This window comes from Astyanax mexicanus, chromosome 19, assembly GCF_023375975.1.
Source record: "Astyanax mexicanus isolate ESR-SI-001 chromosome 19, AstMex3_surface, whole genome shotgun sequence".
NCBI lineage: Eukaryota > Metazoa > Chordata > Actinopteri > Characiformes > Acestrorhamphidae > Astyanax > Astyanax mexicanus.
This window is the reverse complement of record NC_064426.1, coordinates 27,664,621-27,729,311: the sequence shown is the minus strand read 5'-3', so window position 1 is coordinate 27,729,311 and position 64,691 is coordinate 27,664,621. Positions and strand designations below refer to the sequence as shown.

The following is a 64,691-nucleotide window of genomic DNA, read 5'->3' as shown; positions in this document are numbered from 1 at the left end:
TATTCTAATAGACATTGTCGACTACGACGACTAATCGTTGCAGCCCTAGTTAAGAAAAAGATTAATTACCACGCTGATGAGCTCAGTATCCCAATTCAGATAAACACAATTTTATTTCTGTGCTAAAGAAAATAAGTCATAAGATTAAAATATGAATTTACTAATATTAACATTGAATTTAACTAGTATGGAATAATGACAGAATGAACGACTAATTTTGATGGTCTTTCCAATTACATTTTAATACCTTTCCTGCAGTATTAAAAACATAGTTTTGAAACTCGTTTCCGCTGTTGCACGTAATTTTTCACTTTTTGACATACTTATAGAAGTTATATGAGAATATGGGTGCAACAACTTTTGCTACAGTTTTCTGTTCTTCTGAGATGTTTCCTTAAGCTTCAAATTTAACTTGGTGTGATACAGCAAACTGTAAAATCTAGTTATTTTTACCTCATTTTGTGTTTTGCAGCTGTGTCTAAAGGGGAAGTCTCTTGAATTTTTGAATGGTTTTGGTTTTATCTAGCGATATGTTTGAGGATATAAATCAACCTGTATGACACCCAATCAAGGAAAAGTTCCCATGGCAAGCAAGGAAAAATGTCCCATGACAGTCAACACAAATTCTGCTATGTTCAAAATGCCAAGTAATTTAAATATTTGGCATATCTGAATTGTACCCAGATTTATTTTTTTTTTTTTATTGTGTGGACAACCAGAAACCATAAAACCACATGAATTTATATTTTTGCTAATTGGATCTAAACCACATTTGGCGGTGGTTTGAAATAAGATTACTCATATTTTTATAGATGTGTCGCAGGCTGGATGCTTAATGGCCACTTAAATCATATTTTCTTTACGTCAATCACAACACAACAATCAATGACCCCATCAAATCCAGAGTGCTGGAGGTGTGGGGGTTTCAAGAAGAGCGACAAACAAAAATTATTGACACTGATCTTGTTACTACTGCAACCCATGCAGATTTGGTTGTCATGTCCAGACATGCAAATACAAGCTCATCACTTGCAAATAACAGTGACGAATGTGTTCTGTGTTCAACAGATCTGATGTGAGAAACAAATCTGTCTTGGCTGCAGTCTAAATATAGCCTTAGTGCACAGTGGTTTCTCAAACTTATATCTGATTTAGTTTATTGGTTTGTAATTTGTCCATATCAGTAAATATGAGATTCAGAAGAAATTGTGCGTGCCTTGTGTCTTGATAATAGCCAAACACGTTTCTAAGCAGAAATTGTTATATGATAAGCTTAGAGTTTTTAAAATGGGTTGAGTTACACTGCTGTTCCTTTTCAGAGCAGCGCCTTTGGTACTTCTTCCATTTGCTGATTTCCAAAGCTGATTTCTTTGTTTACAGCTGTTTCTGATGCTTTAAGGTAAATCAATACCATGCTTTTTGCTGGTTGTTGGTTTTCAAACCATTCATTCATTTTAGCCAGAGCTGTTCTTGCATAAACAATCTGCATGGGATAATCTTGCAGTCATGCATATATTATATGCAGAGCTTGTTGCACTTTACCCTGCAGCTATGATTGACCCATTGTTCTGAATGAATGTGTATTTGTAGATGCACATTTCCATGCTGAGGCCACTAGATGGCGCCAGTGTCCACCCCAATTATGCAACTGTACACCTGAGACACTTGGGTCACCATGTCCAGAAATATCATCCCTTAGGTTCTTTCCAATAACCTATTTAACATGTATTCCTTTAGCATATCAGTAACCCATGGGTGATCCCTGGGCAGTGGTCCAGCAAATCTTCTGACTTCTCTGATTTAACAGACCCACTGAACCTGGTTGAGTTGAATCAGATGTACGTAAAACAGGAATTCCTGCATTTTGGGCCTGCAATACATTCTAAAAATAGTTGGGATGATACAGCATTTAACCTTTTATAATTTTGCCAATCCTTTTCACCATGTATAAAAGGCATTTTGGCACTAAGGACATCAAGTAATAAAGCACTTAGGGTTTTTTTCCCATTCTTCTCACAAACATCTTACAGCATGCAAAAGTAGTATGTCTGTGTTTTTGCATTTTCCATTTCATTATTCTTCACAGGGCTGCAGGCAAGCCAGTCCAGTATTTATACCCTCTTCTACCATAGCCATACTTTTGTAATGGATGCAGCATGGGCTTTTGCATTGTCTTGCTAAAACAATGCATGCACATCAATAAAAAAAACATTTGAATTAAGTTGCACCTATTGCTGACACAGATCCTGTAGAAAAGTATTGGCAATAAAATAAAACTCCCACAAGAGATGCGTATGTTCCAGACATATGCTAGGGGAGTATTAAGCTCCCCCAAGATTAAGCTGTGGAGCAGTGGTATTGTGTTCTCTGTAATGATGATGATGCTCCATCCAGTTCCTCTGGTGATGATGGGTTGCGGAGCTGGTGATGAAGTGGCATTGTGATCATCCAACTTTCTGATGCTATTGTTGCTGAAAGTGATTAAATCCTTACTACAACTCTCCAAAATCTTAAAGACAGACTTCCCTTGACATTTGAGATACATTGTCAATATAGTGTATGTGGACTCACATCATCTTATTGGTTTTTACTGTACTGTAAGTTGCCCAACACCCCACCATGTTCTGCTCTGGATCTGCATTAATTTCCATTCAGCTACAAGATCATGGCTGATGCTGGGTAATAAATCCTGGCTCCAGTTTATCCTCAGTGTGTTGGATGGGCTTGAGGTCAGGGTTCTGTACAGACCCTAGGCTTAACCAAGAAAAACAGACTTAAATAATTGTCCTTCCTTCACTAAACATTGCTGTTGGCATTATACATTTAGCCAGGTAATCTTAGGCTTCTGTTTATCTCCTTGTCAATGGGAACCCAACCTATGAAGCCCCCAACAATTGCATTTCCTCGAGATACATGTTGGGACTTGACAGCGAGTGCTCTTTTCTCACTTTGATGATTGATCTTAATTACATATATCCATATCCATGTATTTCCCTATTACTTTATTACAGCCCATTCTATTGCTCTACACCTTTTGTAGAACTCACTCAATCTCTTCACACTTTCATCAGAGCTCTGTGGAGTGTGATTGAAGACTACCATACCTTTAAAGTCTTCATATTGATTGCTAATGTACAGTTCTTATTTATTAACTAATAATTCACAGAGATTTATTGATGTGTAATTTGCACTCTATTGTACACTGTATAACAATCACACATGACCTTGGAGGTTAGTTACTATTTTTTTTTTTAGAGATAAGGAATGTTTTTGTCAACAAGTGCTGTTGAAATAGCATGACCCTGAGTGACAGGGAGGCTGCAGAAAGCATGATTAACAGACAATATGCTATCTGAGGGGTAAGAGTAAAGTGCCTAAAACCTCTTCACAGGTGGTCTGCACATTCCTATTCTACACAACGTAAAGTTGTATACAGGTAAGGAGACCCTTTTTCCAAGCAAACTTTTCATTTCTTTCAACTTCTCAGAGACTGTAGGATCTGGGGGCTGTTTAAGAAGGCAGTGGAGCTGAATCGCATGTTGAAAAGAACTATCTTGTACAGTCAGATCACTAACAGGATGGAGCTGGGCAACAAGATCCTAACTGGACACTACTGTTTTTAATTAATTACTAAATTATACTGAAAAACAACCTATCCAGGTTTACAGTAAATGTAGAAACATCATTATCTTTCAGATTTAAAAGTTTAACTCATGGTCATCTTCTTGCATTTGCAAATTTAACAGCAATTTTTAAAGACTAAGTTTACTAAGGCAATTGGTAAATTAGTGGACTAACAATTTCTCTATGTCTTATTATTTTCTCCACACTCTCATCATAGTGCACTCCCATTTCACACCTTTATATTAACTAACTAGATTTCTCTACACCTTTTTACTCTACTCTTATTTATCTTCTTAGCCCACTCTATTACTCTACTTTTATCACAGCTCATTACTATCTTAATATATTCCTGTATATTCGTTAGACCTCTATTCCTCTACACTTCTACATTCCTCTATATTCATTATAACTCACTGTATTCTTATATACCTTTATCTTGACTTTCTACAATGCTCAACAACTTTATCTTACCCAACTCTGTTTCTCTATACATTTTGAAAGGTACTCTTTTCCTATTCTTGGCTCGCTCTAATCCTTCTAACTAACTGTATTTTTCTATACACCTTTATTTACACCAATTTCTTTATCATCATTCTTTATTATACTAGTGCATCTTAAAAAAATAATATCATTGAACAGTTACTTTATTTCAGTATTTTGGTTCAAAATATAAAATATATTATATAGATGCATAACACAGAGTAATCTATTTTAAGTGTGTATTATTTTTTGTTAATAATTATGGCTTACAGCCAATAAAACCCAAAAGAATCAGTTTATCAAAAAATTAGAATATTATATGAGACCAATTGGTAATTCTGGCACTGTGGGCAGTGTGCCAAGTCCTGCTGGAAAATGAATTCCACATCTCTATAAAAGTTGTCAGCAGAGGGAAGCATGAAGTGCTGTAAAATCTCCTGGTAGACAATGCACTGATTTTTGAGTTGATATAACAAAGTGGACCAACACGAGCAGATGACATGGCTCTCCATACTATCATTGACCATCAGTAAATTTTACATTTTATTTATAATTCAAGGGACCAGAGTCTGGAGGAAGAGTGGAGAGAAACAGTCCAAGCTGCTTGAGGTCTAGTGTGAAGTTTCCACATTCAGTGATGGTTTGGAGAGACATGTCGTCTGCTGGTGTTGATCCACTGTGAAAAATCTTACAGCACTTCATGCTACCCTCTGCTGACAACTTTTATGCGGATGCGGATTTCATTTTCCAACAGGACTTTTCACACTGCTAAAAGTATCAACTGATCTTATATAATAACATTTTCTGAGACCCTGATTTTTGTTTTTTTCATTGTCTGTAAGCCATAATCATCAACAATAAAATAATTAAACCTTTAAAACATTTCACTCTGTGTGTAATACATCTATATAATGAGTTTCACATTTTGAACTGAATTACTAAAATAAAGTAACTTTTCAATGATATTGTAATTTTTTTTGAGATTCATTAGTAACCTATATGATAACTGGAGCGCTCTCCTTTTTCCCTCCAGACGACTATGCACGCGCGCGCTCCCGTGCAGCTAGCCCCGCCAGCTCCGGGCGCTTCTGTACCGGAGGCGCGAGACCTGGAGCACAGCAGGCCGTGCGAGCTAAACCGCCACGTAGCGCGAGAGCTCGGTCGCAGCCGGCCTCCAGTTTTGGATTTTTTTTATATATCCCCAGTATAAAAAGTAGCTAACAGGGCTAGCAGCTGCAGCCCGCTAGCGTGTCCCTTAACTGCAGGCGGCCGGAAAGAACTCGCTAACACTAAACAAATTAGTGGGTTTTTCCTCCTTCTTTTTCTGTGGATCTTCTTTTACTCTCTTGCAAGTTAGAGTGGAGGAGTGCACGCGCCTAGAGAGAGGGCGCTCGCGCTACGGGTGAGAAGCAGTGCAACGACGAGAAGTGCGGAGCAGCCCTCTCTCTCCTTCCCTACCGCCACAAGTTAATTTTTTTGCGTTTTTGCATTTTCTTATTTTTCCACGGAAATGGCAAGCGCGCACTCCCGCGAGACCCTCACAAGAGCAGCCGTGCAGGTAGGAAACTGTCACGCGTGAGCGGGGCTCTTTAGACTCTTTTTGCACGGGAAGAAATGCAGTGGGTAGCTAGGTTTTTGTTGTTTGCAAAGAGGAGGAGGAATCCTTAAAATTGAGCTTGACCTGATACAAAGAAAGCGTTTTAATGCACACAAAACATGCTGTTAATTTTCAGATTTACCGGTGCATGCAACCTCGGCCCGGCGAATCCGAGAGAGTGTGAAAAATCTCAGGAGCAACGTGATGGAAATTAAATCTGGGCGGTTTTCGGGGGTTAAAAGAGTGAAAGTTAGAGATGGGTAGTCCAGGTCCAGGCAGTAAAAATCCATCCCAGGATTTTGCTCCAACTGCCTGAGTGGCTCTGCAGCTGCAGCTAGAGGGCTAGAGTGAGTTTATAATAATAATAATAATAATAAGAAGAAGAAGATGTACCGGAATAGAGTGAGGTAAAAAAAAAAGGTATAGAGTAATATATTTACATTACATTTACATTTTCGGTATTTAGCAGACGCCCTTATCCAGAGCGACTTACAACAGTGCTTCAAATTTACTTAAGATATCCAACGCTAGTTTGTAGACTAGGCTCAAGTGATACATAGAACTTAATCATGTTTAGAACCCTAGGAACCCTTTTTTTTTTTTTTTTTTTAGTTTAGTTTAAAAAGATGTGTCTTCAGTCGACGTTTGAAGACGGCGAGTGACTCTGCTGTTCTGACATCCAGTGGAAGTTCATTCCACCACCTTGGTGCCAGCACAGAGAAGAGTCTGGATGTCTGTTTTCTGTGTGTTTTGAGTGATGGAGGTTCAAGCCGAGCCGTACTGGAAGCTCTAAGAGCTCTTGGTGCAGATCTGGCTTTGACCATCGCCATCAAGTATGAAGGAGCTGGTCCGTTTTTTGCCTTGTAGGCCAGCGTCAGGGTTTTGAATCGGATGCGGGCGGCAACAGGAAGCCAGTGGAGGGAACGCAGCAAAGGAGTCACATAATACAGGGGTAATACAGTAAAAGTGTAGCTAATTGAGTAAGTGAGTTTTTCCTTAAGTACAGCAAACTAGTAAGTTAACTTGTTGAGATAAATGAAAGAGAATAAAGGGAGTTCTGGAGAAAATGTAAAGGAATGGAATAAGCTTATTGTATTTGGTATGAACAGTTTTATGCATTTAATAAAAACTAAAAAAAAGTCTATAAACATTTGTCTATTTCATAAACAGTAATTTACTAAGAGCAAAAATAAAGTAATATACCAATAAAAATGTAGCACAAAACTAAAGTGCATCATATTTGGGCATATAATTGGCAAACAAACAATTAAAAGTAAATACAGTAAACAGCAAAAAAAATGGTCTGCTTTCAGGAATATCACTATCATAATATGGATTTGTTTTATTGCATATGAAATTATATAGTACAACTCTAGATAAAGGTGTGGACCAATACAGTAAGATTTGGTGAAAGTATAAAGAAATACAGTGACATAAACATGCAGAGTTCTTATAAGGGTATAGAAGAACACAATAAGCTAAGAGAAAGAGGAATAGAGTGAGTTGTGGAGAAAGTGTAAAGTAATAGAATGTGCTGTAACAAATGTGTAGAGGAATAGAGTTAAATGAGTACTAAATTTTTCCTGATTTTTGCTGACTGGGAGGTGCACTGGGTAATGTATGGGTTTAGAGACAGGGCAGGATAGAGAGCTGATTGGCTGAGCTGCAGCAGTGTCCCTCTAATAACACTGAGACCCAGATGGTTGGACGTCAGCAGGGGGCGGAATTATTAATTGTTTGATTTGCATATTGTGATGTGTCTGCGTACCAAAGTATACAGACACATCATCCTCACCTATAGCACAGCTGAACATGAGAAGGCACTGCAGAGGTGGATATTACCACAATAAAAGCGTTTTTTAAAGGTTAGGAAATGTTTATTTAAAAAAAAAATAAGGACTGGTTTCATTACTTCAAAAGAACACATTTCAGCTAATTATTGGAAAAATATGGTTTAGGGTTTAGTGGCTCTTTAAGATAAATGTGTGTGGAATTGAATAAATGTGTAGAGTGAGATCTGGTATGACAGTTAGGTACATGTAGAGGAACAATGTACAGTGCATACTTATAAAGGTGTAAACAAGTGAGATCTGATTCATGTTTTCATATTTAAGTAATAAATATATAGTTTTTGCTTGATTTAAGTCTTTACTCAGTGAGGGTTTTTTTAATCAGATTTAGAGAAACGTGTGAGTGAGTGAGTTTTTTAAAAAATTTTATTAAATCAAATTTAGAGAAACAGAGCTGAGCTGCTCCAGGGCCACACATGCAGTTGCCACAAAATCCTGGGATAGATTCTCATTTTCTGGACCTGGATTACCCACCTCTAGTGAAAGTCGCCCGCAAACATGGATACGCTCCATTTCTGTGTGTGGCTAACCGTTCCTAACGGGATGCAGCCCGCATGTCGACAGGTTAGCTATCTAGTAAAACGTGTACCGCTTGCACGAAAAGTAGGCAGAGGCATTAAAGCTTGGGTTTGGTGGCTATTTTGTTAGCTAGCCGGTTGCTAACAGTCACGCAGCTGTGCTCCTGTACAGCCACTGAAGCAGCACTAGCTAGTTAGCTAACCTAGCTAGCGTTAGCTCTCCTGCTAGCATTAGCTACCCGCCTGAGCTGGAGTAGCCGAACGGAGCGGGCGGCCTGCTCGCTTCGCGTCTTGTGTTTTCTTCCCCAGACCAACCAACCAAGCTTCCCTTCAGCTTAACCCCTTCTGTGCGTCGTTCACCTAAAAGTTGCTCTTTGTCAGAGAGCTCGTGTGAGCTTGTCCACGCTTAAATCCTTTTATAATCCGTAAATAAACAGTCTGAGTGTAACGAGACTGCGGAGGGGGTCTTTTAACTTTGAAGCTGATTTGCTCTTGTGGACTTCGCTTGTGAAATGGTGGAGGCCCTTTTTGAAAAACTAAAGCTAAAGCGAACCTAGCTGGCTAGGCTAATTTAGCTAGCTAGGTTAGCTAGGCTTCTTCTGGTCAGGGGCTGAGAAATTTCCACTCCCCTTCTCCTGCTCTGGAAGCTCTGGAAGTTTCAGGCCTCTGTCAACTGTCACCACACTGAATGCTTTTAATTAGCTAATTTACAGCCAACACAAACAGCTAGCCACGGGTCTTGTTGATTAAAATGTTAGTAATCAACTAACTAGCTTGACTAACTTGGTTAATTAACGCTTTGAGACTCCCTGCTCCCGCTTTTCCACAGTCCATCCTGCTGATGCTGTAGCTAGTTTAGCTAACAAAACTACATATTACACTGTTGGTAGGAATGTTAGTTAGCTTAGCTAGCTGTTGGCTTGTTTGCTGTCCTCACGGTAAGCTTTTGTGCAATTAGATATTGTTGTATCATAATACATTTTCGTTGAGGAAACTTAAGGACTATCATGTCATGACAAAGTCTTATGTGACCTAGGTATCAGCATGCAAAACTGGTGGAGGGAAACCCTTCAGTGGATAGCAAGAATATTGCTGATGGAAAGATGGATTATACACCATTAACAGTATGGCTGCAACGATTAGTTGATATAATCAACAATGCTGATTATTTAAATTTGTCGACTCGTTAATTTGTAATAGTACCGCATTACACAAAGTGCTGGGGACGAAAGTGCAATAGGAGATGGGTAAATGGCTCACTCACACAGGTTACACTCAACTTGGTCTCCAGAGGTGCCCAAACACAACAAATTACATATTTACATAACAGTACTTTCCATATTTAAACAACATCCAGACATTTAAATGCCTTTAAATCTTGTGTTCAGCTGTTTCTATTGTTTTTAGAGATGAAGGACATGGCAGAAATAATCGTTAACTAATTGACTAATCAAAAAACTCAATCAAATTAGCCGACTACCAAAATACTCATTAGTTGCAGCCCTAATTAACAGCGTTTCTTATAAAAGGTGAAGGCTCAATCTTACCGCCGGTTGATGTTCCTCACAGAACTCCTTCCTTCACTTTAACTCAAAGTCCCTAAGTGACATACTGATTCATCTGTTCATCTGACCTATTCTAGGTGTATGAGTTTAGTGTGTGAGATAAAACTAGCTCATTTTGAAAGTTCTAACCATTTAACAATTCACATGCTTTAATTAAATGTTTTTTTTATTACATGTTTTTTGCCGACCTGATTTCTAGAATGCTATGTTAAAATACAACTCTAAATTGTTATATACATCAGGGTTTTACCCTTTAAGTGGACATCAACGTAAAATGAATTCATTACAAGCTACTTTAAAGCATTTGTATTGGTCCATTCATAGTTGTAAAGTAAACATTTAAATGTTAAACGAGGTAAACGATGTCAAAAAGTGAAAAATGGGTGCGACAGCTGCAACTGAAACATATTGTGTGATGTAGTGCTGCAACTAATGATTATTTTGGAAGTTGATTATTTTTCTGATTAGTCAATTATTCAGTGTTTATTTCTGCCATTCCCTCAATCTTTGCTTCCTCTGGCTACGGCTCCTGTTCATAGCTTTCTCTATTGCTTTAAAACTATAGTAAAAGCTAAACAGGGGATTTAAGTTGCCTTAAAACGCCCAGAAGACATTTAAATGTGAAAGGTTCTGATATTTAGTAACAAAAAGTAAAGTATGGCGACTAATCTTTGCAGCCTTAGTGTGATGTATAGACGCGCAGTTCTCAAATGTGAAAGAAGCTAGATCTCCATGGGTGTAACAACAGATAAAATTACAGTTCAGTTCAGTGTGCTATATGTGCCAGCTGTAGCCACTTGGAAAGTCACAAGTTTGATCCCATGAACTAATGGGAGCATCTAACCCAGCTCTGCTCTACTGGTGCTGCAGCTAGTGTTGAAAGGGTTTGTAGTGGGGTTAGTTTGTGGCTAGTTTGTTAGTTTGTGGCTACAGTAAACTCCCCTCTGCTAGAGTAAAGTCTCAATTGTTGTACTTTTTAACCATAAATGCTTATATTTGTAATGTACGTGTACTATATTGGAAAAAAAAACAAATTTTACAAACTATGTTGAAAACTTTAATGTATTTATTTATACATTCAATGCTGGAATATAAGCATCCCTATAATGATCTTCTATATTGACAATAGAACTGAGACATTGTTGTTTTTTTTGTGTTTTTTTTTGAGTAATCTCTACTGTCCAGAGAAGTCTTTCTACTATTTTTTACAGCATTGTTGCAGGGATTTGGTTGCATTCAGCAAACAAACATTTGTGAGGTCTTTGTGTTGGTTGATCATATGATCACAACCCCACTTATCCCAAACAATGTAACTCATCACAGATTTGGTATTGGATGGAGCGCCATCATTCCAGAGAAATCCCAGAGTCCTATTCTATTAGAAATATGTCTCTACAGGGACAAGAGCAGTTTTATATGTGCATTTGTACATCTGTGTTAGAAATAGGGATGTAAGAAAATATCATTATCATATTGTATTGTGATATTTTGTGATGCAACACTGTCTAGATAGAAGTTGTGTACTCTGGCGTCGGATCTCAATGTTATTATTGCATGATAAGTAAATCTTTCTTTTATTTGGATTTTATAAATATGACTATTTCATACTATGACCGTTTTCACAGACACACACTTTGCTTACAGTACTGCAGTATAGTGATTCATAATCCCTGTGTTGTGATATCTATTGAAATTTCTCTTCCTTTCTGTCTCACACTTTCTTTTTGTAAGACCTTGGCTCATTGTGAATTCTTGGTATGATGTCTTGGCCATCTGTTAACTCCAGACTAAATTAGTAAGGTGAGATTACTAGCAGTTGCCTGAGTTCAGTGCAAGGCCAGTGCTACACATATCATTTTTTTAGGTCAAAGGCAAAGAATAAATGGGTAGCTTTTATACCCTTTCAGATATTACAGATATGCAGTATGACAGTATTTAAGGATAAATGTTAAATGTGCTTATCAGTGGGCTGGCACCCTCTAGTTGACACAGACTCATCTGTAAAACGTTGTCAATTTGGAGATGGCCTTTCCAGATGTTCTGCCAAATTCTGCCTCCCTGCCAGAATCCAACTCCCTTCAAGTGCATGTGCGTCACGCAGCAGAACGAGAGTAACATATTAACCTTGGCTTTGTTTTGTATCTGTTTAATATAAGGGTTATTCTACAGTTACAGTATATACAGGAGTCACAAGTGTAATCTGTTGCGTCTATACATTAGGAGATTCATATTAATGTGATTCAGCTCTAGACAGCTTCCCTGATTTCCATTGCCACTTTTGAAACTCCCCAGTTGACTGACATGGTAATCAACCAACCACATTTATTTCCTAGTGTGTGATAGATGTCCTTGAGTATTGAGAATTTAACATATATTGATATGAAAAAAAAGATTTTTTTTTTTTGCAGTATCATCTACCCCTATCCCATATCCTGACCATCGGTAACAAATCGTTTGATTCATATTCAAACTGTTCATGCCAGCTTCAGGTGAATGTACGGTTCTGCAGGTGGCTGCTTTGTGACTGTTATTTTTGTGTAAAATCAGTACCACACTTTCTTTTTGATGCTTAGAAAGATTATAAACATGCAATAACCACACCGTGAGTAAGTACGATAGTTACAGAGATTTCGATGCTCTGGCGGTTGCCCACATCAAAGGGACTCGTAGTGTGTGAAACAAACCTGCATGAGTCATCATCGTCATCCTCACTTGTGAGGAAGAAGATTAGCTTGTGAAACAGAGAGAGAGAGAGAGATGATTGGCAAAAGGTTGTTTAATTTTTTAATGGGATGTCAGTACCATTTTTACACACACACACACTAATGTGTGGCCTCCATCTATGACTATATGTTGTGCACACACTGCATTAAATATTCCATCTTTTTGCTTCACTGCGAACACACAAAAAATGTCCATACACTCATATATCTACACACTCATATATCCTGTGGGTTTCTGACACAGGATTGCTTTTAACCACTTTTCTTTCATCATGCATAATAAGTGTTTTGGTAAAACAATTCTGCGCTATACTGCAAGGGCATTAAGTATGTCCAGCGCTCTACTTTATACCACAGCTGCAAATCAATCCGTGCCCTCTTCATTGAGCTTTAGCGAGCGCTACAGAGTGCCCTGTGAAAACTACAGCATGTCAGCACTGCTGTGCTACTGTCCCCAAACTATAAGCCATCCGTCATGCATCCTTAATCTTGCACCCAGTTCATTTGCTGATGATGCCTTAGCATTCATGAGTCACTAAGGTCAAGCTTGTTTCCAAGTAATCCACCTAACCAACGTAGATGGCTGTGATTAGTATAGGGAAGGGTATAGGGTTTTTCAAATCCAGTCCTGTATGGCTGGTGTAATGCACAGTCAGGCCACAGTTTCCCCACTCAACACACCTGGATCAAATTGTCTGAAGTTTGAGGAGGCTAAATCCCCAAACCGTCCCCAAAATTGGACATTACGCCTCAAGGACTGAATTTGAAGTAGAACTGCAGAAGCCTGCACTTCGCAAATGAGCCAGCTAACCAACAGGGCTGTAAAAAAAAATCAATATGTAGGAGTATTTCAATATACTGCATGGATTCTAAAATGCAGTATTGCATTTTAAATATAGTTTACATGTACAAATTGGGGTCAGACAGTGTTTATTTTGTGTTTAACCCTGACCACTAGATAGCATTGTACTTTGTCTTCATATTGCACTGTTAGGATTGCATAACACACCCCCAAGGTCCTGGGTTCTGATATAGTACCAGAGGATCACAAAAGTAGTGTTGTACTGTGCCAGTAACTCTTTTAACTTTTATATTATGTATGATCAAGATTAAGGCACAACACTGTCATGCTCACTTGTCTCCAGCATATCCAGTGCCGAGCAGTACTTTAAGGACCGTAGGAAAAATAAAGGCCAGACAAAATGAGATTAAATCTAATTATCTTTGTCCAAATGTGACCTTGTTATGTTACACCAATAGTAAAATTTGTGTACATGCCATAATATTTTACTATTGGTTTTACCCCACAAGGTCACGTTTTGGTAAAGTTGAATAGATGTATTTATTAGTCATTTTGTTTTGTATTTTTCCTACAGTCCCTAAAGTGTTGCTAAGGTTTTGCACTGTAAAAAAAGTTTAAGAACCCCTGGCAAGTTCTTGCTTACTCTACTGACTAGTAGTCTTGGCCTGATCACACTGTCTGCAGGATTTTTCTGTTCATTACATAGAGTTGATGAGTTATAGTTGAGCTGTCAGGCAACTTGCTAAAGTTAGTATGCAAAATGGCCAAGGAAACCTAACTAGTTGTTAGTCAACCATCTAATGTTGGTTTAGTCAGATTTGATCGGCTATGTAGTATGTGTACAGTACATGTGCTTTTCTAGTACTCTTGTCAAATGTAATAGTCTAGACTGAGTCCAAATACTGTTAAACATTTTTTTTCTTTTAATTGTCACCAAATCAGGCTAAATCTCTTGCACCTTCAAATGAGTATTGAAGTCTGTCATGGCCTCTGTTCTCTACTGCGCAGGATCTTTTTATAGAAATGAACCAAAAAAGGTGTTTTTCTACAGTCATTGGTTTAATTGGTAAAAAATTACTTTACATATACAAGTTTGTATCAACTGGGTATGAACATACTGTACAGGACATTCACTTTTAGTTATTTATTTGAAATAAGATGTACAGTACATTCCAACATTGCACCATTTTACTAACTCATCTGTTGGAGTGATTTGAGCAGTGACCTCATACACTCCGGATTTTAAGCACTGGGAGCAGTTGAGGGGTGGATATCTTGTGTAATGGCAATCAGTCCTGGGGATCAAGCCAGTGACCTTACTACTCTAACCTTTAGGCACCCTCAGGTGCCATCCTGTTGATAAAGCTCCCATTTAACCAAAGTGGAGGGCTGGACATTACAACTGCTTTATAGCCTTCCTCATTCCAAAAAAAAAAAAAAACAGCTCTAACCCATTAAGGCATGAATGTGTCCTGTAGTATGTGGTACCAATATGTCAGCAGGAGATCCTGTTAATCCTGTTAGTTGTGAGCTTTTGGTTCTCATGACCCTTTTGCTGGTTTACTGACCACTGCCAGGAACACAAGTCCTGTCTCATATTTTGAGGATGTTCTTACCCAGCCATCTAGTCTTAGTGGTTCAGATTTTACTGCTTGCCCAGTTTTTGTGCTTTTGAAACATTAGCTTGAACAGCTAACTTGAACTGACTGTTCACATGCTGCCTCTAGTACACATGGGGGCAACAATTTGAGATTCAGTCATAGGTTGCCAGTTCTGCATAGATCGCTCAGGACGTATTGTCAGTTGAATACAGAACCCTCCCTGGGGGATTCTGACAATAGTCCTAAGGTCTGAAGAGACTTGTGAGATCTTTAGGGCTGTCCCTAACGATTATTTTTTAAACGATTATTCTAACGATTATTTTTTTCGATTAGTCGACTAATCTATTCATTGAGAAACATATTTAAATAATTATTTTACGTTTTAAAGCAAACGATAAATTACTATATTTATATATAATAACAACAACAACAACAACACAAGCCTACTAAACCAAACCCCACACTTATAATCACTTACATGTAACTTACAGCACGTTGTTTAGATCTATAACGCTAAAAATGGATAAGCTCCCATACACCACAACCGTGTGTTGCACTGTTTTCTGTGACCGCTAGATTTTGTGACCACTGGCAAGTAGTTCTCAGCAGACCGGTGCACTGGCCGATTCGAAACGTGTTCGTTTCTAATGTTTACCCCGACTGGCCAAAACGGTTCAGTTTAGGGCTGAGGGTAAGGTGTAGGTATAGAAAGCTTCCGTTTTGCCAATGAACGCTCATAACCGTGAGCACTGGTCACAAAATTCCGACGGTGACAGAAAACGGTGTGACACCGCAGCGCCGACGGCGCTAGCTAAAATAACTTAAGGCAGCTAGCTTAGCTAAACACCTGAACTTATGAATAATGCTACTGTTTCTGGAAACTGCGAAATGCCATGCACAAATATAAACCAAAAATGTATAATTTCTGCCTGTGGCAGGTTTAAAACCTTTGGTAGACAGCCTTAAGTCTTTTTAAGGACACCCGCGGAGACCCTGATGTAAACGGTAACTTACTGTGTGACCCTGTTGACATAGTGCTCCTGGATGTTTGCGCTTCAAGTGCTCCTTTTGCACGTATGGCAGAGGACCACATTGTTGCCCTTTTGCGTGAAATGCTCCCAAACTTTAGATGCCCGCTGGCGTTTTTTTGTAGCTGGAGATTGCTCTCCGGAGTCCAAGCTCTCTAGAGCTTAGATTCTCTGCCCGAACCCGACATGACCCGAGGCCCGCCCGTAAATCCGACCCGGGCTCCAGAAAATAGTCCGAGATGTAGGCGTCTGTTTTTTAATTATATTTTTATTTTTAAAAAAATAACGAAAACTGAAAGTGAAACTAAACTAATTTATTTATAAGCGCTGTTTTCACTACCGCAGTTCTACAGCGGGGGTGTTGTGCCGATTCTGTCCGCGAAGCGGGAGTCAGATTCAGCAGAGAGTCGGATTCGGCACAAACGCGGCGGCACCTCGCGGTCCGCGGTGTCAGTTGTAAGCGCTCGCGCTAGCCGCAAAATACGGCAGAAAACACTGAGGGAGCTGCAGAATTATGAATGGGACTAGAATATGAGCACGAGGAGATCAAAGAGAACCTTCACCTGTGAGTAGAACAAGCAAATCTCTCCTCTCTCTCTCTCTCTCTCTCTCTCTCTCTCTCTCTCTCTCTCTCTCTCTCTCTCTCTCTCTCGCACGTGAACTCCTCCGCGTTTGACTTGCAGAACTGTGTTTAGCTGTTCTTAAAAATCATTTTAATAAAATAATAGTTCTATGCTTCTATGTTACCGTGTTAATTAACATAATTCTGATCATATTTCGCTCATTAAAACAGCCCGAAAACAGCCAGTTGGAATTTTTGGGCCCGATCTAACCTCTAATGCTCTCCACAGGCGCCTCCATGTTTACGACGCGCCGACGCACGTTATGCAAATCGATGTATTTTTGTAATCGATGACGTCGATTATGTCGATGCGTCGCCCCAGCCCTAGAGATCTTACAGGAGAGAAGTTTTTGGGTTTATGGTAAAACCGGCTGCAGTACTTGCATACTGTTTTGTATTTTACATAAATGGTAATTCATGCATACCTCATAATCAGATTAAAAAAAAATGTATATATTATATTTATATTACATATTAATATAATCCCACCTGAGGCCGTTGTAACCACATAATCAATGTTATTCACTTCACAGTGGCAGTGGTGTTAATGTTCTGACTGATTGGTGTGTATATTGCAATGCATAATGTAATACTTGTGTTTTATCTGCATCATGCAGCTCTGTTTAAAACTTGTACGTCTCTCTTGGTAGCACCGCTTTCTTCCCTCTCGTTGTCGAGTCACACTGAGCATTAAGGGAAGTGCTTGTGGCTGACTTGGGATCGGGCCAACAGGTCTGCTGTTAATGTCTCTCTTGGCAACAACGCCAGCAAAACTTGGGTTTCTTGCTGATTAAACCATCTGTCTGCCTCAGCACAAGTCTTCATGTGTGTGTGTGTGTGTGTGTGTGCACTCTGATGTGCACACTAATATGAACTCCTTTACTCCTTTACTAGAAGTGCATTTTCGTACTCCGAAAGCATAAGTAAAAAGGTATACATGCACCAGCACCCACGCACTTCCACCTCGCAGCATACACACCTGAGGGCGCTTGTTTGAGTGGGCTGCAGCGAGTGGTAGAGAACATCTACATCTGAAATTTGCAGATCTGAAAATTGGGTACTTGTGCATTTTGACTGTTATTGAGCAGTATTGAGCTTTGCACTAAACTATCCTTGCAATATTTTCATATGAGCTCTGTAACTTATTAAAGTTATAAGTTACAGTTATTTTATTAAGGCTGTGAGTGCAAATACTAAATCTTTAAAAAAAATCTAATATAAATCTAAGTATATATACACCACTCGTTGTGAATCACACATTTTTTAATCAGGAGCATCTCGATACAGTTCTTTGTTACAGGATTCATTACTGCCAACAAGCAGATAAACACATAGCTGTGACCCCTTATGCACCCATCGTGTGGTCACACATTTGGCGCGCATGCCGATTCTCAGAAAGCTGCAGAGAGTACAGGAAGGTAGCGGAGTGTGTCTGTATAGGTGTGGGTGTATGTGGGAGTGTGAGTTGTTCTATATATGTGTGTGCGCTTGCCCGTGTGTGTGTTTGTGTGGTTGATTTTGGCTGCACTGATCTGTCCGATTTAATGCTCATCAGGTATTTATATGTTGCAAGCTAAATGTCATTTTTCGATCTAGTTAGTTTACTTGCAAGGAAGGCAAACTACTCATGCACACAGACACACACGTATACACTCGCATGCACACACACACGCATACACAGTCTCTGAGATGCAGGAAGTCAAGGCTGAGACCGTTAAGGGTACAGTGTGTGGTTGAACTGTGCTTTTTCTTGTTTGTGTTTGCCTCCGTTTTTGTTGTTTTGTTATTGATTAGAGCGCTCATAATCTCGCACCAACCGTCCGCACCTCAGTTCTGGTCTGGTGGTTGACCTTCGCTGGTCTTTGAGGTCAGCCAGAAGTCGTTCTCATCGCCACACCTAGACCTCCACCTGTTTACAGATTTTCTGCAAAAGCTTGGTGTAGTCCTTTCTTTCTCTTTTTCATTCAGAGACGTTCCTTGAAACCATGTTTGTAGACCACCAAATACACAAAGTCCCACAAAACTCATACTGAAAACTGTGGTTTCGTTCTGCCTCTGAGGCGAATAACTGCCAATGCTGTCGGTTGACTGAATTTTCACTGCGCATTTTGACAAAAAAACGTTTACCCAAGACAGTTAGCTTTACCTGGGCTTGAAATGATCGAGTCTTTTGAATAGTGGCAGTTGCAGTGGTTGGTTATGAGGCCTAACTCTACTTTCATTTTTGTTTGTTATGCAGTGATTATGGGTTGAGAGGTGCCACAGTATAAGCGCAGATTGAGCATTGTTCTTATGTTTCACACGGCTCCATAGGCCTGGAATTGTGCGTTAGGTCCTTGTTCTGGTCGGTGTCTTGTGAGGAGTTTCTGTTTTGCCTGTGGCTGTGTGATTTTCCTTAAGGTACTTTTAGGTAGTTCCAGGTACTTTCAGGTATTTGGGTTTCCTTCTGCAAAAACACGCAAATTGCAACCTAGCATAGGTGGTATTCCTGCCTTGCACCCAGAGATTTTGGGTAGGTGTTTCCATCCACACAGATTTTCTTCAGGTACTCCGGTTTTCTCCCGCCTACTTGTGCCACATTTTGAATTGGCTTTGAGCAGGTTAACTACCCCTGTACGTTGAATTGACTTTGCTTAACTGCCCCCTGCGAAGGTCGGTGACTTATCTAGGGGGTATTCCTGCCTTGAACCCACAGTTTCTGGGTAGGTGATCCTGTTTGCACAGGTTTCCTCCAGGTATTCCAGATTACTCCTATCAGATGTTGGATTGGATATGCTAAATTACCCCAAGGGCACTGTGAGTGTGTGAGTAAATGGTAAAAGAAAAAAGGGAAATTCAACCCTGTGCAAAAATATGCAGCCATCCTCATGGCTACAAGTACATCAAAAACAAGAGACACACTCCTGCGTGAAAGCTATGCATGTCAGTCAATCGCCACTGTGCACACCTCAAAAAGAGGGCAGTAAGGAATGCACACGAACTTCGCACAGCACTTAATGCCGAAAGTATATACACCTATATATATATATAAATATATATATATATATATATATATATATACCTTGAAACCCCATCTACACAAATCCAGTTCAAATTATTTTGCCTGCGTTTTGGCCTGTCGTCCACACAAATACAGCGCTTTAGGTCAATGAAAACTGATCTTTTCGAAAACCGCCCTCCAAGGTGGTAATTTTGTAAAATTCTGCTGCTTGCAGAGACGTGTGGACAGGGTTAACACAGTTTTATTAAAACTCTTGACATCACACAGTGAGTCTGCTCATCTTTTTCTGTTAACTTTGTTAGCTTGTTCAGAATGAGCCAGAAACTTGGACAGCTGCTTGATTATTTCTGTTGTCTCTGCAAGTAAACTTCATTTAATTAAACTCTTACATTAAGAACACAGCAGAGGCATAAAATTGAGCTTTTTTAATTTTTCCGAATACTCCTGTTATTCAGCAGTTCGCTTGTTATTTCTGATGTTATTTTGCAGGAGGTAAGATCGCCCTCTACTGGGCTGGCATCTTAATTTCAGCGTTCTTGAAAGGTATTTTCCAAAACGCTGCTGGTGTGGATGAAGATATTTTTTAAAAAAGCAGACAAAAACCTTCATAAAAATCTCTAGATTCATGTGAACAGGGCCTAAGTGTTTTTTTAAATTGTCTTCACCGAAAGTTTTTTGCCATTTGTAAAGTTTCTAATTGAAGAAACAAAAAGCTGTTTGGTGGACATTTAATATGACTGAGCTAAACCAATTACCATGGACTTGGTGATTGTGAGTGATTGTCAGTGTTGAGTTCTCATGTCTCGGTCTTTATATTTTATATTAAGACTTTGATTGATTAACTTTCTGAATAAAGCACCATTGAGTCAAATGCATGCCCAAACACTTCTACTCACTAGAAATTGACCTCAGTGCCCTCTAAGCTTTATGATACCCTAGATTTACCAGATTTACCACAGATAGGCAGTATATGTATAATATAGCTAATCCAATCGAGTCTTTTTATGTTGAGATTGAGATTACGGTAGTCCTCCGTTGGCATACAGGCCTGCAATTGATTGGGTGGGGATATTTAATATTCAGGTATTTGTGTGTGTGTGTGTGTGTGTGAAATAGGTGTGTGTTTTTAAGGGTTTAGTTTTCTCAACTCAGCTCTTTTGTGGTTTAATGTAAGTTGCTCACACACGCTCACACACAGAAGTGAAACGTTTGTGGTTAGGAGTGTGTATGTGTGTGTGCGCCTATATTTGTGTGAGTGGTAGTGAGATTTTTAGATCTCTGCACCTTAACCAGACAGCAGTTTCATTTCTCTCTCCCACACACACACGCACACAGACTCACACACACACACACACACACTCTCGTCTACGGGATGGTGAAAGCCTGACTTGTCATTCGAGAACAAAACATGGTTTAACTAGATGGCATCTGTGTTTCGAGGTCATTTTTTTTAGGCCACCAGGTAATATTAACACTTACGCAATCTATGTTTTTAAATAGCATTCATCATTTAAGTCATATTTTATTTGTTATATTGCTTTCTTATCTTGATTTCTTTTGCTTTATTTTTGTTGTGTTGTGTTTTTATGAGCAAGCTAAATGTAAGTGTATTTTAGTTCTTTCTTTCTCTCTTTTTTTATGCAGGCTGTAAATGGAAGCAGGCTTCTGAAGCAGATCTGGCAGGCTGCTATGACTGTGAGAGGTTAATCTCAGCATAGAATCCTTGGCATCTTCAACTGATTCAGCAGATATTAGCAGTGGTTGGGAGGTCCATACTGTCATCTACAAAGAGCTCTCGGGACAAGCGGTGGAGGCACGATCACCTCTGACCCAGGAGCAGCTTTGGCCCAGCATGAGCACGGCGCACATGTGATTGGCTTCGTAGAAAAAGGGAAGCCACGGATCTGCTGAACCTTTCTCTCCATCCGTCTTCTGATGCGGAGGCCATGGAGGCTCAGTTTGGTTTAGGTTGAGGTGTCGCTGGGGTCCCACCCCTTCCTTTCCTCTCCTGTCTCCACCCCTCCTCTTGCACTCTCAGGGAGGGGTAGGATCTGACCCTCTTTGCTTCTTTTTATCTGCCTAGAGGAAACACGAGCCACGCTGAGAGAACAGTACAGGCAACACACAAAGCTCTCGCTCTCTCGACACACACACTTGACATCAAACACATACCGATGAAGTCGTGCCAGACCCTAAAGGAAGAGGTATCTGATCTAGAAGCCATGTCGCAGGACGAAGGGCAAAGGGCTCATCCTGCACAGACCTACTACCACCACCACCACACCCCTACAGCGGACAGCGACCTATCAGCGAAGCTCTACAGGCAGGAGGCCGGGGCCAAGCCCTTCTCAGTGTTGGTCGACAACAAGATGGCTGCCAAATCAGTAACGCAGGTGACCCCTAACCTAGACCCAAACCCGAACGTTCCCCTCCAGCAGTACTACAAAGAAGGTTCCGGGCCTGCCGGGTCCGAGGGAGCCACGAGAGCTGGACCCACGAACGAAGGAACTTCCGAAGGCACAGAAGAAGAGGATGAAGGCCAGGAGGAGGAGGAAGAGGAAGAGGAGTTTAGCAAACGAACGCAAATCATAGTGGAGGTGAACCTCAACAACCAGACCTTGCACGTTTCTAAAGGAGAGAAGAGTAGCCCAGCGAACCCTGCCGGAGAGGCAAAAAGCAACAGTGAAGAGGAGGAAGAAGAGGAGGAGGAGGAGGAGGAAGAAGAGGAAGTGGAGGAGGAAGACAGCATAGAAGAGGAAAGTTCAGAGGAAGAGGAGGATCTGGATGAAGACGAGGAAGAAGAGAACGGGAGCCGAAGACCGAGGGCCAAGCGGCCACTCCGAGGTCGAATCAGAGCCAAGCCACGCCGAAAGACCCGGCGTGTAACCAAGCCATCCACTGCTGTAGCAACTGCAGTTACCACTGGCATGACCACCAGGGGGCGGAGGAAGAGTGCCGAAGTCCCGCCCCAAAAGCGCAGATCCAGCCGTGATGGAAAGAGCTCCGCCCCTTCCTCCGCATCAGGAGGTGCGGGAAAAGGCGATGGAGAGGAGCGTGAGACATTGACCTGTGAGAAATGCCCGCGTGTGTTCAACACGCGCTGGTACCTGGAGAAGCACATGAATGTCACGCACAGGCGCATGCAGATCTGCGACAAGTGCGGGAAGAAGTTTGTGCTGGAAAGCGAGCTGGCGCTGCATCAGCAAACGGACTGCGAGAAGAACATACAGGTGAGAGAGCTGTGGCGCGCTGGGGCAGTATGGGCAAGTTTCTTTAACCAAACAATACCATTTGGTATTTATTGCATCAAATGATCTAATATATTCATACAGTAATACATATTTAGAGTAGTATTTTGTAATTGTACTTGAATGAAAACTAGGTAGCATTGCTAATTGGTGCTGTCACAAGCAAGTGGAAGGAAGACTTAGTTAGTTCCTTGTTTAGAGTTTGGCAAATTTGGCGCCCTCTAGTGTGAAATATTGTACATTCAAACCATTGCTGCCTATGGTGGAGGAATGCTGGTTTAACCTCTATCAAGAATACCTCAGATATACCATTGTTCTAGAAGAAAAATACTGTGATGATTATTATAATGGTTTTATTGATTTGATGCATATCTCATTCAGTTTTAGTTGTGGCGAGGTTTCACGTACACTACCGATTAAACGTTTAGCATTTAAGCTCTTCAGGTCCAGTCAATAACAGGAAATGGTGCAAAATCCAGTGTACAACATTTTGCAGTAAATTTGCCAGGGCGTTTAAGGAAAACAAATGAACTAAAAACTGGAAAAAAAATTAAGCAGTATTGGAACAGATGGTGTTACTGCACTCTCTACTGCACCATTTACACACTTACACACAGCACTTTAGACTTTTATCATAATAATTAGAAAAAGACACACAGAAACACAGATAACTCTGTAAATATTGAAATTATATAAGTCTTGTTTAGAGAAATTACAGATAAAGATAGAGATTACAAAAGACTCTTGGAAACTCAGGAAGAGTCACGTCTGGCTGACCCACATGGCAACAACGCTTTTAGCTTAGCTTATCTTATCTTTGGACTCATTGGCCTTAGTTTCAGCAGAGAAGTGCAGTAATAGGGGTGTTCTACAACTTTTAACAATATAAGTTTTTTTTTTTTTTAATCTCATTAATATTATACTCCTTATACTTAAACATACAAGAAAAATAGGCTAGACCATTCATGATTAAGACAAATGACATAAGAAGAGGGCTATAGCAGACTGTGAGTATAGTTTATCAGTCTGAGGAAACACCTCTCATGATCATTATGGTACTGCAGTATCGTCACTATTTAGGTGCTGTCTAACGTTAAGATAATTTACTATTATCTACGATAATATACCTTTAATGGTGCATGCAGTAAAGTAGAGGCGCACAGGTGACTGGTGAGGCCATATATTTAATATATTGTATGAGAAATAAAAGGGTAAAAATATCAGTTTTTAATTAAAGAACTGAAATGTTGTTTAGGCTTTTTAAGGACTGATTTGGGAGTGCAGTATAGTTGTATTCTTATGTGCTGCTTTTAATTTATTTGTCTATTATTTCATTTCATTTTTCTTTTTATTAAAGGTAAAATAAGGTTATGAGGAAATAGGATGACTTGACCTTGTTTTGTTTGTCTTTAAATCCACTAAAGTCTACTAAAATAATTTGCATATTTACACGTTTTATATAATAAAACAATATAATATTGTTTTAATTATAAAATGTGCTAAAAGTGAAAAGGTCTATATTGTTCTTATAATAAAATGTGCTAAAAGTTAAAGGTCTATGTTGCTCTAATAATAAAATGTGCTAAAAGTAAAAGGTTTACATTGTTTTAATAATAAAATGTGCTAAAAGTGAAAGGTCTATATTGTTCTAATAATAAAATGTGCTAAAAGTGAAAGGTCTATATTGTTCTAATAATAAAATGTGCTAAAAGTGAAAGGTTTACATTGTTTTAATAATAAAATGTGCTAAAAGTGAAAGGTCTATATTGTTCTAATAATAAAATGTGCTAAAAGTGAAAGGTCTATATTGTTCTAATAATAAAATGTGCTAAAAGTGAAAGGTCTATATTGTTCTAATAATAAAATGTGCTAAAAGTGAAAGGTCTATATTGTTCTAATAATAAAATGTGCTAAAAATATAAGGTCTTATTGTTCTAATAATAAAATGTGCTAAAAATATAAGGTGTTATTGTTTTAATAATAAAATGTACTGAAAGTGGAAGGTCTATATTATTTTGAGAATGAAATGAAAGTGAAAGATCAGACTTGACACATGCGCTCATGTCCCCAGCAGAGGGAGACAGAGAACCAACTGTGAGAGAAGACCTTGATGTTAGTGTTGGACTCTTTAATCCTGGTCCTGGCACCCCCCCCCCCCCAACCCCCCCCCCCCCTGTGATGCAAGTTTATGGCTTACCCTTTCCTTTACACACCTGATTCAACTAATCAGCTCATTAACAAGTCCTTTCAGAGTTGCAGTGGGTTTTGAGACAAAAGAAGGCAGTCCTCTAAAATGTGCTGGGCAGGGAGAGTGTCAGAACCAGGACTGCTTGAACCCTGCTTTAGAGGAATATTTTAAGATTTGTACTGTGTAAATATATGGATGTCAGTTTTAACAAATGTAACTGTGTATTCGGTCTCTTCTCTTTGGTTCCACAGTGTGTTTCGTGTAATAAATCCTTTAAGAAGCTGTGGTCTCTTCATGAGCACATTAAGATTGTCCATGGCTTTGCCGAGAAGAAATTTGCCTGTGAGATCTGTGAGAAGAAGTTCTACACAATGGCCCATGTCCGCAAGCACATGGTCGGTGAGTGACACAAATTTCACAGTTTGTTCCACCAAAAAGCTTTAGGTTTAATGTGTGTACACCCTCCACTGATGTCCACACAGAATGTGCAGCCTGAAATGTGTAGAATAGAGAATGTTTGGAGTTTTTTCTCTAGCCTCCCTCCTGACCAGACGAATATTAATTAATACAAAGTTTACTGCTGTATAGAATACAGGCAAAAAACGGCAGGTTTAAGTTCATTTTTTTGCTCTACTCACAGAAATCAAATGATGAAATAAGGCAATCAGCGCTTATCACTTATTAACCTGAATATCTGTTTACCAGATAAAGCAGGAGCTGTACAGGGCTAGGATAGTAATGTTAACTGAGCGAACTTAGCTTGAGCATTTGATTGTTTAGCAAACAAAAAGGCTGGCTGCCTTCTTGCCTTTTTAAATTACCGTATTTTTTGCACTATATGGCGCACCGGATTATAAGGCAATGTCTATATTCTGGTCTATTGTCATACATACCAGATACACACACCGGATTATAAAGTGCATTATACGACAATAGTAAGGAAAGGGGTTGCCATGTTTTCCTTCTAATTCAGCAGGTCTCGCTGCTGGGTGGTGTACTAAAGTAAAGCTAAGCTAAGTAAACAAAACTGAGTGCTGAATGTTAACCTACACATATTTCTTTCTTGAAACTTTTTATTTAGGTTAGTAAAGTGCTTCTGTTTATTTGCAGTAAGCTTAGATTTGCAGAATTCCACTAAGGCTGGGTGCAGCAGCATTAGCAACTAACTGCTAGTGCTAGCGGAGGTTAGTGCTAATAAATGCTACCCGACAGCGCTAAACTGAGTGAACTTGTAAGCCAAGGCAGTATTAGCTAGCTTGTTTTAACATGGTAAAAGGCAGTTTAACATTTAACAAGGCAGTGCTAGCCAGGGTTAGCAGCAGGCTAAAGGCCGATAATACTCACTTCTGAACACCAAAAGAGCTAGCGCCTAGCACGGTTTGCGGCTAATTCTAACACTACTCCAGTCTGCAGAACTAAACGTCTGTATAACTCTGCACTTCAGCGGAGTGGCTTTACTGCTCCTTAATACCTGGTAAAATTCATACATAAGACGCACTGAATTATAAGGCGCACTGATGATTTTTGGAAAAATTAAAGGATTTTATGTGCGCCTTTAGAGCGAAAAGTTGGTGTCAAAAAGATTCTGAGCTAGAAAAAAAATCCAATTTAGAAAAAATATGGAAATTGCAAACAGAAATAAAACACTGTCTTCGTTTTCAGCTCACACTAAGGACATGCCGTTTACCTGTGAAACCTGTGGAAAATCCTTTAAGCGCAGCATGTCTCTAAAGGTGCACTCGCTTCAGCACTCAGGAGAAAAGCCTTTCCGCTGTGAGGTAAACACACTCACTCTCTCACTCACACAAACACACACCTTATTGTTACCCAACTTATTGACCTCACTATTGTAAGTTGTATGTAATTGTGCGGTTGTTTACAGAAGAATGAATGCCACCTGTATTTTAGCTAGCATATGTATATATATATATATTCTTGAACACCCACATTGTGCATTTATAACTTCTGTCACAGTTAAGTAAAGCAAACACACATATTATATGCACATACTGAAATGCCTGATTATGCCTTTTGTGTCATCTCTATATGTGTATATGTGATACCCCTTTTGTATGGGTGTTTACCTGGTGTTTAACCAGGTTCATTTTAATGACTGAACTAAAAATAAAAATAACATCCTGCATCTGTTCCTCTGCATCACTGTAAACAAAACTGACATTTACATGAAAGTTTCATAATGTTCGTTTCATTTCTGTTTTTCAGACAGCTCATATTTGCAATATTTCAAACAAGAAACTTGTTTGAAAAAAAACAAAATGCTCTTTCAATGTGGCATAACTGTGTTTGCAGTTCATAGTTAATTTAAACCTGTTGGCTGTGGTGTTGGTGTTCGTGGGTTATGGTGATGGTGTTAGCTTTGGATACTGTTATATTGACCTGTCTATGGAAGGAAAATACTGTGTGTGTTCTTTAATAGTGAATTCATTTGTGCTACACGCTGCTAATAGCTTTAACTTGGACTTATTAGCTTTAGGCTAAAGGCTGAAAGACTTGATTTTGACTAAATTTGTTTAACCAGTGCACCCATACTGTGCACACAGCTTTTTCACATCTGAATGACGGTCTGTGACTGGAGAGACCAGTCTGGCTCTGCTTAAATAGCTTCCATTTGCATTTCCAGTAAAATGCGTGGAATATGTGGAACATCTTCCAGAAATGCACCTAAAAATATCAGATCCTGTTATTTTCCATTCTGACTGTCAGGCTGTTTTTCAAGTACTGTTTTTTTAGCACTATAAAGTGCACTTAAAATCCTTTAATCCTATACTGGATAGACTGGATAGACAAACTGTCTGCCGTATAGTATTAAATTTTGATTGTTGAATGTTGTAAGTTGTTAAATAGCAAATCAACCTGTGTAACCTAAGTATTGCTGTGTGGAAGGAAATGCGGGTGTACTGACCAATAATTTGTCGTAGAATTGCATAAATACTGTTGCTTTTAGGGTAAAGTAATGTAACTCTTGTGAGGGTTTCAAGTTTCTTTTGACTTTGAGCACAGCGTACGTTTTATTTAAATAACTTCTTTTGGTGGGTTTGGGGCCCAGCGGGTGGTCTAGGTGTGGTCTGTCATTTCAAAGAAACTGTGTGTGTGAGTGTGTGCGCGCGTGCATGCATGCACGTTGGCAGGGCTGGGCTGAGCAGGGCTGGGTGATGTATAAATATCTTGGTAATGACAGGCTTATAAGATGTAATAGCAGGTCATGTCGTTTATATTACAAAGCTGTGTTTCGTTACTGCTTTCGCCCACGCTCTCTATTTCTGTGTGTGCAGAACTGTGATGAGAGGTTCCAGTATAAGTATCAGCTGCGCTCCCATATGAGCATCCACATCGGACACAAGCAGTTCATGTGCCAGTGGTGTGGCAAAGACTTCAACATGAAGCAGTATTTCGATGAGCATATGAAGACGCACACAGGTGAGCTATATGTACACAAAACACAGACAGTCATAATTCTGCTAAAAACATATGGTGAACAGACACTAGTCCTCTGCTGCCCCAAATCCTCTACCTAATTTCAGGCTCTTCTCTGCCTTCTTTTAGCATTTTGAGCAAGGGATAGTAGCAGTTTGTGGTGGAACACACCCAGACCTCTCCAGATGTGGCCTTTAATATCATTTGCCACACACATTAGCAGTATGTTAAACACACTTAGATCTGCTGTTGCCACTGTAGATGTATGTGCACACTGCACATAAAAAAACAGAATGCAATGATTTATATATTTTATTCACAATGGAACATTGTCAATACTTATATACTAGTGCATCTAAAAAAATTATATAATTAAAAAGTTACTTTATTTCATTAATTCAGTTCAAAATGTGAAATGTGATTGTATAGATGTATTACACACAAAGTGATCTATTTTTGGCATTTATTTATTTTATTGTTGATGCTTATGGCTTACAACCAATGAAAACCCAAAAAATCAGAGATCCCAAAAATCACTGAGCGGGCAGCGTGTCAAGTCCTGCTGGAAAATGAAATCCACATCTCCATTAAAGTTGTCAGAAGAGGAAAACATAAAGTGCTATAAGATATAATAATTGGTCATTTATTTACTGAGTAAAACAATCCAATGTTCCATATTTTTGAATGGCAAAAATATGTGAACTTTTGCTTTCAGGATTTGGTCTGACCCCCCTTTGCAGGAAGAACTGCATGTTCTTTTTAGAGAGCAGTGGCTTTTTCCTTGCAACCCTGCCATGCACATGAGTTTTTAGGAGTCTAGATGTGTGGAAGGAAATGCTGGTGTACTGAACAATAATTTCTCGTATAATTGCATTAAAACTGTTGCTTTTAGGGTAAATTAATGTGAAACTAGAGTGTTTCAAGTTACTTTTGACTTTAAGCACAGTGTAAGTTTAATTTCAAGTGGTTTCTTTTGGTGGGTTTGGGGCCCAGCGGGTGGTCTAGGTGTGGTCTGTTATTTAAAAGATTTTCCTCCTAACGGTGTCTTGAATATTAATATTAGCCAATGTAAGACAGGACTTCAGTTGCTTAGAAGTTACCATGGGGTCTTTTGTAACCTTGTCGATCATTGGTCAACCGCTCCTGGGGAGGTAATCATGTTCTGAAATTTGCTTCATTAGTACACAGTCTGACTGTGGATTGGTGTTCACAAAGCCTTCTTTTTTAAAAATCGAATTTGTCCTGCTTCATCCCCCCCCCTCTGTCTCTCTCTCTCTCTCTCTCTGTCTTTCTCTCTCTTTCTCTGTCTCTCTCTCTCTCTTTCTTTCTGTCTGTCTGCAGGTGAGAAGCCGTTTATCTGCGAGATCTGCGGGAAGAGCTTCACCAGTCGGCCGAATATGAAGCGCCACCGCAGAACACACACCGGAGAGAAGCCTTATCCGTGCGAGGTGTGCGGCCAGCGCTTCCGCTTCTCCAACATGCTCAAAGCGCATCGTGAAAAGTGCTTCCGGGTCACCAGCCCCATGACCCTGCAGCCCTCCACCATGCCCCTTCCCATCCATATACCAGGCCACACCCCCTCTTCCTCTGGCCACTCCCCCAGCACACCCCAGCCGTCCCAGGCCACTTCCAACATTGCGACGGTCGGTCAGGGAATGATCGGCTCCGCCCCCGGGACCCTCGGTCAGAGAGGAGGGATTGGACACGGCTTTTCTCATTTGCATATGCCGGCCGCACCCACACAGCACCATCAATCGCACACCCACACCCCTGTCCATCACTCTGGACACACCCCCATGTCGAGTCAGCACCTTTCCGTCCCATCCTCTCTTCTGCCCCCGCCTCCTGCCCTGTTTAAGAGCGAGCCAATCAACCACTGCGCACACGAGGAGACGTATCTGAGACAAGGGTCTGCGCAGCACCACTGAAAACTACGCAGAACCACCATGCAGAAACATGCAAAACCACGTAAAACCGCACAACACAGTCTGCCCTCCCCTCAGCCAAGAGAAGAGGGCACAGCTTCTCAGATACATACTGTCAGCTCAATACTGTAAGGATGGAATTCAGCGTTAATGTGTTTCTGAGGAAGAAACACTCAATCGCTTACTGTCGGCAGAAGCTCACACATGATCAGAAACGATTCTTCAGATGATGACCTCAATAAACTCTCTCTTTCTCTCTCAAAAGAAAGTTCTTACAGACAAATTTACAAAGCATCGTTTTACACCTCAAATACCGTTACGGATCGATTCCACTTACATCATAATGATGAAAACCTGCCACTGCATTCAGTTGGCACATCTCTCTCAGTCTCGGGCTCTTGTTTCTCTCTATTGCTGTCTCTTTGTGCCTCTCGCGCTTTCCCTTGCACTTTCTCTTGCTCTACCGTTTTTCTCTGTTTTGCTTTGTTCTCTTGTAGTCTTGCGCTCGTGTTTTCACTCTTGTCTCACCTTCTCTCATTCTCGTGCTGTGTCTTTTCCGTGCCTCACTCCTTCTTTTCTTGGCTCTCACGTTTCTTTTTCTCTGGCTATCCTGTCCCATCCTTTCTCTACCTATTTTTTTGTTTTATCTCCTTTTTTTCTTTTTTTTTTACACATTTGTCTCTCTTCAAATCAAATCAAATGTATTTGTATAGCGCTTTTTACAACTGGTGTTGTCACAAAGCAGCTTTACAGAAACATGATCACAGGACAAAGAATCAGGCAAAACATTAAACACAGAAAATACTCTCTTCAGTTTTCCTTTTCTTTTCTCTCCATCTCCCCCCTTGCTCTCTGTGGCATGTTCTTGCTTCTTTTTCACCTCAGCTCCTTATTGCCTTCTTCTCTCTTGCTCTGTTTTTTTTTTGACAGACTCTTTTACATATTCTCGCTCCCTGTTCTCTTGCTCTTCATTCCCCTGTTCTCATTCTCTTTTCTCTCGCTGCCTCTCAAGCTTCTCCTTTCTAGCTTTATTACAGATTTTCTTACAAACATTCTTTCAGTATTTCTCTCACTCTTTCTCTCTTAGCTGCTGCTGCCAAGGTTCTACGGGTTTTAAACATCCACTTGTGGAAGCTCTTACGTTCAGAGAAATTCACTTTTACGAATACAAAATGCAGTTCAGGATTCTCTACACGGGAAAAATACACCTTTTTATCGTATATAAATATATATATATTCAAACACTTGTTTGTGCGTGTCTACAAACCCACACATGCAGACTTTTGGCACTTAAACTCAGTAGATAAGGTAACATTTACTTTGTTGTTTCTTGGTTGTCGTCAAATCGATCGTGTTCCACTAAAGAAAAAGTCTACGTTGATGAATTGCTGTTGAAGCGAGGGTGCGTTCTAGAAAAGACCCTCGGGTGCGTCCTGGAAAATCTTTTCAATGCGGTCGGAGGAATGTGACTGTTGAGAATGACCAATGCTGTGATGTGTCATGAGGAACTGAAAGACATGATGGAGGAAAAAAAGCGAATAATTCATTAATTGTGTTCTATATGATCTAACCCACTTACCTGACATTTTTATTTGTAAACTTTGTTACTGTTTTTAAGAGGAAATTTCTAAGTGTGAGTGTGTTTTGGGGCTTAAGAAAAGAGAAGAGGTTTATTTGTACTCGTTTTTTCAATAGAATGTGCAGGATGGGCACTGTAGTGAGCAGCGACGCGTGTGTATCTGTGTCGGTAGACCCCTGACGACGGTGCTGGTGTTGTTGAAAGCTGCTTGTTAAGTTCTCTTTCTTTTACATGACTGTCCATTATGTAGATGATGATCATAAGGATGTGTGAGTTTGTGTAAGTGTGAGTGCATGCACAAAGTGGGTTTGGAAAGATTGCGAGTGCAAAACAAAAGGTTCTCTCGCTGGCCTTTTCTTTTGGTTGATAAAATGTTGGATGTGTATGAGTGTGTGTGTGTGTGTATAAATGTGTGTGTGTATAAATGTGTGTTAAAGCCCTATTTTCTTTGTCTATTCTCTGCACTTTACTGCTGCATTACAGGTTTGAACTGAAACTGACAGAACATAGCTGATGGTGTCCAGCGGCTGAGTGTGTGTGTATGTGTTTGTGTGTGTGTGTGTGTGAGAGACCTGTGAGTTAGATGGTTGGGTTTTGGAAAGGGAGGAGAATCAGTAATGAGCCGCACTGATTGTGTTGAGGTTCTGTTTTTTTTTGTTGGTTTGTTTTTGTTTTATTCTTTTAACTGTTCTGCACTCTTGAAAATAAAGGTGCTACAAAAGGTTCTTCTTGAGTGATATCTTAGGCTCTTTGAATGGTTCTGAACACTGAGGGTCACCAAAACGGTCCTGAAAAAGAACGCTTACAAACCTGGCTGGGCCTGGTTTGCTCAGCATGCTGACTAATCATACTTCCCCACAGAATCGATTGGGTAGCTGGGATTTGCTAATGTAACAGAAGTCATATGGGTAGCATATGGGCTAATGCTGCTATAGCAAAGTGGGATGAGGCTGGTAGCCAGCATGCTAAGCTGTTGTGAAAGCTCATAGTATTCCATTTCACATTTAGTTAGTATGATGTTCTATTTTAGTTTTCTTCTAGTCTCAGCAACAGTTGCAAGCAAAAGTAGTTAGTTAGTTAGCATTTTCTGGAATTTGAGGTTTATTAATTTTCCAGTGTGAGGACAATGGTATCCATAATTTTAGGAGCAGAGCTGCAGTCGAAAAACTTGTCTTAGAAATAAACTAGTGAACCATGTCTATTGTTGTAAACCTTTTGTAGCACATTTATTATTAAAAGAGTGATTTACTACCCTGGTTTCTTTTCATAGATCCTGCTCCTGTTTGTACCAATTTGCCAAGTCTTATCAAGGCCTGTCACAATAATTCTGATAATTATGTCTCATTTTAGCAGACCAATTGTGTTTAATTTGTGAGGAGAACCTCATTACTGTGAACAAGCTGGTTTTGACATATGTCTGTTTAAAATAGTGATCTTGTTTTTATTAATGTTTTATTCATTAGGGAATTTTAACCTTTTTTTTTCAACATCTGAATATTCTAAATAATGAAAAGCTCACTGCTCTTTTAAAAAAAACAATTGTCTACTATTTTAGTGTCCTATCATATTGGCATAAAATCAAAAACTTATTACAATTACTCTGAATCGACTTTAAAAAAAAAGGTTATGGTTCTCATGACGGGCATAGTGTTATCTTTTTATTTAGACAGTTTTATTTGATTTTTTTTTTGTTAAAAGTTCTGTTTCTCCTCCTTTTCCCCTGGTTGATGGAATGCACTTTCTACTTAAAACTTTCTAGTTACGACATATAACCAGACCATGTTAATGTAACGCTCTGGAGAGACTTTTGAACCCAGAGGACTCGTCCCTGTCCCCCCTCCCCCCCACCCCCTGTTTCTACCACTCAACTGTAGCAGTGTGTGTGATTGCATCACTGTGTCTGGTACTCAGATGTGCAGCTTTGCCAACTTCCAACTTCCGAGTTTCATTTTATTGTTTTTTTTTTTGTTTTGTTTTTTTCTTCTTTTGATCATTTATATATCTATAAAAAAGATGGACATGTATTACTGACGGGCCTTTTTTATAATGTTCATTTAACACATACTTTCTGCTAACTTTAGGAAGTAAAAGATTAAGTAGCCATATTTCAGACATTGTTGCATTTATTTGTGTGTGTGTGTGTGTGTTTGTTTTTTTGGAAAAGTGCAAGGTTCCTCATGTTCTGCAAATATGGAAGTGGGTCAGAGGTGTGTGTATGTGGTTGTGGTGTGTGTGTGTGTGTGTGTGTGTGTGTGTGTGTTGTGATGACCTATTGACCCTTTTTTGTCTCATCCACAGAAACACAGCTGTTTGGCACTGGTGGAGAATCACAGAGAAGTTAGAATAGTGATTAGATAAGCAAAGATTTCAGAAACATTGCGTAAGTACGGGTTAAGAAAGGCTGTCCTTATGTTAACGTATCACGTTCCTAAAACACCCAGCTGATCTTGCCGGTTAAAGGCCATTGGAACACTTACATTGTGCTTAAGTGGTGTACTGAAATGGGTAAAACTGTGTGTGGCCTTCATGATACTGCAGTATGTTTTCTGGTATCCTGGCAAAAGAACATGGAGGTGGTTGCATCATCAGTTTTGTATGGAGAAAACGTTTTAAAAAATCTGTTGATTAGATTTTCTCTCTTGGGGCTCATTAAAAAAGTAGTATAAGGCCCTATCCAGACAGAATTAATTTCTGTGGGCGTCCTGGGGTAATTTTTTCTTTTATGGTGGGGTCCTCTCTGATGTTATTCCTGTCCAGAACGACCATGTATGTGTTTTTCTCAGACATCCGCTAAGAAAATTACAGGCTGAATTACCAACTGTTTTTCCACTAAACTCCGTGGTCCTCCGGTAATTTTAGTCCCGTCCGGATCCACATTTTTGAGTATCGTCACCTTGCGTTTAATAAAATAGCTATTTGTCCACTGCTATGCACCGTAATTACACTTTGAGCGCACGTTTCCATGGAGATCGACGTAAACACAGCTGTGAGTAGAAATGGAGGAGCTACTGAACGCAATTTCGCGAACGAGAAAGCCTAAAAACTCACCGGTCCTTTTCAGTTACAGTCTGGATGCAAGAGTTATCACTGAGTAGAAGTTTGAAATATTTTTCACAGACCTCCCACTGAGAAACTAACCCTATCTAGATAGGGCTTAAGCTAAAACACTTCTTGTAACTTCACCCTGAAACAGGCATATAATTCACCACAAATATACAGATTTTGACATTTATTTTCAAGTTATTCAAGTCCTGCAGTAGCTATGGGCAGGTATGGGCTCAGTCCACCTACAGGTGCCCACCCAATCAGAAGTTAAAAAAAGCCTGTTTCGGCCTCAGAAAATACCTAATACCTAATATACGTTCTAACGTCCTCCAGAGAGAGCATTATCTATTGTGCTTTCTCGGACTCTGGCTGCTGATGGCAAGCGTCATAATATGGAATACAAACTGGCAGTTATCAGATGATTGTGGCAGCTCTTAAGTCTGCTGGATCACTCATTAAACAAATCACTAAGAGTACTAAATTCTGAGAATGCCTTCCACTAGGTTTGGGCTCTTACTGTGAGAATTTAATAGCATTTAGGTACAAGAACGTCAGATAGTTTGGCCAGATAGTAATGTGAAAGCAGTGATGGTTTCTGGATCACAAATACAACACTGTGGTATATCACTTTAAAGCTAACTGCACAGCCGCTGCAGTAACTGTGCTGTATAATCACTCCACCACAATAACGAGCCCAACATGGTTTGCACGGGAATTTCTAGCCGAACACTGATAGTCAAGATCATTACCACCCACAGCTCTGTATATAACATCACGTGTTCAAAACACATTCACAAGATAACACCTCACAACAAGCTGTTGCCTAAACACTTCATGATCAGTTTATATACTGCTATGCCAGTGTACTGCTTTTCACACACCAGTGTAATACAGTTGAATTCACTAATAAGAAGGAGTCTACAAATTGTTCATCATGTAGTCAATGTAAATGTGCAAGAAGGTGAGGCAAGTTCATGATTTGTTCAGGCTGTTTTTTTTTGTTTGTTTGTTTTTTTGCATCTTCTTTTTCCTATTTCATTAGCTGATTTGCTTTTATAACAACTCAGTATTCTGCTGGCAAAATAAACATTTTATATTTTGGAGAGTTTCTGCTTATGAATCGGTGAACCCTTGCACAAATGTTGTCTGATATGTGGTTCCCTCTTTGTCTGTTTCTCCAAAAAGTGGACCATGTCATCAGCAACCATTAGCAAACCTTCTGTTAGATTAAACGGCTCAAAGGTCACTATCTTTTCACGTTCTTGCTGAGTGTCTTCACTTCGGGCATTAGCTTATCGTGTGACACATCTAGGGACAGTGTCCCAGACAGGGAGAGTAGACCTAGTCATAGATAATATTTTATTTTTAAAAGAAAATCTCAATTTAGAATGCAGTGCAGTCCAAGACTAGGTTTAAGCCCTGTCTAAACAACTGCTCTATAAAGTTTTAGTTATAGTGATCCAGAATTGTGTGGCCTGCCTCCTCAAGGTTTGCATTTCTCCAGACCTTAGACATGTACATACACCCAGCAATGTGCTCAAAACGAGCCTGTGTGTTTCGGTGGAAGCTCCAATGAGGATATGAGTCAGTAAAAAGTGGATCCAAGTCAGGCGTTTGCATCTCGTGGTACAGTGAATTGGTAACAGTGCATTTTGCTTTAAACACACGCACACACACACACACACAGTTCATCTACACTCCTACAACCACTGCCCAAAATAGCCCGTCCAGCAGCCTGTTATTAAAGGGGTGTTACATGCAGAAAGGGAGGACGGGGGAAGTGTGCACAGACTGGGAATCTGCGAGACTTACATGACCAAACTGTTGTATGTTAAGAAATGCATGGTTGCAAACAATCATACCAAAACTGCAAGCAGCATTGCATAAAGTTCATAAGTTATCTTTGAACAATTAGGAAATGGTGAAAAATTAATTGTCTGATGATTTTTAGAATTACATATTTACACAAAAGGTAAGGTCTCTCATTACATTTAAATATATTTGTACAACACACAATATTTATTGCAATATTCTTAGTAGATTCTTAAAAACTGCAATTGAAATACTACCCTTTGCTTAGTACAAGGATGTTTATTAAGTATTTGCTGCACATAATCTAATTAAATTTGTAATGAAACCACTGATGCAGTTATTGATACTAATAAATTTAGCCCATATTATGCATCTTGATAAAAAAAAATCATATAATAACATAAAATATTGTCATATTACCCACCCCTAATTCCCTGATCTTTTTTAAATGGTAATCAAACAGCTATAGTAACAATATATACACTAACTCCCCTGCTTTATATCAACCCCTGTAAATGCTGTGTCTTTTAGCATCATATCTCTAACTAAAGAGGCCGGCTGCTAGCTTTGCAGCTAACTCAACTTATTCTTGCCAATCCTGCAAAATCCTTGCATCATGATTAACCTGCTCCTACCCTGGTCTAGACATCTTGTCTGTTGAGAAGGGCGTCGAGCCAACATGTTGTATACATCGTAGCCTGTATAAGTACCTTATGCCGTGGTGTGCGTTTATTCTTGTGTCGCTCTGCAGTTTAAACCGGAAAGGCATAATATAATAAGTAATGCATGGCTTAACTGACCAATCACAGTTCCTGCTAACTGTGTCACTTACCGTATTTTTCACACTATAAGGCGCACCATCAATAAACGTCTATTTTCATACATAAGGCGCACTGGATTAACAAGTGGATTTTAAGAGACACTATCTAAGTAAACAAAACTGTAATAAAAAAAAGACTTTCTTTTAAAGTCAAACTAACACTGGATGTTATTCTACACAGATTTTTCTTTTGAAAACTTTTTATTTGGGTGAGTAAAGCGCCTCTGTTTTTTTACAGTAAGCTTAGATTCCTGAATTTCTCCAGCACTAAGTCTGTAGCATTAGCATTAGCAGCTTACCGCTAGCAGTTAGCGACTAATGCGAAACCACAAGTGTCTCCGGTATTCCAGGGCGATATTAGCCTGTGTAGCTTGTTTTAACACAAAATGCTCCCCTCTAAACAATGAAAGGGCTAGCACAGTTAGCGGCTAATACTGGCTGGGGTTAGCAGCAGGCTACAGGCGGATAATACTCACCTCTGAACGGGGAAAACTCCTGTATAAAGCTGCAGTGATTTTTAACTGACTGATAAAATTCATACATAGGGCGCACTGGTGATTTTTGAGAAAAGTAAAGGATTTTAAATGCACCTTATAGTGCGAAAAATATTTTTGGGGAGTTCTAATAAGTGGGTTGGGTAATTTGCCGTGTAAATTGGGGAAAAACTTGCAAAAAAAGTAAATAAAAGGGGAGATTGTTGGTTCGAATTCTGTTTATGTAGCTTGCCATCGGCTACTGGAGCCCTCAGAGAGCACAATTGGCCTTGTTCTCTCTGGGTAGGTAGATGGCGCTCTCACCTCTCATCACTCTCAGATGATGTTGATTAGCACAAGGCATCTGTGAGCTAATATATCGGAACTGAGTCGCTGCACTTCCTCCGAGTGCGCGGTGATGCTACTAAGCAATGCTGCACAAGCAGCCATTCAAAAAGAGGTGGTGGCTGACTTCACATGCATCGGAGCAGGTGTGTGCTGGTGTTGGGGCATTACTAGTGATGGGGGAGTCTTAGTGAGTGGGTTGGGTAATTGGCCGTGTAAATTGGGGAGAAAATGAGAAAAAAAAATAGTCTCTACTAAACTACAGGGATTGGACAATGAAACTGAATCACCTGGTTTTAGACTATAATAATTTATTGTCCTGACGGACAGTTCTGGTGGAAAGAGTTGAGGTGCACATTGAATTCTGCCGTGATTTGGGCAGCCGTGGTTTTATGTTTTTTGGATACAATCCGGGTTAGCACCCGAACATCCCTTTTAGACAGCTTCCTCTTGCGTCCACAGTTAATCCTGCTGGATGTGGTTCGTCCTTCTTGGTGGTATGCTGACATTACCCTGGATACCGTGACTCTTGATACATCACAAACACTTGCTGTCTTGGTCACAGATGCGCCAGCAAGACGTGCACCAACAATTTGTCCTCTTTTGAACTCTGGTATGTCACGCATAATGTTGTGTGCATTGTAATATTTTGAGCAAAACTGTGTTCTTACCCTGCTAATTAAACCTTCACACTCTGCTCTTACTGGTGCAATATGTAATTAATGAAGATTGGCCACCAGGCTGCTCCAATTTACTCATGAAACCTCCCACACTATGACAGGAGTTTCAGTTTTATTGCCCACCCCCTGTAGTTACGTCGTTACATAAAAATAGTTGTGTGCTGCTATATTAATGTTTTTAATTGTTGGATTTTGCACTTTTACACCTAAACCGCCCAAAAATAAAAGTAGTGTTACCTCAAATAACAATTGTACAATGTTATGTAATTATTATATAACTATTTGAGCTTCAGTAAAATTAGCCCAGCAAAAACAAATCGTTAGTAAACTTAGGACATTTAATCAAGAGAAACCCGAAGATATGAGTCATTTAAAACTGCAGAAGTGCCTACAGCACCTTTCAGCACTGGAACTGAAGTTTGAAAGAAGCTATTCTTCTCTTTTGGGGTCTTTTAGGTCTAGGATGAAGTTCTGAAATTCACAAATTGAGAAGTGTTGACAACAGAGCAGCTCAGGAGCTAACTGATACAAAATCCTAAAGAACAGATCTAATAATATAGTGTAAATTACCTGAACGTGAAGGTTAACTGTAAAAAAATAGACATACTAGACAATATTAAATATTATATAAAGGTACAGGTGTTTTTAATATTTCTGAGGTAGAAAAAGTATAAATGAATATAAATTGTATTTCAAGCTACACATGTATCCAGCCTGCTGCCCCTCTGTCTGAGTGGATTAATCCGCGGGGGGCGGGGCTTGGCCTCAGCAGGGCTTCGTTATAAAACAGAACCGGTTGGATGAAGACCTTCAGAAACGAGAGAAAAGTGCAGTCAGATGGAAATTCTGCCCCACAGACCAGGAGTAAAATAAAAAACAGCAACGAGACGAACGAGGCGTTTCTGCTGAATGTAGCTACATCTCCAGGTAAAAAGATTTTCTGCCTTTTCTTTATGGTTTTATCTCTGTAAAATGGGGCTTCATACAGCAGCAGCTCTGACAAGTTAACGAGGCTGCAGCACAGAGTCAGTCAGTGATTTACTAACTGCACTGGTACTGAAACTGGACTTATTACCAGCTATTTTACCAGTTTTATTCTGATTAGGATACAAGACCTGTCCATGTTTTACCTTTTATTCTGCCATTCAGGGTGTGTGGTTCAACTGGTAAAGACTGGTAGCTGTAAATGTTCTTAATTTTATAAATATACAGAATGCACAGAATCAATGTTACTATTAGAATTTGTGTAGTTAGGTCCATTTCTACACTAGCTCTGGGAATTAAAGAGACAAAATTAACAAAATAAGGCTTTATAAATAGTTTTTAAAGGAGTTTATTAATGATTATAAATTAATGGTTATTACTATTTACAATACATAAATAGTAAGGGCAACAGTGGCCTGCCTTGTAACAAATAGTGACTTTGTCTTATCCATCAGTCAGCATTAACATTTCTGTTCATTTGTTTCATTTAACTATAATAATAAAACATATTAAATGACTTAACTGACTTTCTATATTATTTTTATTAGATATGATTATTATTTTTTTACTGTTGTTTTTTCTAATATTGTTGTAAATGCTTATTACTGTTTTAAAAGTATTTACAACTTACAATCTATTTACAATCTATCTATCTATCTATCTATCTATCTATCTCTATCTATCTATCTATCTATCTATCTATCTATCTATTTTGAATAATTGATTTCTTTGTGCTGGATGGCTAAAGTGAGCAATGAATGAACCAGAGAGTTTTTCCTTTTTTAGATAAACTCTTTGAAACCCTTGTATCATTGAGACATTTTTCTCTTACAGAGAATTAAATCATATTTCTGTTCAAGAAGGTTACTTTTTGTGTTCATAGCACAAAAAGTAAGGAAATTTGTGTTTGGAAGATTTTGTATTTTTTGTTGTAACAACACTTCTTGGTAAAAAATATTATACAGTTGGAAAGCCTGTTAATCTCTTTTAAATGGTGCACAGGTTAGGATTGTAAGGAACATGAATTTGCAGGATGAGCAGTAAAATTTAGTATATGGGCTGTGCCATGAAAAATTGGCCAAATCTTCTCTGCCATTGCCAAACAGCTTATTTTGCTGTTGTTTTTGACACTTATTTTGAGCTTCTGGTACCCCTCACCTTTGCCAATTGCCCCAAGCAATAGGGCAACTTTAAGATGGTGTTCCACAAAACTTTTGTCAAAAGAAGATCGTCAATCATCAAACAAGTCAATGACAGAATAAGCTGTTTGGCATTGACAGATAGGATTTGCCAATTTTTTAATGGGTGCAACCCACATACTCAGCTCCACTGCTCACCCCATTCATGTTCCTTACAAAATATTTATTACCAAGATGCATTGAGACCACTAAGAAGTAATCTACCAAACAATTTTTTTTCTTTTTGTACTGTTTATTGCTGAGTCCTATAACCTCAGAACAAGATCCACATACTCTGTAGTATCGCCTAAAGACGCAGGTTTTCACTTAAACCAATCAGACGCACATGTCATCAATTTTGGACCAAAACCAGCTAATTTAACAAGTGGAATAATTTGAGATTCAGCTTGTTTTGAATGAAAACCTGCAACAAGGACCTGGATAAGACTGGACACCCATGCTGTGGATCTAGACCCCGTTGCAGCACAGCTGGAATTGGGACTGCTATTTCCTGAGCTCTGTACTTTGAATTGTTCTCAACTGAAACAATGGCATAAAAGTAATTTAGCAGTGTATGGAATTATACAGACACTACATGTGCAAGTTTTGATTTTATTATTAATAAAAAAAAATACTAATTCGATTTTATAATGATTTTTATATGTACTTTCATAGTAAATGTGGACAAAGAGACCGAAGTAGCGTCTGAAAACTAATCTGTGCATTTTAATAAATTTACATAGAGAAATTTCACCCCTGGTTAAATTTAAAATAAAAAAAATGTTGACATAGTTTTTAGAAAAAAAGGAAAATAAGGAAACAAGCATATATATATATTTGTTTATTTTTTTCTTGGTTTTTAAGTATTTTTGTGGGCTTTTTTATTTGCATTTCAGTTAACATTTTTTTTCTTCTTTTACAGACAAAAAAACAGAAGAACAGAAATAACCATTCTCATTGCAAGTTCTCATTGCGTCTGCTGCTAATAATGCAGGACTCCGTCTTCAACTGCTGTTTTTCCCCACCCCATCCTCCTCCTGGTAGAAGGGAGGAGTCCCATTGGCATGGCAACAGAGCACAGGGCCCACCCCCTAATGACCGCCGCTTTCTGATCTTTTTTGATTTTGACGAGACCCTGGTGGACGAGTGCAGTGATGACGCAGTGGTTAAGGTGGCCCCTGGTGGCTCTCTGCCCGGCTGGCTGAAGGACACGTATCGTCCAGGGAGGTATAATGAGTACATGCAGCGTGTTCTGGCCTACCTGGCTGAGCAGCAGGTCACTCCAGAAACAATCATCAACACTATAGAGCGACTCCCACCATGCCCAGGCATTCCGGCACTGCTGCGCTTCCTCGTGTCCCGCCCACCGCGGGATTTCGAAGTTGTATGCGTGTCTGATGCCAACACCGTGTTCATCGAGGCCTGGCTCCAGAACCTGGGCTTTTGCCAGCTTTTCCTGCGCATCTTCGCAAACCCCGCCCACTTTGATGAAAATGGACAGCTGCAACTCCGCCCCTTTCATACCCACACCTGCATGCGGTGCCCGGTGAACATGTGCAAGGCCGAGGTGGTACGGCAGTATACAGCCCAGAGAGTGCGTGAGCGAGGCGGGAGGCGCTACCAGAAGGTTCTGTATGTCGGAGACGGAGCCAACGACTTCTGTCCATCGCTGATTCTGTCGCCTGGAGATACAGCCTTTCCTCGACGTGACTTCCCCATGCACCGGCTGATCCAGGAGATGGAGGAAGCTAAACCCGGAGAGTACAAGGCCAGCGTGGTACCCTGGAGCAGTGGAGAGGACATCATTAACAGGCTCAGGAAGATAGTGGAAGAAAGGCATTAAAAAGAGGTCCTCAATACTAAACCTGTAGAAACTTTTTTTAACCTGAATAGTATGGTGCTTCTCCTTTGCATCTGATGCAACTAATAATGATTTTGGAAAGTCTTAGCATTTTAAAGCGCTTGTATCACCAAAATTCGAAAGCAGGTATATACACCAGTCAGCCATAACATTTAACACATGATAATCCCTAAACGTTTTTAGTTTTGCTATATGTATCTCTTTTTATCTATTAGTTTACATGTAAAGATTGGCGTCAGACAGTGGTTCATTATGTGTTGTGTTCAAACACTGACCACTAGAGAGCAGTATTGTACCCTATAGTTAAATCCCACTGGGTTTTATATATAATGACAGTTTTTATTAACAGTTGCATATATTGCACATAGTTGTAATTGAATCTACATGTTCGGCAGCAAATGAAGAGTCATTTGTCTAGGGAAATTGGACAAAGCATCTCCAAAACATTGGTTGTGGGGAGTTCTCAGGTAAGCAGTAGTCAGTACCAGTGAGAGGGCCATGGGCACCCAGGGACACCTTCACAATATTGGGCAGGTGGTTTTAATGTTATGGCTGATTTGTGTGTATGCTGTATGCTGTTTATGCCTAGATGGACTAGTGCCAACTTGGGTTCTTTATTCTAGTAGTAATAGAAAATTGGAGCATCCCTTGTGGACTTTAATCGACTTTAATACAGTCACAATAATGGCTGTCCACATTAAAAATAAAGAGGAATTCAATTTATGTCTTAATGAAAATTATCATTAAGACATAAAAAACATTATTGGGAGTAGATTGATGTGCAATGCTCCCTTCTAGATAAACTTACAGAGAGTCCAGACAGTTCACAGTGGTGTGGTGGTGGTGATAGCAGCAACAGGACATCCGTAAAGATTGATGCATCTATAAGCTACCTCACCAAAGGTTATTACATGAAATGGTTAGAAATATTGTGTTTATTGTCTTTTTATGACTGTCATCCAGATGTAAACATTGGCATAATGAGGAAACGTTTAGAACAAGAGGGCGTGCCTTAGTTAAAATATTAGTTATTATATTATTATATGTACATTCTTGGGAAATATGCAAAGTTTGAATCTAAAAGCTGTAGTAGTCTATATCAATGTAATAGATAACATATAAACAGGACAGGACATATTTTGAATTTTTCCTTTTTTAAAAGAAGGTGCCACATTACCTTTTATTACTTATGTGTATTTTCACATTTTGGTTTTACGTTTCTATCATTATGTTTTTGTGTCCAGAGGTAGGAGTGTGTGTGATTGAATCAGTTTTTTTTTTTTTTACATATGATACACATATGTTTCACACTAAACATCATCATACAGTACATATCACAATGTTCTGTCGTTTAGATGTGTTGCAAGATAGAACAGATAAAAAAGAATCACATTTTAAAAGCACTTAAAAAAACACGTACTGTACACGCCGGGTGGGCGATATGGCCCTATAGTATCATGATATTATAGGGTATTTTTGCGGATATTTTTTATAATTCATTTTAAGAAAATACTACTGTTGTATTTAGTTCAAATATTAACAGTTACATACATTCTGTAGAAATAAAAATATATAAACTTTGTCTAATTCAGTGAATTAATATACAGTGAATTTTATCCAATAACACTGTGCTTCTCTAAAAATCTAGTTAAATTGACTAATTATGTATGATGTGTCCAGTTACAATGAGATCCTGCTAAATTACAACTACTTATGACTTGATTGTGTGTGTTTGTGTATGTTGCTTCTCTGTGTATCTGTGTGTTATAACCAGCCAGGGCAAAGCCCAAGACTGTGTGCCTTTTGGTCTTTTAGTCTTTTATGTACTGTACTGTACTGTTTTATGTATACTAAGGTTTCCCTCCTACTAGGAGGGAAATAAATAATTTACTGACATATGTGTTTCTGAGTCTTTGTTTACCTGCTTTACAACAGCACAAGTTCAGTCTCTTTTCGCACTTTAACATGGAGTTTCTCTCCATTCTACACTAACATGCCAAAAGTCAGGAACTGGTATTGTATCCAGTGACTTTTGCCATCTCCCACGGAAGCTAAAATTTGCTACAGTGACCTATGAGACGTGTGTGGGGTCACCTGCATTGAATGTAGATGTGATTTCTGCTAGAGTCGCTTGGGCAATTCTACCCATAAGATGCCAGTCATGGTATTTGACACCCACTGAACCATATTCCAGGTACACGTGAGACTGTGAATCAAAGAATGTTAAATGCCTGCTGCACAACGTCAGAAATGGAATGTCCCATCCACCTGGTGCCTTGCATGAGCACAAGCATGCTGGATCACTAACAAGATAACACCTCACAACTTATTCAGGTGTGGACCAAGCTATAACCTGAGGAAACAATATTACATGATCAATTTACATACTGCCAGCGTAAGTCTAATTCTGAATTGTTTTTAGCAGTTACAGGGTCAGATTCCAGAACAGGGATTAAGCCTAGTCCTGGACTAAATTATTTTGGTGGAAATTCTTCAGTTAAATGCTGTATAGTCCAAGACTAAGATTAATCCCTGTATGGGAAACTGTCCCACAATGTTGTAAAAACATTGTGGATGGGCATAACAGTAAGGCCCAAACCCATTTCACCCCTTATCTTAGCCCAACCTCTCTGTTTTGTTTGTCCTGGTTCTTGTTAGGCTGAAGGAGTATGGGGTAAGTGTTAGGGATACATGGCCCTTTAAATTGACACACACTCAGTTGATGATAATATTAAAATCTTTACTGGTACAAAAAAAAGACTGTTAACTGAAAGGTACTCTGTTGAACCTTAATATTAGATACGGCCCCAGCAACAAGCTTTTTAAAAAAGTTTTATTACCATAGTGTTATGTGTATGTACAAAATTTTATGCCCATTTTCTTCATTACAAGCATAAAAATCGCTAGTAGTTCGTCTCAGTCAGAGCCAGTCTTGTTTGAAAATCCAGTCGCGGGTGAAAATTCAGGGGTAGCGGGGTGCATACTTTTTTTTTTGCTACTTTTAAAAATTGCAGCGGCTGCCAAAAAAAGTCACAGAACAATCACAATGTAACCAGAAATCACCAGTTAATGAAAAAAATTTTTTTTAAAAGTGTTAAAAAAGAGAGAAGAGAGTTCAGGAGGGGCAAGAACAGAAACGAGTAAGTAAAAGTATTGTATTTTGCTAATTGTTTGCAATATAGATAATAAATTTCTTATAAACCAAATACTAATTCGTACACTCAGTTGTTTTGCCATGTGCTTCAAACATGTAACAGACATATATTTTGGGCTAGTTTAAGCTTCTGAAGGGCAGGTTTTAGACTGACTTTGGACTGGATATTTTTGTTGGACCTGGCAACCCTGGTCTCAGTCGCTATCTATAAAGCTAACTTTCCTGTTCCACCTTAAATTCTGCAACAGATGGTAGAGGCTGCAGCATTTAAGGTGGAATAGAAAAATAAAGCTAATTTCAGCTCCACATCAAAGAGGAATTAAGGAATAGATAATAGATAATTATTTGCTGCACCACCTGCCCCATTTTTGAAGACATACAATACCCTCAAGTTAACTAGTTAGCCAGCAGCTAAGTTGTTAAAAAATAAGCACTCGTCTGCTATATACATCTGTATCGGGTGCTAGAAGGGTTATCCCAATTCATAGGGGGGGGGGGGGGGGGGGGGGGGGGATTTCAGCCCTTCCCCTTCTAACTCTGTTTCACGGGTAGAGGGTACAAAAGAGAAATGTGATTAGGTCTAAATGTTATCTCCCCAGGGGTTGCATTGTCTCACAGAAGTAACTTACTGTATTATAACCAGAGGTGGAAAGTAATGAATTACATTTACTCAATTTACTGTAATTGAGTAGATTTTATGAGTAATTTGTAATTTTTGAGTAGTTTTTAAAATAGGTAATTTTACTTTTACTCAAGTACATTTCGACACAAGTAATTTACTTCGCTACATTGGAAAACTCCCCATTACTGAGTGAAAAATAAAACGCTGGTGGAAAAAAAAAACATTGGCACGGATTCACTGGCACACGGATGCGCGTAGAATGACAAGGCAATTACGTCCTCATGCAATGCAAAATGTGCCCCGCCGGACAGAGCTGTCAGCTTTCAAAACTTCCACATCAATCCTGCGAAAGCATGTGGTGGTGAGTATTTCTTGAAAATGTTTTATGGGGTGGTCTGAACAAATACTGCCTGAAAGGTCCAAATTATTATGTGGAATAATACCCTGACCAGGAACTAGTGCCTTTCTTCTAAGCACTACCTACACTGTATATTACAACAACAGGTATTGTTATATACAGAAACTGGTTTGGTAAGAAAATTCAAGGTAAGGGTATTTTTCTCAGAACAATCAAATTTACCCAGCATCAAAACGATGAAGCTAATGTAGCTAAAAGCAATGGAAGTTTGAGTTGGCCAACAAAAAGAACATGACCTCTGCAAACTGGCCTACGTTTACAGTGGGTCACAACAGTCAACTTTACTGAAATAGACAAATTACAAATCATTAATTTAAAGCAGATTTGTAATTATTTTTTTGTTATTATTAAGGGGCAAAGGTCTTTTTTGAAGTGGTTTCCACAGTGTACCCACTGTGCACGAAATGGCATTTAATACTTGATCACTTGCATCTTTTATTTTGTACTCAAAACTTAATCAAACAAGCTCATGAAATGTCCACTGAGCTGGTCAAAACATCAGAGTTAGGGTCAGACCTGCGCTGAGTTTGGAATGGTTCACTCATTAACTCCTTTACTATTCACTATATTGTGGCGGCTCTGGGTTGTGTGTGTGGCTGCCTGCAGGCATGTTCTGTTCTCCTGTGTGCGAGGATGACAGGGGTGGGGCATCTCCCTTGGGAGGGGTTATGCAGAGAGGGTGGGCACCACTCTGGATCTGCCATCTGGGAGACACACAGCTGGGTTGGTGGCCTTTGGGCTAATTAAATCCGTGTATCATTCGTTCATTTGATATTCAATTGAGAATCAAAATCGGAAAATTAAAAAACCAATTCGTTTTTTCGTTTTTTCGTTTTTGAATATAATACCAAAAAACGAATAACGGCTTGTATTTTGTATTTTTATTTGGTTATCCAAACAAAAATTGGAAATTTAAAAAACGGACCAGGAGCCGAATTTGATTTTGATTTTGAACTTGACCCATTTGTGTGCCCCGGAAGTTACTGATTTGTTTATTCTTGGTGGGTTTCTGTTGCGCGGGAGTTCACTGCAGTGTTATCTACACAGTCTGTATTGCTGTAGGCAGCATGGCCGGACTGGAACCACATTCTGGCCTAATTAAAGATCTTTTTGAAGGTGGTAAGACGCATGAAGAGATTTCGTGCACGTTGCAGCAAATGGGGATCCAGCGATGTTCTGCAATGAGTGTTAGAAGGTTCTGTGTTCAACACGACCTTAAGCGAAAAAGACATGTATTTTCTGTTGTCATATCGTCTTCTTTCACTGCAACGCGTTTAGTTCCTCTGAACAAGATAAAACTCTCCATCCTCAACTCCATCCAAAGCCTACAGCAATACAGACTGTGTAGATAACACTGCAGTGAACTCCCGCGCAACAGAAACCCACCAAGAATAAACAAATCAGTAACTTCCGGGCACACAAATGGGTCAAGTTCAAAATCAAAATCAAATTCGGCTCCTGGTCCGTTTTTTAAATTTCCAATTTTTGTTTGGATAACCAAATAAAAATACAAAATACAAGCCGTTATTCGTTTTTTGGTATTATATTCAAAAACGAAAAAACGAATTGTTTTTTTAATTTTCCGATTTTGATTCTCAATTGAATATCAAATGAACGAATGATACACGGATTTATTTAGCTCTTTGGTTTAATGATTTAGCTCTCCTAGTCTTGTTAAAGATTCTGAGTGAGTGGCAAGCTGGTTCAATAAAAGGAGCTGTTGAGCATTCAGCATGAGTCTCACGGGTCTTCCTTCCTCTTCCACGCCACAAAATAATATTTGCTGTTTAGGGAAAACCCAAACAACAAAACATCTTGCATAGTGCTTTTCTGATGACATTACATTATGGTATACATTGGACATTTTTTACAATGTGTTATGGGTGTTCAATTGTAAACTTTATAGGAAATAAAATGTACTGTTGAGATTTCAAACTCTACAAACACACCATAATTTTCACTATTTCTGTAACAGGGAGCAATTCTGAACACTGTATCAAACCCTTTGTAAAGATCACTTTCTGGTTGTTCCAGAAAATATACATTTTAAGAAAATATAAATATTTCCTGATAAACATAATTGCAAAGTGAAAAAAAAAACAATAGGAGGTTTCTTACAGTGATGACATTGATTTAAAGGGTTAACAAAGAAAGACTTTTCTGTAGTTTTTAAGACCAATCTGAAATATTATTATCTGAAATGTATATTGTCCTCCAGCAGAATTTTCTTGTAATAACCTGACTTAAAAAAAAAAACCACTCCTACAGTCAGAGTAATGTTACAGCCCATCACTAAACTGAACTGAAGTAATGGTTTCCAACAGAAATTCTGAAATAGTTCTATATTTAATCTGGGAGTTCTAGAAGCAGCTCTCGAAACCATAAATCCTAATCTACTTCAGCTCACTGTGAACTCGTTTACCTTTTTCATGTTGTTCCTTTGTGTGTTTATAATTCTTTTATAAAACTCCTGTGTGCATTATTAGCAACTCTGTCTTATAACCAATATAGGAACTGGTTTCCTGGCAACTAATTATTAAGCCTAAGCCTAAACTAATAAGGATTTTCAATTGAGCATCATTGCTGGCACTGCAATTGCACTTATTGAGAAACACTCTAGACCTTTAATCCATGCTGGCCCGTGAAGTTTCTGTGCATGGATTTGCAACTGTGCTTAAAGTGTATATGCACCAATGAGCTTTGATGTTCAAAAACCTGCCTAATTTGGTGTAGGTAGGTCCTCCTTGTTCCAGCAAACACACAGTGTTCTGAAGTGTGAACTGAGGCACCAATATTCAGCAGCAAGTCCTGTAGGCCAAGGTGGGCCTTATGTCTGTTATTGTTGTTAGAATTCACCAATACTCCCTTTATATTTTATATATTACTTTAAAGTGAGTAATCAGTGTTTTTCACTTTACATTTTTTTTATTGTCCAATAAAAAGAGCTTTTGTTCTGCTATGTATTTGTTTAGAGTAAATGACATTTACTAAAAACAAAAAATATATCACAAATATAACAAATATAATTACTTGAGTTACTTATTTATATTTATTTTTTATTTTTAAAAATGTATTATGTAGTTTCTCTTTTTTTTACCTGATTAAACTATTTATAACTATAACTATTTTTTTCAGTTTCTTTAAATTCTTTATAAATGCACTAAAAATGCTGCATTGAAATAATAAAAAAAACAAATAAAAAAAAAAACAAAGGTTCACTAATTGATTCAAAATGTTTTTTACATTACGTTAGACATTTTAATGTTATGGCTTATCTGTGAATTTTAATGAGTGGAATTTAGTTTTTTTTTCTAGAAAAATAAAAATATAATTTTTTTTATTATTATTTTTTTACAATTCATTCTTTCTGACTACTATTGGCCATGAATCCATGTTTTTCACTTAGTTTCAGTTGTTTTAAACTTATTTGTTTATTTTCATTAAGGAAAATGTTTTTTTCTTGTCTTGAGTAAGTAGAGGCTTTTTTATTATATGACCTATTATATATTTAGTTTTCATTTTATTAAAATTCATCCACTGCTATCCAGATACTTTTGGGCAAGTGACCTACTATTAAAATACTTTGGCAGTTTAATTTTCTGACTGTATCAAGCTAAATTCGAAAATAGAAAATTGGGTATAAAACTTAATCATTGTTTTTTTTTCACTCAGTAAAGTGAAGAAGAAATGGGTTTCCATCCAGTTTTTCAATTATATAGTTTTTCATTTCAGCCTTTGGCAAACAGAATTTCAAGAAAAATGAAAAAGTGAATCTTCTCTCGCTTTTCAGATGGGTCCATTTTTGTATCTTGTAACACATATCTGATGGTATAATCCTTGCAATATGCAAAAATGGAAAAATCAGAAAATGAAGAAAAGATTCCTTTTTATTTTTGAGATGAAAAATATATAATTGGATAAATTGATAAAAAGTATTTATTGTACACTGCATTACATAAAAACCAATGAATTTTTACATCCAATTTTATATTTTTGCATTTAGCCAGTCAGTCAGAAAAAACAGTCAGAAAAAAAAATAATAAACGTTACACTGACCATGGCTGATCCGTGTATTTTTTTTGTTTGTTTTTTTGAGGGAAAATGTTTTTTTTTTAGAAAAGGCTTTTTATTTTATTAAAATTCATCATCCACTGCTAACTGTTATCTGGATATTTTTGGCCCTGCGTGGTTACAGTAATACGGTCTCCATCTAGCGGTCAGGTGCGGCAAGTGCATCACGAGGCCGCGCATCAAAACATTGCCTGCGTGTTCTGATTGGCTGAGGCGAACACGTGGGCTCACAGCTGATTTTTTTGGATGGAGTGTTTTTTTGCTGGGCTGTCTGAACGCCCTCAGTCCGCCTGGGCCAGCCCGGCTCTCAGCCTGCGTCTCGGGGCTGCTGCTGCTGCTGCTGCTGCTGTATCAGACGCAGCGCTCTCACCGACTTTTAGCGCACCGCTGCTCCAGCACCATGGCCCAGGCCGCCCAGATCAACATCCTGGAGATCAGCAGCCCCATTCGGGTCGAGCACGACAAGAAGCGGCGGCAGTTTAGCATCCGTCTCAACGGTAAAGAGGCTGGAGTTGGGCTGGCGGGGACAGGGAGAGAGCAGCGCTGCAGGGCTGTACCTTTGTTTTCATTACAGCCTCGGCTCGGCTGAGTGACACTGGCTGGCTGGCGGGCTAGCGTTAGTTAGCCGGCTGGCTAGTCCTCTGGAACTAGTCCACAGCAGTGCTCACAGCTCTGCTCTTCACTGCTGCTAGCTCAACACTTTCCCTCTTCTCTGTTAACAGTCATTTAACCTAACTAGTGAACCTAGTTAACAAGCTTAGCAACATTAAAACATAGACTTAAGTAACTAGTTAGTTGAATCTCGTTCGTCCTGTATTTTTTCCTGTAAAGCCAAAACATTAAAACCAAGCGTTAACCTAGGTTACAAGTTCGCCCGCTAGCTTAGCTTAGCTAATGTATATGTTTTTCCTCAACCTTAGCAACTAGCCAGCTCTCATTACCCTTAAGCTCGCTACACAGCAAAAATTCGACATTCACGCCCGTTTAACAGCTTAAACCTCGAGATTCAGGTGAGGAAAACTCATTTTAGAAAGGTCTTTCGTTTGTTTGGAGATATTTTCGAATGTAAACACAGATTTAGTTGCTTTTCAGCTGTATTTTGTTAGCCAGCCCTCGTTTGACTTCCTGTTACATCAATAACAAGAGATTATCTGTGCAAAACAAAACAGACACACAGTTGTTTTTTTCCTCTGTCAGTGTGGTTTTCACTGAACCCGTAGCTGAAAACCTTCAAACCCAAGCTTAGCTTTTTCTATCAAAGAAGAAAAGCAATTTATGGAGGCTTAGTTAGCTAGTGTAAAATGGGTTCGTCGATGAAGTGAAGCATTCATTACATTTAACTACATTGGAATAACCATTTATTAAACTGAAAGAACAGTTTATGCCCCAAATTAAGGGCACAGGCCACTGACATAGTGGTAATTGAATAGCATAATAAAGCATTCATCCACTTTTAAAGTAAAGATAGTGTCATTCTTGTGATAGGCCTATGTGATGCAAGATAATATATTGCTTAAAAAGCCACTAAACTCTAAAACATACCAGTCCTGCTTAAAATGTTTATAAACATTTCCTAACCTTAAAAAAACGCTTTTATTAAGGTAATTTCCGCCTGTACTTTGGTACGCAGACACATCACAATATACAGATCAATCGATAATACCACCCCACTGCTGACATCCAACCATCTGGGTCCTGCCACTGTCAGAGGCACGCTGCTGCTGCTGCTGCAGCTCAGCCAATCAGCTCTGCCTCCTGCCCCACCTCTAAACCCATACATCACCCAGTGCCCCTCCCAATCTACCCCTCTCATTTTTTAGCATTTTTCAAATTTGAGCTGAGGGTGGAGTCAGCTAAAATTAGGGGGTTTAGTAGCCCTTTACATGTTTAAACCAAAATGTTTAATTTATTGTGATATTAGAAAAATACTTGGAAAATCTCAATTTAGGACAAGTTGACATTTTAAGCAAACAGAACAGTGGGATCTAAGGACAGGGTACAACAGTGCCTTTTAGTGGACAGGGTTTAAACACAACACAAAATGAACCACCTTCCGAAACCAATATTTACAAGTAAACTAATAATTAAAGACCTACACTGTATTGCAAAACAAAATGTAGAATCAATATTTTCTTGCACACCTAGAGGGAACAGTTCATTAAATTAAGGCAAACAATTGTTAGACTAAGATAAGAATGTATTAAATGTAGATAACAAACATCTAAACTGAGGTAACAATTATGTAAATTGAGGGCACACTTGTAATTATTTACTTAAATGAGGAAACAACTTACTAAACTAAGTTACTGTTACATTGAGTGAACAAATTGTTGAACTGAGGATGCAGTTTTTTTTAACATCAGGGGATGGTTTGTTAAAATGAGGAAACCATTAATCCGGGAGAACATTTAATGTATTTACCTTTTTGTTCTACCTTGATACATCAGGGGCGGCATATCATTGACCTAATTAACCTATTTTGACCTACATTAGCGTCATAATTCTGTTTATTATTTAGCATTTTCATAATTACCCAGGGGGAAAACTCAGTTAAGGAAGGTTGTAAACTGTTTATACTGTGCTTTTATAGCAAATCATCAAAGCAAATAAAAAATATAAATGAACACAACTGAAAAACTCAATAATTATAATTTGTATCATTTTTAATATTAAACAGTCAATAAAGCCAGAACAAATCACAGATAACTGAGGCCTACACATATATATCTTGTAAAAAAAATCTGGTTTGTTTACAATACTAATTATTTTTTACTCATCCTTTGTTTGGTAGGTTCTTATGATAGAGCCGTGTTGCTGTATGAGTATGTGGGGAAGAAGACTGTGGACCTGCAACACACTGAGGTGCCAGATGCCTACAGAGGACGGGGCATTGCCAAGCATTTGGCCAAGGTGGAGTTTTATAACTGTAGATAGAGTGAAGAGGAATTCATGTATGAGTTATGACCTTAATTTATCTGTCTCCGGACTGCCAAGAGTGTGACCAATAGGCCAGTGTTGGCCAGTAAGAATCCAATGTCAGGATAACAGAAATTTGATTTGTGATCTGTGGGAATGCCATGTACTGTGTTTTCTTTAAATATCATTTAAAGCTAATAGACATTTAACATTTATATGGGGGCTACATTTCTGTTGTCATTTCAGTTAAATTAATATAATGCAGATATTTCATAGCATTTATTTAAATCCTCCAAATTCCTGCTCTGTTTGGTTTTAATAAAGGCAATTAATCAAATATTGTTTTGAAATATTTGTCAAATCTAAGGGCAGATGTTCTGTGGTAGGACATTACTACCACAAAATACATTACTATATGTTAGATTTATTAAAAATAAATAAATCTGAAAAATTTTCAATTAAAGCCAATTATTATTTTAATGATTGGCATTAAGCTCGGGACAAAAAGTTCGAGCACCCTGTGATCAGTCTCTGATGTGTTTTGAATGTTACCCAATAGATAATGAGAAAAATTGCATAACTGTGTTACAGAACACAACCAGTTCTGCACGTTTCTGTGGATGTTTATTTTGTTTGTAGTGGCTATGCTTTGAAATGTTGCCGTTCTGAGTTTGTGCTCTGTTTTTTTCTGCTAGGCGGCGATGGATTTTGTGGTTGAGGAAGACCTGAAGGCTCACCTGACCTGCTGGTACATTCAGAAGTATGTAAAAGAAAACCCCCACCCCCACTACCTGGAGCATATCATCCACTGAGGGAGGAGGATGAATAAAGGAAGTGACAGACTCTTGTTACTTATTGGATGCTTTGGATGGGCGGGGTGGGGGTGGCTGGGTATTCCTGATCGTTTTAACTGAGAGAGGTTTTGTGTGAGAGAGAATGGATACTAGAAAAGAAAGCATCAGCAGCTGTCCGGGCGATGTTATCGAAGCGTCTGCTTTGGAGCTTGCCTTGTTTGAGAGTGGATGAGGTGTACTATGGAGGGGATCAGTGGGCCTCTCTTTTTCTGCAGCACTCAGGACACCATGGTTAGTAGATCTTTCAGCCAACCAGCCAACATGGAAGGGTCCACGGATAACACCCAAGACAACCATTGGAAACTGTCGGTTTTAGCTTGTCACGCTTCACATGCCTCTCCAGCCCCAATGCCTTCAGGTCCAGCGGTGCTTATTTACACACACAGACTTGCTCGCACTCACCAACATGCAAAAATTAATAACCTGTTCAAATGAAACTTGACGTGTGGGAAGCAAAGGTCACTGTAACAACATTACCAAATCGCCACTGTGTATTTTAAGTATGTTTCAGTCCGCGTGGCATGTTTTGTCACAAACCAGGGCCAGTAAAGTAGTTGAAGCTTCTGAGACAATCCCTCTCCTGCAGACTACAGGGCCGAAACCTCTCAGGATGGACACCTTAACACACACCGCTGCCCTTCAGCACAGGGAGCCTGTAAAATGTGCTTGGGGTGTGTTTGCATAACAGAAGCATGCGTGACTTATCTGTTGTCTGTAAGAGAGTATGTGTTATTTTTGTGTGTGTGTGTTTGTGTGTGCGCGTGTGTGTTATTACCATACCTTCCCCATGGCCTTATCAGAGATGGTGACAGTGAAGGCCTCTAATGGCCTTTACTATCTCCACCAAAGCAGGGTGAGCTGGGTGCTCAAATAACAGCATCAAAATCTGCCCTGTCATTCAGACAGCCGTAGCAACACCGACGTCTCTGATGAGGATGATGGTTGTTGTCTCTAAACGTTTAGAGGCTTGCCATAGTCTGTTCTCTTTTGTTACTGTGGAAGATTGTGACGAAATAATGTCTGAAATTCATCACGTTTTTACACATTTATGTACTCTATATCAATATTCTTGTTTTTAAATAAAGAAAGGAATAAATATATGTACCATGTAATGTTATTGTCATTAGTTAGTGTCATTTTGCTCATTATTGAGTCTTTGGGAGAACTGTTCACCAGGACACCATTTGTGAGCTAAAGATTTGAGTATTTTGATTGCTTTTTTGTTGTTGTTCATACATATCTGATCCATTGCAGTCACATATGATCACATGCCATACAGCCACACCCTGTGTAAATGCATGCTGTTCTATCAAAGAATAGTTAGAGAAGACAAAGTTCTGACTTTAACCCAGAAATAGCAAATCATCTGAGGGAACCTACCAACATAACCGAGTTATAGGAAAGATCAAAGATTCACATATTTTTGCCACTCATATTATATTGGATTATTTTCATCAATGAATATATGACCAGGTCTGATGTTTTGGTCCCATTTGTTTGATTTGGTTCTTCTTAAATGCTTTTAGAACCTGGCAGTCAAGTTCTTCCTCAACAAACTCAGTCATCCATGTCTTTAAGGACCTTGCTTTGTGCAATGTGGTGCAGTCATGTTGGAACAGGAAGGGGCCATCCCCAAACTGTTCCCACAAATTTGGGAACATGAAATTGTCCAAAATCTCTTGTTATAATGAAGCATTGAGAATTACTTTCACTGGAACTAAGAGGCCATCCCCAAAACATAACCCTTCACCAAACTTTACACACATATAAGTACAATAAGTTAAATTCATAACCAGTCTACTAAATTTTCACAGTGGAAATGATTGAAAATGTAAGCAACTAAGCCACAGTGTGTAGAAAAATAGCCAAACAGCTGCAAAGGGAAGCAAACTAATCAATTGCCTGGGGCCCTGAGCTGGACTGGTGTTGTGTCAAAATACAAAATACCATGCTGGAATTCACTGAACTTTTGACTTGGGATTGATCAAACAGCAAATCTATGCTTGTGCAGCTCTGACGACATCTGACACAACACCACTAAATTGCATTATTGTTTATATTGAAAATTATAGCGTACATCATCTGTACACTACATTTTATGATGCATTATGGTGTAAAATGTACTACAAAATGATGTACACACCATATAATGCAGTATTTTTGTAAGGGTGTGATTCCAAGCACAGCTTTAGACAAGAGGGCCCAAAGAAGGCCCCATAAGTTCTTAATAAGGCATGACATGTTTTGACTGAGATGAAGGTTGAAAGTAATCATCGCTTAGTTTCACATTCGTCTCTCCTTTTTTCCCTTTTTTTTGTATGAATGAACAGATAGAAACACGCACGCTATTCCTGTTTTCATTCAGAGAAAGACAAAACAAACAGCAACAGCAGTGAAGGAGTCATTATGGTGGCCAACAGCACCCACAGTGATCTGGAAGATAAAATAGAGCTTAAATGAAACTAGTAGTAAAAACACGGTGTTCTCGCCTATGACCTATTTGTCGGTGTCCTTTCACCCCTAGGTTACTCCAGCGCGTTTAGGCCACATTGTGGAAGTCGGAGTGGGCGCTGTGTGTTATGCAATGCGCAGCTAACGGGGGGAGACGGAGAGCGACATCGCGCACGTGTTCCCGAACAGCAGCAGTAGCTCGCGGCTCACAGCGCGCAGCAGCTCGGGGAGGGAGCTCAGAGCCGAAGCGTGGGAAGAGCACAGTATGGGTAAGAAGGCTGCTTGCTACCTACTTTACAACCATGCTTCATTCATAGTTTAATGTGAACACGCCTTAAAACGTGTTTAAATCTTTGTGTATTATGATTATTATGATCTAATGCACCTTTTCGCCCAGCGCTTGCATAAATGTGAGGAATGGTTCGCCCTGCTGCGAGTTGTTGTCCTTGCAGGCGATTGGCCGTCGCCGAAACGTATCGAGACGTAATCAAACGCCGCGCTGTAGCCACGCTTTCGAGTCCTTACCGAACAGGCGCTTTATCTTTATATTTTACCTGTTAAAAAGACACATAGCTGACCTCTAAAACGGACACGAAGAGGATATTAATATCATGGAACAAACTGGAGAAGTGGTATGCGCCTGGGTGCGAGTTGCATCATGGGAAATGTAGTTCGGGACACCCAATTAGTCTTATGCTGTCCATCCCCTCACTATATGACTTTGGAAAGACTGTGAAAAGACTTTTAACAGACTCAAATCTAACACCCTTTCACATGTAAAGACTAGTCACAGACTTTTTAGTCACAGGCTAGGATTTTGCAAAGACTGGGGATCACTATTTGCAAGACTGCAACTAGATTCTTTCTGAGATTATTTCCCATCTTGCTTCTGGTGGAGTTTACATACTATACATATTACATATTAAGTTATAAATAAAGTGTAAGCTATATTAATACTGTGATTTATCAGAGACTCACAATTTTTGTCCCTATCAACAGTTTATTTTTCTGCCACACTGTTAGTTCTTGATATTTTTTAATAGAATATATTTTGTGTTCAACTCTGCCTATAAGCTTCTTTGCTACAGCCTTGTATAGCAAATACAAGTTTCACTCCTATACATTTGTCTTTGTTTTAGATAGAATTTATGCAATAAAAAACATCATTCTTGCAAAATGTGTATTTATTAAACTTCTCTGTATCAGAAATAACACTGCACAATAAGACAAGTAGTGCAAAATAAAACAAAATAACTTGAAATATGATTACTTTAAAGTGCTACCTGTGTTCAAAATACTGTACATATTAAAGTAAAAACCATATAAGGCGAATTAACTGCAAAATTTGTTCATTTTGAAATCATTTGTAAACAGTCACGAAAATTATTCTTGCCTTACAGTTGATTTTATCTGAATGCCAGGACGAGCAAAATACTGACTTAAACCTTCAATCCTAACCACAGTTGTGATGAGGCTAGGAGAATATAAAGAGGAGAAGGTATAAGCTAAACAACTAAGAAGGTGTTCCAAAAACATAGTTTGGTATAAATGTTTCAGCACTGAATAAATCATGTTTAAAAGCTTTTATACAAACTTTAGTCATCAATAGGGTGGAAATCACAAGGCATCTTATATAATACGATGTTAAAGAGTGTCTCTTTAATGTGTCTTGCCATTTATAAAAATAATTTTAAAAAATAATAAAATAATCTCAGAAAGAATCTAGTTGCAAATAGTGACCCTGCAAGACCCAAGTCTTTGCAAAATCTTATGCCAGCCTTACACTAATCAATTTTCAAGTGATCTCACTGTCGTAGACAAATTTCCAGGTTTGGGATAAAATTATGAGAGTCTTGCTAGAGTCGAGTTGCGGTTGTGTCGTCTCGATTGTTTAGTGTAAAGTGGTTAGGATTGAATGTTTAAGTCAGGTGTTCAGATTAAATCAACCTTGTTTAATATTATCGTAAGTCTTGAGACTTGGCTCATGCGAAAAATGATGTAAACAATATCAACAACCAATAGGAGAGCTACAGGAAGCCGCAAGGCAAGCGCGGGAATGTTTGCGGAACTTGACATGGATAAGACTCCGGTGAAGGCTCGGAAACCACGGTTCTCCTGGAGTGTACAAAAGGAGGAGAAACTGGTGAAGCTGTGGAATAAGCAAGAGTGTCTCTTTGACATGTCTTTCCATTTATAATAATAATAAAAATACATAAAATAATCACAGAAAGATGATCTAGTTGTTGCAGTCTCGCAAATAGTGACCCTGCAAGATCCCCTGTCTTTGCAAAATCTTAGACTGTGACTTAAAAACCTATGACTTGTTTTTAGATGCATAAGGGTGTTAGACTTTAGTCTATTAAAGACTTTTCAGAGTCTTTTCAAAGTCGTCTAGTGTATGGTTACCATAACACAAAGCAAACAAACGTAAACCGTTGTTCTGTTGAGTTGTCCTACCTTGTCAAGCCGTGCTACCCTAGAGTATATTTAAAAGGTAAAAATACAAAAAAAGGACCATATTACAAAAATGCATTCAGGTAATCTGTGGAGTTTTGCTACCCATCGATGTGTGCTTCTTTATGACACTGTACAACATTTAAAAAAATATTTATTTTCATGTTTTTCGTGATAATTTCACAAGTTTTTATTGGGAGCATTAAACAGTCTGCTTGCCTATCCACATATATTACCTAGGCTTCTGTTTACAGTATTTTTCTAATAAGATTTCTAATGATGTGTTTTTTTTGCATTTTTAACTTTTTAAAAATGAAATTCTAGTAGGGTAGCATGGTTTCACAAGGTAACACAACTCGATATTACACCGGCTATGCTAGGACACAGTGCAGTAGAAAAACTACACTACCCATAATGCACCTTCCGATTTTTTTTACGTCACCACCAACGCACTCGCACTCCAAGATGGCGTCGTTCGGAAGGAGGCGCGGTGTCCCAGTGAACAGGGAGAGGTCAGTTACGCTTAAACAATCGCTTTAAACCGCTTTTATAGCCTTAAAAAACTCGCGCTCACGTTGAACGAGGAGCCCGGAGGCTCCCTGATAAACGCCGAGCTCCGGCGGGGCTGAGGAAAGGACGGAAACATTGTTTGCTTTGGCCTCATGTGATGTTTTGATTGGCGGACTTGCTTAGAGGTCCCAAGAACTAGCGAAAAAAGAGGCCAAATGTCCGTTATAGACTTACTAATTTACAACCAGCAGCAGATACGGAGATGAGGCTAGAGGCTAGAGTCAAGCTTTACACGAGCGATTTAACCAGAACTATCACCTCCTGAGCTCACAGATCTGCCTCAGGCTGTGTTCAAACTAACGGTTCTAGAGCTAACGTTAGTTAACTAGTTAACCAATCTAGTTAGTAACCAATGCTCAGTTTATTGTTTAAACATCGGTTGAGAAATAGCAGTAGTTTTTAGGCAGCTAGGATAAAGTTCTCAATTTCCAAAGCACAACTCCTCACTCGACTTTGCCACAGCAAGGTTAACTCATTCCTGAAATAACCTCACCTCCTAACACACTTAACTTAATGGGTTACGGCGTCATTCAGTTTAGCTAGTTTAGCTCACATTCTTTTAACTTTACTGTCCTTTAACTACGACTGTTTAGTACGGCTGGGGAATTTTACACTTTACACTTGTCCAAATGTATCACTGATTATGTGAAAGTCTTTCAAAATCAAATATAGCCTAAAGTTAGGTTAGAAATAATGTTAATGAGTTTTAATTAATTGTTTTTTTTTGTTTATTTTTTAGTTAGTTTCTTCACTTAAAATGACACCAAGGTTAACTAGGGATGCACCCATGTGGAAATTCTGGGCTTATGCCCAATATTACACATGTATGCCTGCGGATGCTGGTATAGATATACATATTTATAACTTACAGAGAGACTAGATACCTGGTGTAACTTTAAATAAATGTAACATTTGTATTTCTTGCATCTTAGATTTTAGTCAACTCTTTGCAAACAATTAAATAAAATGTTTCTCCTCAAGAACTTAGTTTTTGCATTTTCTGGTTTCAAATTTATCTCTTTAAATAAACAGGTAAAATTAAACAATAGATTTATTAAAACTTGTAAAAATAGATTATGAATAGGATAAGTCAGTTCAATTTAAAATAGCACAACTAGTGTTGGCCAGTTGTAGTAGCATGTCCAACATCGTCCTTTGCATGTAATGAATGCACAAACAAGTGTTATTTTAAAATATTTAGACATGAGGTGATGCAGATGAGTCTTAAAAAAGTAAAAGCAATTATCTGCCGATACCGATAATTCTAATATCTTTGTTCGTCCTTAAAGGAAATGTTATAATATAAATAGCCACTGTCTAATGAAAGGTATCTTCGTTTTTGTTGATTTTTAGTTTGCTAGATAATTGGGACTGTTTCTTACACTGTGCCAAAATGTGTTGATGAAAGGACCAATAGAAACACTTCAAAATAAGAACTCTTTTTACAGTGACTTGAATTTAGAAAGTTTAGAAAGTTTTTTCTCTCTCCTGTAAAGTTGCTGTTTTGAAGAAGCATTCACTTTTGATTTAGTCTAATACGTATTTATTGGCTAATTGCGGTTAACTGGGAGAGACAACTTTGTAGTTAATGGTGAGATATCATTAATCTATAAGAACTTTTAACAGATGTTATAGGCTTAATATGATAGATATTTTATTTTAGATGGCATATGTGAGTGTTCGTCTATACTAGGGCTGCACAACGTACGAATGTGGAGTATTCACAAATAAGGATGGGCAGATATAAGCCAGACATGAGGTGTATAATGCACATTTTATTTGCTGCTTGATACAAAAGGAAAGTTTGCACTGTTTTCATTTCCAATAAAATATTTACTTGATGCAAATTATACCAGCTATATTGAATACACAGAGTATATGGTGATTATGACTCCTGTAACATGTTGGATCATAAGCTTTTAACATTAAAAATATCAACATAGTGCCATTGCCACTCTAAGTATGGCTCATTCAGTTCAGTATCAGCACTCATTAAATTACACACATTGCAGTTTACTGTCAGATCCTTAATACAATGGAAACTAAAACACACAAAATATATGATGGAAAATGGTCATAATCAGTCTAATATTTAGCAGTGAAAAAAATGCTATTCCATTATCATTGTGTACTCATACATACACATTTTGATTTTAGAAGGGTTTCCACTGCCATTGTGAACTGACTGTTGGTCATAGGTGAATTTCTCTCCGCACATACAAAAGGGTTCTTTATTAAAGACAGTGGTTCTGTAGAGCCTTTACAGTTTAAGGAACCATTTGAGTGGCTAAATGGTTCTTTGCCTTGTTAAATGCTTCTATGTGTATATAGACAACCTCATGTATATTTTAAAATGGTTTTGTGTTGCAAGCGCAAAAAGTACATAAAATTATATCTTTGTAGTTTGGAAGTCTTACTAAAAGGGCTCCTTCTCTTAAAGGGCCTGTATTTGTTAATTCTGCTGTCCCCTCATTTCATTCAGTGCCCTTTATACAATTAGAACCTATATTTAGTCTTCTAGTTTTGAAACTTTATTTCCTTGTGTCCTGTATAATCGAACACTAGCAAACAAGGCATTTGGTTGATTGGCCATTCTTGTGGTTGATAGAAAAATCAGGAATGTTCAGGTCTTCCTGCTCTGAATTTTAGAACTGTCCATCAGCCAAATGTTAAAACACAATTTTTTCCCCCTCTCCCTCTGTCTGTCTATAGGGCAGTGATGGCGGCAGCGGAGTGTTACATCGTTCACGAGATCTACAACGGCGAGAATGCGCAGGAGCAGTTCGAGTATGAGCTGGAGCAGGCCCTGGAGGCGCAGTACCGCTACATCGTGATAGAGCCAACACGGATCGGCGATGAGACGGCCCGCTGGGTGGCCGTGGGGAACTGCCTGCACAAGTCGGCCGTGCTGGCAGGAGCCGCCTGCCTCCTGACGCCGCTGGCCCTCCCTGCTGACTACTCGCGCTATGTGGCGCTGCCGGCGGGGGCGCTGAGCCTGGCCTGCGCCGCTCTCTACGGCATCTCCTGGCAGTTCGACCCGTGCTGCAAGTATCAGGTGGAGTACGACAGCCAGAAGCTGTCTCGGCTGCCCCTGCACACGCTCACTTCCTCCACGCCCGTGGTGCTGGTGCGGCGGGACGACGTGCACAGAAAGAGACTGCACAACACGATAGCGCTGGCCGCCCTGGCTTACTGCGTCAAGAAGATCTACGAACTGTACTCTGTATGAATGAGGCACCGCTGCACATACACACTGACGCGAACATACACACGATACTGATACAACATCTCACACAACATCGCGCGCACACACTGGCAGGGAGGTCAGAAACACTACTAAATACAAACAGACACACAAGCGAAATGGAAACAGGCAGACAGGTGCACGGGCGGAGAGAGAACGGTCGTGGAGGCGGGGAAAAAAGGAATAAATGGAACGAAATGAAAAATCAGCGCTCTCCCAGACGCTCGTTCCCCTCTGTGCTCTCAAACGGTGGAAGAGTGGATGACCGGGACAGGACGGGAGGGTGACCGGACCTAATGACAAGAAGACGGGACAGCTCAGGGGGTCTATGGTAAAATTAGAAGCAAGATTCTTTCCCCTCTGTTTTTTATTTTAGTGACATCACCAATGCACTCGACTTCCATCTCCCCCGGTCCCTCGGTGCCCTCCCAGCCTCGCCCCGCCCTGCTGCGCACGCTGAGCCCCCCGCACATGGGCAGTGACCCGTCGGACTGCGAGTGTGTGCTGGACAGGCCAACAGACAGACATGTTTTAAGTATGACCTTTGAGCCCTGTCTCCCCAATCCTCCCCGTGTAGTTTTACTGTACCCTGCCTTGGCGCATCACCTTTTCATTAAACAGTAGGAGATTTAACCTCAATCCTATTTCTGCTGACCTTTTCTTTGATTTTTTTAACTTAAGATTTTGAACAGCCAAAAATGCTACTTTTTCACCTCAGATACCACAAAAATATCCATAAAACGCTTCTTTTTAAAATGTGCATACAGGTGTTGTCAACACTGTTTCTGGATGAAGCATGGAAGGTCTTTGTGGCATTAGTTGCGCAGCTCACTCGCCAGTTAATGCTCATTAAGCCGGACACTTGGTAAATACCCTCATGGAATTGGGGTCAGTAGATGACAGTTCAGAGTGAAAGGTTAAGGAAACATAGGGGCAGTTTCCCAGACGGGATT

General features: G+C 39.1%; 4 protein-coding genes across 6 annotated transcripts; all 4 read left to right on the top strand.

Annotated features, from left to right (window-relative positions):
* Window positions 1-5,235: 5,235 nt before the first annotated feature.
* znf652 (zinc finger protein 652) lies at window positions 5,236-33,891 on the top strand. 2 transcript variants are annotated; one of them, XM_007256308.4, is made up of 6 exons: window positions 5,236-5,662; window positions 21,056-22,641; window positions 25,099-25,246; window positions 26,510-26,625; window positions 28,141-28,285; window positions 29,624-33,891. In XM_007256308.4, the coding sequence occupies exons 2-6, from the start codon at window positions 21,586-21,588 to the stop codon at window positions 30,208-30,210; spliced, it is 2,052 nt and encodes a 683-aa protein (XP_007256370.3). In that variant the 5' UTR covers window positions 5,236-5,662; window positions 21,056-21,585; the 3' UTR covers window positions 30,211-33,891. The 2 variants fall into 2 exon arrangements, with proteins under 2 accessions (XP_007256370.3, XP_007256371.3); XM_007256309.4 differs by lacking the exon at window positions 5,236-5,662 and adding an exon at window positions 20,611-20,873.
* Window positions 33,892-39,717: 5,826 nt separating this feature from the next.
* phospho1 (phosphoethanolamine/phosphocholine phosphatase 1) lies at window positions 39,718-44,880 on the top strand. The gene is made up of 2 exons (XM_007256307.4): window positions 39,718-39,888; window positions 42,046-44,880. Exon 2 carries the CDS (start codon window positions 42,112-42,114, stop codon window positions 42,964-42,966), a length of 855 nt encoding a protein of 284 aa, XP_007256369.2. The 5' UTR covers window positions 39,718-39,888; window positions 42,046-42,111; the 3' UTR covers window positions 42,967-44,880.
* Window positions 44,881-51,492: 6,612 nt separating this feature from the next.
* natd1 (protein NATD1) lies at window positions 51,493-56,119 on the top strand. Its single transcript, XM_007256306.4, has 3 exons — window positions 51,493-51,746; window positions 54,041-54,159; window positions 54,861-56,119. Exons 1-3 carry the CDS (start codon window positions 51,650-51,652, stop codon window positions 54,975-54,977), a joined length of 333 nt encoding a protein of 110 aa, XP_007256368.2. The 5' UTR covers window positions 51,493-51,649; the 3' UTR covers window positions 54,978-56,119.
* Window positions 56,120-57,587: 1,468 nt separating this feature from the next.
* On the top strand, window positions 57,588-64,377 carry tmem11 (transmembrane protein 11). Of its 2 annotated transcripts, none has more exons than XM_049467731.1 (2): window positions 57,588-57,739; window positions 63,207-64,377. In XM_049467731.1, exon 2 carries the CDS (start codon window positions 63,214-63,216, stop codon window positions 63,721-63,723), a length of 510 nt encoding a protein of 169 aa, XP_049323688.1. In that variant the 5' UTR covers window positions 57,588-57,739; window positions 63,207-63,213; the 3' UTR covers window positions 63,724-64,377. The 2 variants fall into 2 exon arrangements, with proteins under 2 accessions (XP_049323688.1, XP_007256367.2); XM_007256305.4 differs by lacking the exon at window positions 57,588-57,739 and adding an exon at window positions 60,334-60,436.
* Window positions 64,378-64,691: the final 314 nt, after the last annotated feature.

Bases quoted from the DNA above. Each gene is read 5' to 3' on its own strand.
- znf652 (XM_007256308.4), top strand. From the start codon at position 21,586: ATGAAGTCGTGCCAGACCCTAAAGGAAGAGGTATCTGATCTAGAAGCC. The intron at 22,642-25,098 runs GTGAGAGAGCTG...TTGGTTCCACAG, and splicing joins ACTGCGAGAAGAACATACAG to TGTGTTTCGTGTAATAAATC. The intron at 26,626-28,140 runs GTAAACACACTC...CTGTGTGTGCAG, and splicing joins AAAAGCCTTTCCGCTGTGAG to AACTGTGATGAGAGGTTCCA.
- phospho1 (XM_007256307.4), top strand. From the start codon at position 42,112: ATGCAGGACTCCGTCTTCAACTGCTGTTTTTCCCCACCCCATCCTCCT.
- natd1 (XM_007256306.4), top strand. From the start codon at position 51,650: ATGGCCCAGGCCGCCCAGATCAACATCCTGGAGATCAGCAGCCCCATT. The intron at 51,747-54,040 runs GTAAAGAGGCTG...TTTGTTTGGTAG, and splicing joins GTTTAGCATCCGTCTCAACG to GTTCTTATGATAGAGCCGTG. The intron at 54,160-54,860 runs GTGGAGTTTTAT...TTTTTCTGCTAG, and splicing joins TTGCCAAGCATTTGGCCAAG to GCGGCGATGGATTTTGTGGT.
- tmem11 (XM_007256305.4), top strand. From the start codon at position 60,339: ATGCACCTTCCGATTTTTTTTACGTCACCACCAACGCACTCGCACTCC. The intron at 60,437-63,206 runs GTCAGTTACGCT...GTCTGTCTATAG, and splicing joins GTCCCAGTGAACAGGGAGAG to GGCAGTGATGGCGGCAGCGG.